The sequence below is a fragment of the Gossypium hirsutum genome, chromosome A06 (genome assembly GCF_007990345.1).
Source record: "Gossypium hirsutum isolate 1008001.06 chromosome A06, Gossypium_hirsutum_v2.1, whole genome shotgun sequence".
NCBI classification, from domain to species: Eukaryota; Viridiplantae; Streptophyta; class Magnoliopsida; order Malvales; family Malvaceae; genus Gossypium; species Gossypium hirsutum.
The window spans coordinates 90,981,356-91,053,444 of NC_053429.1; positions in this window are offsets into that span (position 1 = coordinate 90,981,356).

Consider the following 72,089-nt stretch of genomic DNA (forward strand, 5'->3'; position numbering starts at 1 on the left):
TGTAGTGTTCTCAATTAGAATTTAGCTCGTATGCATAGCTCACTCTTCATCAGCTTGCATGCATAGCTTGCACTTCACTAGCTCGCAGCCTTCTGTTTACAACTCGTACACATTGTAGCACGTAGTCCACAACTTGCAATGTCAGCTCACCATATGTGCGAGCTGTTGTACAGTTAGCCAATTCCAACACGCACAAGAAATATTTAATCTACAGTCAAATTGCGGGAAGTAGAAAACAAAGAACCATCTCAGCGAAGAGAAAGTTAAGGAACCGCTACGTTTAAAAAAAGAAAAGTGAAGGGCGCTCAAACAATATAAATAGGGAGTGAATTTCAATACAGAGATCATGGAATTGTACACTCGAAACACCACACAACATAAGGAAGTGAGCAAGCAATACAAAGTGTTGAGAGTAAAAAAGTTAGCAAAATTTGAGAGCATTAGTGCTCAGAGTGACGGAAAGGGGGAAAGAGAAGAAGGATAATCGTAAGTAGTGCGACGAAGAACCACTAGGATCAACTTTCCAATCCTTCATTTGTCTATTTGTAACATCCTAAAATTAGGGTTAGAAGTATCATGGTCTGTTGGTTGGGTTAGTGGCTTGGATGGACTTTTAAGTTAGTTTTTATGTTTTAGGAATATAATGAACCTCCTAGTTCAGTGGTAAGATGTGTGTTAGCTTACCCCATGGTCCTCTGCTTGAATCCCTGCTTGCACAAATCGAGTTAAATTTTTTCCATTATGCCATTTAGTTAGTGGAAATTGGGTAAATTGACAACTTTAAAATCTAATAGGTGGTTAGTTTGGGTAGTGGGAATTCTAATTTTAGAAACTTTACCCAAAAGTCCTTTCTAGTTTTACCCCACTCTCTCTTTCATGTCAGTTTCTTTCTCTCTTTCACCCAATTTCAGATTTTAATTTTTTTTTTTGCATTGGATTTTCATTTTGCCACCATTTTTTTTGTTCTTGATTCTTCTAATTTTTTCCATTGTTACCTTACGCAAAGCTCTAGTAATCTGGTAACGTCTTTCTAGTCTTAGTTATTAGTTCACATTTTCGTTTTACAAGGTTTCGAAATAGGCATAGTATTGGTATAGTGGTGGTGAATCAATTGTTCGGTGGTGATTGGAAATTATATGTAAGGTGTGATTTTTTAAACACTTGGAATTGAGGGTGAATACTCTATGAATTTTCGTGTTTTTACATTAGGTTTGGGGGTGGTTTTTGGACCACACGGTCATGTGTCGATATAAAAGTTAGATTGGTTTTTTTTCTTACACAACTTGGGGTGGGTAACACGGGCTGGCCACACAATCGTGTGACCTCTATTGGAAAATTTATCAATTGCACACGGGTGTGTCTTTCAGCCACATGGCCATGTCTTCATTGCACTTGATTTGTCAATAAGTTACATAGTCTGCTTACATGGTCATGTACCTCAATCACACGGGCGCATCTCTCAGTCACACGGCCCTGTACCCTAGCACACAGTATGGACCTTACCACATGGCCTGGCCATTTGGCCGTGTGGTCGTATTTTGTAGTTTTTATCACCTATTTGAAAATTGACTCGTTTTGGTTCCTAAGTAATCCTTTGCTTATTTAGGCCTTTGTAGGAGTGTTTTGGGACACTTTTTTTGCTTGGAGAAGGTTTATAGATAGAGTTTTAAAGGTTGAAATTATTATTGTATGAGTACTTATAAGTTTAATTTTGTTAGACATAAATGTTTAAATGATGAGGCATGTTAACATGGAATATGGTATGATTGGATGTGATAAATGAAAATGGCGTACATTATTGTTTCTGTTGTTTTGTAAATGAATACAAGTATGTCTGATTCTGCATAACTGAACTATTTGCCAATATGTTATTATTATGGAAATTGAGGACAAGCATGTTTAAATCTGTAATTATGTACACATGATATGGTTTGCATGTGCATTTGGGGTTGGGATTTGTTTTTGAAGAGAAGGAAGTATGGTTTGGTAGTTTTACTACATTTTCATATTTTACCGGTAAACCCACAATAATTCAAGTGGCAAAAGACCAATTTAAGGTGTGTTCTAGTTGGATAGGTCCACCATAACCTAATATTGGTATGTAGAAGTTGGAAAGGGACTAGTGTACCTTAGTTGGTGTGTGTAGGACTTTAGATGAATCCTTTGTTTCTTCAGGACGTGTGCCTGCTCATGAGGCAGAGGTCACCATGGTTGCACCAGCTGTTGGTGGCAATAATGCAGAGGCTGGTGCTGATACGTTGACCTAGCCAGTGTTGGGACTTTTGGAGAGAGTCTTCGAGATTATGTTAGAAAGGGCCAAAGAGGTAGATGTGAGTAAATGTGTTGAGTGTGAGAATAAGGGAAAGGGAAAGGGTAAAGCTCAAAATAAGGGAGGTCTTAGTTCTTCTAGCTTAGACCCCTAGCCTGCAAAGTGGGCCAGATCTCAACAAAATTCTTTGAGGCATAATGCATAAGGATTTGGTAGTTGCACAAACATTCTGGTATGTGGGTTTTGTAATAAGCACCATCTGAGTGAGTCTCGGACGAAGTCAGGGGTGTGTTTCAGATATTGGTCCACAGACCCTAAAATTAAGGATTGCCTTCATCAACCATCTGGTCAGAGGCAAGCTTTGAAGAAGACTCGATATCAAGGAGCTGGAACCAACGTTGAGATAGGGATTGATATGCGTTACTTTGTTTTGTGTGTTATTCTGCTAAGAATATGGTTGTTTTTTGTTGTTAGTTGTGGTATTCACATGTTACTAAATTAGATCCGTAAGTCTTTTCTTAAGAGTTTTTAAGGTTAAATATTATTTGATAGTGCGTTGGGGTGAGAGTATGCAATGGTGGTGTGGTCACGAATCGTGCGAATTAGTGGTTATGATGTTTGTGGGAAATTTCAAGGATGGAATTTCTTTTAGGAGAGGTGAATTGTCACATCCCAAATTTGAGGTTAGAAGTATTATAGTTTGTTGGTTGGGCTAGTGGCTTGGATGGACTTTTAAGTTAGTTTTTGCATTTTAGAAATAGAATGATCAGGCTGGTTCGGTGGTAAGATGTGTGTTAGCTTACCCTATGGTCCTGTGTTTGAATCCCTGCTTGCACAAATCGAGAATATTATTTTTGTTAAATTTTTTCGATTGTCCATTTAGTTAGTGGAAATTGGGTACATTTACAACTTTAGAATTTGATAGGTGGTTAGTTTGGGTAGTGGGGATTCTAATTTTAGAAACTTTACCCAAAAGTCCTTTCCCATTTTACCCCACTCTCTCTTTCATATCAGTTTCTCTCACTCACTCACTCTCTCCCCAATTTTAGATTTTGGTTCTTTTTGCATTGGATTTTCATTTTGCCACCATTTTTTTTGTTATTGATTCTTCTTATTTGTTCCATTGTTACCTTACGGAAAGCTCTAGTAATTTGGAGTTGTCTCTCTAGTATTAGTTGCTTGTTCACATTTTTGCTTTGCAAGGTTTCAAAATGGGTAGAGTATCGATATAGTGGTGGTGAATCGATCGTTCAGTGGTGATTGGAAATTGAATCTAAGGTGTGATTTTTGAAACACTTGGAATCGAGGGTGAATACTTGGTGAATTTTCGTGTTTTTGCATCAAGTTTGGGGGTAGTTTTTGGACCACATTGGTGTTTGCCGCACATGGCCATGTGCTACTTTAAAATTTAGGTTGGTTTTCTTGTTATACAGTCTGGGGTGGGTCACACGGGTTGGCCATAAGACCGTGTGACATTTGTTGGAAAATTTGTCGATCGCACACGGACGTGTCTTTCAGCCATATGGCCGTGTCTTCCCTACACCTGAATTGTCAGTAAGTTACATGGTCTGCTCACATTACAGTATACCTCAGTCACATGACCTGTACCCTGTCACACGGTTTAGACCTTTCCACATGGCCTAGCCAAACGATCGTGTGGTCCTATTTTGTAGTTTTGATCACCTATTTGCAAATTGACTTATTTTGGTTCTCGAGTAATCCTTTGCTTATTTAGGCCTCTGTAAGAGTGTTTTGGGACACTTCGTCTGTTTGAATAAGGTTTATAAAGGGAGTTTAAAGGTTGAATTTATTATTGTATGCACATTCATAAGTTTAGTTTTGTTAGACACATAAATGTTTAGATGATACGGTATGTTAACGTGGAATATGGTATGATTGGATGTGATAAATAAAATGGTGTAAACTATTATTTCCGTTATTTTGTAAATGAATATGAGTCGGTCTTATTCTGATTCTACATATCTAGACTGTTTGCCAATATGTTATTGATTATAGAAATTAAGGACGAGAATGTCCAAATTTGCAATTCTACATGCATGATATGGTTTGCATCTGCATTTGGGGTTGGGATTTATTTTTGAAGAGAAAAAAGTATGGTTTGACAATTTTGCTGAATTTTTATATTTTAGCGGTAAACCCGAAAAAATTCAAGTGGAAAAAGACGACATTAAGGTGTGTTCCGGTTGGATGGGTCCACCATAACCCAATATTGGTATGTAGAGGTTGGAAAGGGACTAGCGTACCTTATTTGGTGTGTGTGGGATGTTTGGAGATGGTGTGTAGTGGTTAGATATGCATAATATTGTTTGCATTTGTTTTGCATTTGAGTATGTACTACATATATGACTATTTGTAATATTTGTGTTTTGAATCACTTATTCGATGTGTATGGCTATCATGAAAATACTTGAGATTTTTGTGTGTTTGGACGTTTGTTTGAAACTGCCTATTTACGATTGTTTTAGTGTAACAGCCCAATTCTGGGCCTAGTCGGAACAGTGGTTTCAAGACCACTAAACTGGGGTTAGAGAAAATTTTTTTGATATTATTTTATGTGTTGTGACATGATTATATGAGAGTATGAAAATTTTGGTGAATTAATTTTAGTGATTGCATGCTTAATTGGGAAAAAGGACTAAATCGCAAAAAAGGGTAAAAGTTATATTTTACTTGATATACATACCAAATATCTAGAGAGCCATAACTGGAGGCCTTTAAAGGGCAATTAGACCCCCTCCAAGAGGCATGGCCGGCCATAGGGACAAGGAAATCAATGGGTCAAGTGGTTAGGTAATTTGATGACCTAATTTTGACTAGAATAAAAATAAAATAAAGAGAAAAGATATCATCTTTTCTTTACCATCTTCTCCACCAAAAATTCAGCAATTGTAGGGGGTTTTGAGCTTCACAAATTTCAGCCACTCTCTACTCTTGCAAGTAAGTGACTTTGACGGATTTTCTTAAAAAAAATTACATTTTTAGAACCCTTGTAGCATGAGCTTTCAAATGAGGGGACTATTTTGCAAAATGGTTGAAAGTATAGGGTTTTTCCATGATAGTAGACATGTTGTTTTCTGAAATTTTATGGAAGAAAATGAACCATGGTTGTGGAATAATCAACTTTTGTGAAGAGATTTGTCATGAAAACCCTAAAAAGGACCATTTTGCATAAGTTGTAAAATAGGTGATAAAGGTGTGAAATATTGAGAATTTTGGATTGCTTCTAGTGTAAAAAGTAATCTACTAGGCTTAATATATGAAGAAATTCGATAAAAATTGATTTTTGGACCTAGGGGTAAAATGGTCATTTTGCAAAAGTCTAGGGGCAAAATGGTTATTTTACCCAATTTTAAATTATTGAGTATCTAGATCTATAAAATGATTAAATTCTTGAATTTTTATCATTTTAGATCAAGAATTATAAAATCTGGGCCTAAACCGGGGAGCAACGAAGCAAGTGGACTAAGCCGAACTATTCGTCTGCATTTTGTAATTCGAGGTAAGTTGTATGTAAATAATACAACTACATTGTTGTTATATGTGTTTGAATTGATATAGCATAAATTTCTTGTTTGTGGAAATGATAATGTATGATGAATATTGAGATAGTATAACTCCCTTTTGAACCTTGGGAAATAAATCGAATATTCATGCCATGACATTCTGGTTATTTGTATGCTAGTGTAACGCATGTATGGGACATGGCATCGACATTGAGACGAGAGCTAGTGTATGGCATGTCTGGGACATGCATCGGCTACGAGATGTGTTAGTGTAAGACCATGTGTGGGACATGGTGTCAGACTCGATTTCAATAGTCAGTGTAAGACCATGTCTGGGACATGGCATCGGCATTATACCCTATGTTTGAGGCTTAATGAATATCCGTTAGTATTACAAATGGTTTAACGGTGCGAGTTACAGTTTAAGTTAAACGAGAAAAGTATAACCATGTTGTGAGTGATACAGGTACCTAAATGAAATGCATGAGAAGTGAGCTTAGTATATTCTATGTGAATTGTGTTGGATAGTAACGAGTAAGTTGTGCTTATGCCTATTTTAGTGTTACGAGCATGATGATGAATGGTAAAGTTGTCGTTATATTTATTTTCATGCAACTTACTAAAATTTATGCTTACCCTATTTCTTTCTATTTTCTTATAGTGTCACCTAATTTGCTCGTGAATCAACGGACGTCGGAGGCATCGATCACATTATCAATCAAAGCACTTGGTATAGTTAGATCTATTTATTTTTATTATGGAATGTATATGACCCTGACTTTAGAATTTTGTGTCATTGTTAATTGGCCAAATGTGTTGGCTTACTTTAGCATTTTGATTCAATTTGTATAAGGCCATGGAAATGGATAAAGTTGAAAGTTGTTATATGAATACAAGAAGTTATTTCATGAATGGGTAATTTGTTGGTTGTTTTAGTAAATATGAAATGTGTAAAGGCCTTAGATGTGATTGTTGGATTGAGGAATCATATTATGATGATCTTTAGCATGATGGATGTTGTTATTTTGTGTTTTAGGGTGGCAAAGGGCTTGGTAAATAGCCTTATGTTGTCCACACGGGTGGACACAAGGCGTGTGTCTAGGCAGTGTGTGACACACGGCCAGCCCTATGAGCGTGTTGTCCGACTGTGTGTCCCCTGCACATAAAAATTTTAAGTCAGTATGCATGGTAGTAAACACACGGGCATAGACACGGCTGTGTGTCTCAGCCGTGTGAAGGGCACAGTCTACCACATGGGCGTGTGCCTTAGTTATGTGACCCTTAAGGATTGCTGACGTTAGAAAAAAAAATGTCAAGATTTTTAGACACGGGTGTGTCATAGCCGTGTGAAAACCCCTATAGGTTCAAATTTAGAATTTAATTCACACGGGCGTAGGAGACGAGCGTGTCCCTAAAGGCTTAGGCCGTGTTTGTCACATGGGCCACCAGCACGGCCGTGTTATAATGAATACACGGGTGTGTTGCCCTTCCATACGAGAGTGTGCCCTATTTCAAGTGTTATTCTTCTAAAGTCGGTTAAGGACCCGAACCGACCTCGAGTGGTTCCCAATGGATGTTTGAGGCCTCGTAGGCCTTTATTAATGAGTTTAGTTAAAGTTTTAAATTTGATCAAGTTTAGATGACTTGAGAATGTTGAAAAACAAGTGTTTAAGTGTGGTAGTGCCTCGTATTCCATCTCGACATAGGACTTGGGTGTGGGGCGTTACATTTAGTGGTATCAAAGCTATGGTTTAGTCGGTTCTAGGATTAACCTAGCATGATTACGAGTCTAGCTATACATGCCATAGTTGTATATTAATAGTGTGGCAACTCCTGATGATTATAAATTTTGTTTTTCATATAGTAAATGGATCCTGACGTAGCTACGGTTGGTGATGTGGAAAGTAATGTGCCGGCTCCCGTTGAAGGGACTGCGCCAGTTGATAGTGGGCCCGTGACAATGAGTTAGGGCGGAGGAGCTAGAGATGTTTAACTCCATATGATGGTCATGTGGTATTCGGAGTTCATTCGTGCGAATATGAATACTCCACCTCCCTCACCTCCTCTGATTCCTCAGTATGCTCTATAGCTCTACAAGGAGTGGATTTGGTTAGGAGAGAGAAACTCCAGTAGATAAGATACGAAAGTAAGGGGCTGAGGAATTTTGGGCTAAGATTGATGATGACAAGGAGAGAGTAAAATTTTGGTTAGAAAATACCATTAGGGTATTTGATAAGTTATCGTGCACGCCTGAAGAGTGTGTAAAGTGCGCAGTGTCACTCCTACGAGACCCAGACTATCAATGGTGGAACACCCTTGTATCGGTTGTACCAAGGGAAAAGATTACATAGGAGTTCTTCTGGGAGGAGTTCCGGAAGAAGTACATTAGTCAGAGGTTTATGGACCAAAAAGAAAAGAGTTTTTAAAGCTGAAGCAAGGCCGTAGGATAGTGACTAAGTACGAATGTGAGTTGTGAGACTCAGAAAATATACACGGGAGTGCATATCTACAAAAGCCATTATGTGAAAGAGGTTTGAAGATGGTTTGAACAAAGACATTCATCTATTAGTTGACATCTTAGAGATAAGGGAATTTTCGGTGCTCGTGGAGAGAGCATGTAAGGTCGAGGAAATGGCCAAAGAGAAGAGAAGAGTTGACATTGAGTCCTGAGACTCAAGGAAAAGAAAATGGGGAAATCACAGCAGACCTTATCTAAGAGACTGGGAGAGTTTCCTACCCGATCAAACGCGTCAGTGGGGTTCTTGAATAAGAGCAAGAATAAGCAACATATGACGTCTAAAGCCCAAACCACTTCTGTCGCGAGTGTTGGTAGTGCTTGGCCAAATAGGTCGGAGTGTTCACAATGTGGTGGATGCCATTTCAGTGAATATCGAATGAATGAAAGAGGTTACTTCAAATGTGGATCTTTGGACCACTTCATTTGAGACTGCCCTAAATTAGATGAGAGAAAAAGCAAGACGTGAGGGCGAGTAGTGCTCTTATGAAGGGTAGACCACAGAAGAACCCGAGCAGTGAGGCTAACAGTAGAGGTGACCCTAGAGATTCAGCTGTGAGGTCTGAGGGTTGTGCGTCTGCAAGGACTTATGCCATTCGTATTCGCGTAGAGGCATCTTCACTAGACTTGATTACGGGTACTTTTTCTCTTCATGATATCTCTGTTATTGCTTTGATTGATTTGCAGTCTACTTATTCCTATGTATGCATGAAATTAGTACCCAGTATGAATATGTCTGTTGAGTCCACTGAATTTGTGGTAAAAGTGTCAAACCCGTTAGGCAGGCATGTGATAGTTGATAAAGTGTATAGAGATTTTCCTTTGATGATTAGAGATTATTGTTTTCCAGATAACCTCATGCTAATACCGTTTGATGAATTTGACCTAATTCTTGGCATGGTTTGGTTAACTGCTCATAATGTGATACTGAATTGTGGTAGCAAGTTCATTGAAATGAAATGTGAGAATAGAGATATTATTCGAGTCGAATCAGGTGAACCGGATAACTCACTAGTACTCATTTCGTCTTTGACTGCCGAGAAATATTTGAGAAAAGGGTATGAGTCCTACCTAGCATTTGTGTTGAACACCAAAGAGTCGGAAGAAAAAATTGAGACAGTGCCGGTGGTATGTAAGTATCTGGATGTGTTTCCGGAAGAGTTGCTCGGATTACCTCCAACCAGAGAAGTTGAGTTTGGAATCTAGTTGGTCTCTGGTATGACACCTATCTCGATTGCTTCGTATAGAATGGCTCCAATGGAGTTAAAGGAGTTGAAGGCTCAATTAGAAGAGTTAACGGATCAATGTTTTACAAGACTGAGTTATTCACCGTGGGATGCTCTAGTACTTTTTGTGAAAAAGACAGACGGGTCGATGAGATTGTGTATAGACTACCGACAGCTCAACAAGGTAACCGTGAAGAACAAGTACCCTTTGCCAAGGATCGATGATTTGTTCGATCAGTTAAAGGGAGCCACCGTGTTTTCTAAGATTGACTTAATGTTGGGCTACTAACAGTTAAGGGTTAAGGAGCAAGATGTACCAAAAACCGCATTTAGGACGAGGTATGGGGACTATGAGTTTCTTGTTATGCCCTTTGGTTTAACAAATGCTCCTGCGGTGTTTATGGATTTGATGAACCGCATTTTTTGGTCGTATATAGATAAGTTTGTAGTGGTCTTTATCGACGGCATACTGATTTATCCGCGTGATAAGAGTGAACATGCGAAGCATCTGAGAGTTGTTTTACAAACCTTGAGAGATAAAAAATTATATACCAAGTTCAATAAGAGTAAATTTTGGCTTAAAAAAGTTGGATTTCTAGGACACATTGTGTCGGAAGATGGAATCAGAGTTGACCCAAGCAAAATCTCAGCCATTGTTGAGTAGAAATCGCCGAGAAATTTGATAGAGGTTCGAAGCTTTTTGGGTTTAGCTGGATACTACAGAAGATTTGTAAATGGTTCTCAATAATAGCTACTCTAATGAAAAATTTGTGACAAAAGGATGTCAAGTTTGAATGGACAGAGAAGTGCCAATAAAGTTTCGAGAAATTAAAGGCCTTGTTGACCGAGGCTCCAGTTTGGTGCAACCAGAATCAGGGAAAGAATTTATGGTATATAGTGACGCCTCCTTAAATGGATTGATGTGTGTACTCATGCAAGAAGGCAAAGTGATAGCATATGCCTCGAGACAGCTAAAGCCACACGAGAAGAATTACCCGATGCACGATTTAGAGTTGGCTGCCATTGTATTCACGCTGAAAATTTGGAAACCCATTTGTATGGCGAGAGATGCCGAGTGTTCACTGACCATAAGAGTCTAAAGTATTTGATGACTCAGAAGGAGCTGAATTTACGGCAACAAAGGTGGTTGGAGTTGATAAAGGATTTCGAGTTGGTGATTAACTACCACTCCAGAAAGGCGAATGTAGTCGCTAATGCTTTGAGTAGGAAATCATTATTCACCCCGAGGGCTATGAATATTTAGCTGACCGTGATTGATGATAGCTCGACTCTAGCCGAGATGAGAGCTAGACCTATGTTCCTTCAAGAGATATGTGAGGCTCAGAAAAGTGATGAGGACTTGCAAGCTAAAATAGCTCAGTGTGAGACAGGAAGTGAATTAGAATTTCGTATTAGTACTGACGGTTGTATGATGTACCAAGACAGGATCTGTGTACCCAAGGATAAGAAGCTCATTCAGAAGATTTTACGGGAGGCACATAGTGGTTGCTTGTCTATCCACCCGAGTAGTGTGAAAATGTACAATGACTTGAAGAAAATTTACTGGTGGTCGGGAATGAAAAGAGACATTTCTGAGTTTGTCTCTAAGTGTTTAGTTTGTCAACAAGTGAAGGCCGAACACCAAGTATCCTCAGGTTTGCTTCAGTCTGTGATGGTTCCTGAGTGGAAATGAGACTGAGTAACTATGGATTTTGTGTTAGGGTTACCTTTGACACCAAAGAAAAAGGATTCCGTTTGGGTCATTGTTGATAGACTTACCAAGGTGGCAAATTTTATACTGGTGCGTGCCGACTACTCCCTTAAGAAATTGGCTGATTTGTATGTTTCGAAGAAAGTGAGACTTTACAGGGTGCCCTTGTCGATTATTTCTGATAGGGATTTGAGGTTTAGCTTGAGGTTTTGGAAGAAGTTGCAAGAAGCTTTGGGGACAATGTTGAATTTTAGTACAGCTTTCCACTTGCAAATCGACGGTCAGTTGGAAAGAGTAATTCTCATATTGGAAGACATGTTGCGGTGTTGTGTTCTCAAGTTTCAAGCCATTTGGGAAAGGTATTTACCCTTAGTCGAATTTTCCTATAACAATTATCAATTAAGTCTGAAAATGACACCTTATGAGGCTTTATATGGGTGTAAGTGCTGAACGCCTTTATATTGGACCGAGTTGAGAGGGAATCAGATTTTGAAAATTTTTATATTTTTAGAACCCTTGTAGCATGAGCTTTCAAATGAGGGACTATTTTGCAAAATGATTGAAAGTCTAGGGTTTTGCCATGATAGTAGACATGTTTTCTAAAATTTTATGGAAAAAATTGAACCATGGTTGTGAAATAAACAACTTTTGTGAAGAGATTTGTCATGAAAACCCTAAAAAGGACTATTTTGTGTAAGTTGTAAAATAGGTGATAAAGGTGTGAAATATTGAGAATTTTGGACTACTTCTAGTGTAAAAAGTAATTGACTTGGCTTAAGATATGAAGAAATTCGATAAAAATCGATTTTTGGACCTAGGGGTAAAATGGTTATTTTACAAAAGTTTAGAGGCAAAATGGTTATTTTGCCCAATTTTAAATTGTTGAGTATCTAGATTAATAAAATGATTAAATTCATTATTTTTTATCATTTTAGATCAAGAATTACAAAATCCAGGCCTAGACTGGGGAAAAGCGAAGCAAGTGGACTAAGCCGAACTAGTCATCTACATTTTGTAATCCGACGTAAGTTGTATGTAAATAATACAACTACATTGTTATTATATGTGTTTGAATTGATATACCATAAATTGATTGTTTGTGGAAATGATTATGTATGATGAATATTGAGATAGTATAACTCCTGTTTGAACCTTAGGAAATAAATCGGATATTCATGCTATGACATTCGGGTTATTTGTGCACTAGTGTAAGACATGTCTGGGACATGGCATCGGCATTGAGATGAGAGCTAGTGTAAGACATGTCTGGGGCATGCATCGGCTACGAGATGTGTCAGTGTAAGACCATGTCTTGGACATGGCATCAGCACGGATATGTGAGAGCTAGTGTAAGACCACGTCTGGGACATGGCATTGGCCTTGATTTCGATAGTCAGTGTAAGACCATGTCTAGGACATGGCATCCACTAGATAGATGAGCCAGTGTAAGACCATGTCTGGGACATGGCATCAGCATTATACCCTATGTTCGAGGCTTAGTGAATATCCGTTAGTATTCCAAATGGTTCAATGGTGAGAGTTATAGTTTAAGTTAAATGAGAAAAGTATAACCATGTTGTGAGTGATATAGGTACCTAAATGAAATGCATGAGATGTGAGCTTAGTATATGCTATGTGAATTGTGTTGGATAGTGACGAGTAAGTCGTGCTTATGCCTATTTTAGTGTTATGAGCATTTTCATGCAACTTACTAAGCTTTATACTTACCCTATTTCTTTCCATTTTCTTATAGTACCGCCTAATTAGCTTGTGGATCAACAGACGTTGGAGGTATCGATCACACTATCAATCGAAGCACTTGGTATAGTTAGATCTATTTATTTTTATTATGGCATGTATAGGACCCTGGCTTTAGAATTTTGTTTCATTGTTAATTGGCTAAATGTTTTGGCTTACTTTAGCATTTTGATTCATTTTGTATAAGGCCACGGAAATGGCTAAATTTGAAAGTTGTTATATGAATACAAGAAGTTATTTCATGAATGGGTAATTTGTTGGTTGTTTTAGTAAATATGAAATGTGTAAAGGCCATAGATGTGGTTTTTGGATTGAGGAATCATATTATGATGATCTTAAGCATGATGGATGTTGTTATTTTGTGTTTCAAGGTGGCAAAGGGCTTGGTAAATAGCCCTATGTTGTCCACACGGGTAGACACAGGGGTGTGTGTCTAGGCAGTCTGTGATACACGGCCAGCCCCGTTGGCGTGTTTTCCAGCTGTGTGTTCCCTGTTCGTAAAAATTTTAAGTCAGTATGCATGGTAGTAAACACACGGGCAGAGACACGACCGTGTGTCTCAGCCATGTGAAGGGCACGGTCTAGCACACGGGCGTGTGCCTTGGCTGTGTGACCCTTAAGGATTGCTGACGTCAGAAACAGAATGTCAAGATTTTTAGACACAGGCTTGGACATGGGCGTGTCATGGCTGTGTGAGAGACACGAGTGGGTGTCAGGCTATGTGAAAAATCTTGTAGGTTCGAATTTAGAATTTAATTCACACGAGCGTGTCCTTAGAGGCTTAGGCCGTGTGTGTCACACGGGCCATCAACACGGCCGTGTTATAATGAATACACAGGCATGTGCCCTGTTTCAAGTATTATTTTTCTAAAGTCGGTTAAGCACCTGAGCCGGTCCCGAGTGGTTCCCAATGGACGTTTGAGGCGTCAGAGGCCTTTGTTAAGGAGTTTAGTTAAAGTTTTAAATTTGATCAAGTTTAGATGACTTGAGAACATTGAAAAGCATGTGTTTAAGTGTCATCACACCTCATATTCCGTCCCGACATAGGACTTGGGTGTGAGGTGTTACATTTAGACGCACATTAAGGTTTCATTGCTCACTCCCCTATTTTTTCCCTTTTTTGGAATCAGAGGTCTCGGAGTTTCACATTTTTCTTGGTCTAGTTTAATAAGCTTTCTTTAAGATTCAATAAATTATTTTTAATTGGTTTTTAGGTAAGATCATATAAAATCGTGGTGTGGGTTTTGATTTTGGACTCGTGAAATTGTAGGATTTTGGTTTTGAACTAAAATTGTGGTCCCACGCATGGATTTTAGTTAATAGGTTTGTCTCTATTTTTAATAATCACACGATTTTTTTAAAGCAGTTACTTGTGGTTTTCTGATTAAAGGTAAAATGAATTTTTTTTCGCTAGTGTGTTGATTTGTATATTTCAGTTTACAAGATTCTTGAATCTAATTTTTTGTCAAGGAAATATACAAATCTTAAAATTTGACTTTAAGCTAATTTTTGTGACAATCAAATTTTATTTGTAAAACATAAGTTGAGCTCACTATCAATTTCAGTAAAATATGAGTAAAAGTGGTTTTCGAAATACATTTAAGAAATTTGATTTGTATTTTTATTGTGAGCTATACTGGTGACCAATGTGACCTTCAGGATCCGATCAAAACTTCTGGTTTGGGTTTGGGGTGTTACACTATTACTTTGTTTTGGGTTTTCAATTTAATTATTATGAGTTAATTTTGTTGATGCTAGAATAATTATGATTCCTTAGCTTTAGCTATTAATGCTTTATTGAAGATGTTCTGCGCATTTGGTAGTTTACTCATTCAAGTATAATCATGATCACACTTGCTAATGCATTAATAACATTGGTAAGTCTATGAATTAATTTATTGATCTAAAAAGATGATAATTAATGGACACACTACTTGAATGGTGCAAGTTTGATTTCTTAATAATCAGATTAGTAATAATATTGAGAAATGTTGTTACCTTGCATAACCTCTAAGTATGATGCCTGAACATGTAACCTTGAAGTTAATTAGACATCGACATGTGTATAAGAAACTAAAAGGTTAAACATTCACGATCAACCAATAGCTTGTAAATTTTGGGTTAATAAATTACCAATTTACCATGGGATCACCATAACATTCTTTAGCATTGTTTTTAATAATTCTAAGTTAAAGGAAAGTAATTGTTTTAGCCTTTCATGACATTGTGATTAAAACTTATGTTAGTATTTGTTGCTTACATTTCGTGTTAGCATTTTAATTTTCTTGCATACTTAGTTTAATTTAGTTTAGGTCCTTAATTAAATCCTCAAAACCAAATCTTTATTCTTTACTAAGTTGTTAATAACTAATTTTACAGTTGTTGACTTACATATACAATACTTGTGGAGACGATAATTCTATACTTACTACTTTATTATTTGTTAATGATTGTGTGCACTTGCACACCATTCGATAATTACGCGACTATTATTTTTCAGAATAAAGATAGTCTAGGCATGATCACTCTTACTAAAAGAAAAATCCACAATTGACTATAACTTGTACCTGGAATTATTAACAAAAAAATAAATTTAAAATTTTGGACAAGAAAATACTTGCACTTATCCAAAAAACTAAAAAAATAACTCAATCAGTTAACCTCACATGCCATTAAAAGATCCATATTGTGTCCTTACTAAGATGTTACACTAACATTCACTTCAGAATTAAACCATTAAAGAAGGATTTAATTGTAATGAAAATGAAATGCTTCAATATCAATTTATAACATTATAATTGTTGATTTTTTACTAATTGAAAAGTATTCTATAAATTAAAAAATACACCAATGATGGTTTTTAAATTTATGTTACTTGAGAAAATTCCATATTCACAAAAGAAAGCTAGAAGAAGCAAATTTTTTGCAGCTCAAAAGCATTAGAGGCTTGCAATAAAAGCATGCAACATGTGCTGATTATGACAAACTATATATAGAAGGCATAAACATAAGAAAATACTCTACATAAAATAAGCAAGATACATGTAATACCCCTAAAATCTTCATGTCATAAAAGCAATATTAAGTGAGAATTGTGCATAATGGATTCCTCGGTAAAGTAAAATAAGGAATATGATTGATAAAAGAGAAGGTTGATGGATGCTAATGGAAGTTAAATTAAGAAGTATGTCGTGATGTATTAATTTATGGCAGAGACTAAATTGTAAAGATGTGGAAAGTTTTTTTTAAGTGTAAATATTAAGAATTGTGGGGGAAAGTATAAATATGGAAAGTTGAAGGACTAATACTGAAAATATCCCAAGGGTAGAAAGAAGTAAAGAGTATAATAAATTGGTGAATAAAGATAAAATAGACTGAGAGAAGAAGTTAGAGGGGCTAAATTGTCATTTTTCCAAAAGTGGGAAATGGTCTAAAAGTGAATTTTGAAAATGTTCAAGGGAGAAAAGGTCATTTCTCAATCAAGATAACTGTCATGTTAATAATTAAGGAAGGAAAGTGTTGAAAGATGATTTGTTTGATTATTTTAGTATTATCTTAAGATTAGATTATTTTATTAATTAAATAGTTAGATATTTGGAGAGAAAGATGTAGTATTTTCCATTATCTTTCTTCCATTCTCACACCATATAAAATTATAATGTTATACATTAACCTATACTATTTTAACCTATACTATTTTTAAGAGTTTGATTTAGTTGACGTCATCCATGAATTGGGTTCTATATAAATACTAATTTGAAAGAAACAGCAAAGTGAGTCGATTGTTGAACTAGTTTTTTTTAATGATTTTTATTTTTTTAATATTAAGTATTTTTAAATTAAAACTAAATCGATAGTCTAAGTGATTGAACTAGTGGTATGATTGGTTCGACTATTGATTCAATCTTTTAAATCATGGGTTTCAAAATGTCACTAGAATATGTTAAAATACATGACAAAAAATGTTTTAATTTTGTGAGATTTCAAAATGTCTCAAAAAGGTGTAAAAAATCACAAAAAAGTCCCAATTTGATGATGTTTCAAAATGTCATGAAAATATATGAAAGAAACATTACACAAAAAAAATCCCCATTTGCTGAGGTCTAACAAATGTACAAAAAGATATTCACAATCTCCAGAAAAAGACATCATTTTGTGACATGTTAAAACATCACTAACCATTATCCACAAGTGTCACTAAAAATGCATTTTTTGGTGGAATTATTTTTAACTTCACATTTTCTTAGAAAACATCACAAATAATATTACTTTTCACGATGTTTTCTACAACATACTTTCCGTGACGTTTTTGCAGACAGTTACAAAAAGTAACAAGTGCTTGCAAATCGTAATTGTTAAGAAGGCCTTTGCCTTTATTTTCTTGGTTCTTATTTCCTTGTAATTTTTTATCTGAGTCATTGAGGGGGGTTATTAGGCAATTAGGTAATCTCATAATCATCTTCTATCGCCCCCCGGAGATCCAAGGCTTTTCTTGATACACTCCCATTTTAACGGCCCAACTTCAATAACTTTCTCCATGGTTATAGAAGTACTCCTCCATGGATTTTACTTGCACACAAGTTCTATATTATTTGAATAGGAGTGTGAATATTGAACGAATATGCTTAATTATTTTTTCGAGTTTTTATACGCATTTTGAAAGGTTCTTAGAAGAATCATATATCTCATACATATTTCTAATTATAATTACCACAACGAGTTAAAAAATCAAGGCAATAAGTTTTGATTATCCTATTTTTTACATTATTCTATGTCAGTATCAATGTCCTAAACCAAGCATGGTTGGCTCAAATAAGGCTCAAAGAGATTGTTACAAAATCTAGAATGGTCAACATCAATGCTTGAAAAAAGACTAGAACATCACATGGCATGGCAGTATCTTCAGAAGAATTGATTGGCTTATTACCAATGAATTATCTTATTAAAAGTATATGAAAAGACATTGTGACATACACTGGCAGTAAAATATAGAAGAAAAGCCAATTGTTTTTAAGCATCTCATCATCACAAAGTTGCAAGATGGAGTTTTGTGGCAAACCTTGTGCGACCTATCTCTTGAATCTGATGAACCTAAGAAAATAGGTAATGTGTAAGAGGAACATAGATTGGTTATTTGAATAATGACCTAGGCTCCAACTTCATTTCATATTCTTAGCAGTAAACGTACAGTTGGTTCAGTTTGTTAGTTGTTAAGATTGTTAGTTAGTTAGCTACTGTTGTTCATCTTTGTTATGCTTTTTTGATTCTCTTGATGTATATATATGAATGCTTACCTGAGTGTAAGGTAGATATATGGAATACAAGATTGTTTTATCTATTCATCTTGTTCCTATTCTTCTAATATGGTATCTGAGCCATTTTTTTTATTTTTTTTTTCTAAAATTTGTGATGGCAATTGGTGCTTCTCAATATCAAGAAGTTGTTGGTAGTAGTTCCACCAATGTTTCTAAGAACTTCATTAACAAGAATATTAATAGTCATCTTGATGAAATCAATTATCCTTTATGGAAACAACATGTATCTTTTGCTATGGAGAGTTATGGTTTGGAGTCTTACATTGATGGTACTCAGGCTATACCTCCTGAGTTTGTTTCTAATGAGTTCGATCATCTAGTTAAAAATCCTGAAAGATTTTTATTTAATAAACAAGATAAAGACATAGCATCTTGGTTACTTTCTGTTGCTAGTCTTGATATCTTACCATATTTGGTTAAGTGTCAATTAGCTACTGAAATTTGGGAAGTCATTGGTCAGTTGTATTATGCTAAAACAACTACCAATATTATGAATCTTAGGTATTCTTTGTTATCTTAAAAGAAAGGGGATCGAAACATGTATGATTATTTAAGACAACTGAAATTTATTAAGGATAATATTGGTATATGTCGAGAAAAGTTATCTGATGTAGAGCATTCTGCAACTATTCTTAATGGTTTACTTAGTGAGTTTGATTCAGTTGTAAACTGAATCACCACTAGCAGGCAAGTCTACGATGTACCTGCTTTGTCTTCAATGCTGATTGACCTTGAAGCTAGGCAAAAATCAGGTGCTATGAATAGGCTCTTCAGTGTTAATCTTGCCACAAGTTAGTATAGTTCTCATAGTGCACAGGGTCATAAGCAACCCACAGAAGGTATGTCTAGTTCAGTTGGATCTCGAGGTAGAGGAGGTTAATTTCATCGAGGTAGAAGCAGAGTTCATTTTGGAAATGCTTCAAATAGACCTTAGTGCCAGTTGTGTGGAAAAATTGGGCATATTGTGCAAAAGTGCTATTATTGCTTTGATACTTCTTTTACTGATTTTCCTGAGCCTGATGCAGGTCATACACGTGTAAGTGCTAATCATTGTTCAGTGGGTGATGATGATGGTGACAAAAAAATAGAATGTAGCAGGTGTTTTCGTTTCTGCTGATGGTTCTTCTGCTTTTGTGAATGCTGCTATTGTTGGAGAACATACCTGGTTTCCTGATTCAGAGGTCACTTCCTACCTCACTCGTGATGCCTCTAAGGTGTCAAATAGTGTTCCATATACTGGTACAGGTAAGGTGATTGTTGTTAATGGTTGGTCTTTATCAATATCTAGCACTGGCCAGAGTATCTTGCGTACAAATAATAGACCTCGTCATATGAAAAACTTGATGTATGTGCTTGGCCTAACAAATAACTTGATGTGTGTGTCATAGTTCTTAAAGGATAATAAAGTATATTTTGAGTTTCATGCTACAAAATGCTTTGTTAAGAATGCAAGCTCTCATCAGGTGTTGTTGTAAGGAGTTGAGCAGGATGGTCTGTACGAACTAGAGGCTATTAATACATGTCAACTTTATTTTGTAATGGATGTTGAAAAATAAAATGTTAGTGTACACAGTGTTAGTGTTTCTTATGACACATGGCGTAGAAGACTTGGCCATTCTTCCTCAGATGTGATGGCTCCAATTTTTTGTTATTGTAAATTAAGTGTTCCTTAGCTGATTCTTCTGCTTTTGTTTTTGATGATTTAGCTATTGATGTTCCATGTGAGTTCTCTTCAACCTCTAGTATGAGAAGTGTCACTCCGTCACATGGTCATGTTGCTTCTGGTTCTTCTGGACAGCCTAGTACATCTTTGGTTGATTTTCTTAATGAGTTTTCTACTAATCATCATCCTCTGATTATTAGAAGTAAGGTGGGAATTTTCAAGCCAAAGTTTTTCTCTTTAGAACTTTAGTCTTCAGTTTCTCACGAGCCTTGAACTATTTATGTGGCATTGGATCCTCAATGGTGCACTACTATTGAAGAAGAATATAATGCTCTTGTTCAACAAGGCACTTGGAGTCTAACTTCTTTACCTGCCAATTGAAATGCAATAGGGTGTAAATGGATTTTCAAGACAAAAAGAAATGTTGATGGTACTGAGGCTCAAAAGAAATCCAGATTAGTGGCTCATGGTTTTTCCCCACAACCTAAACATGACAATAAGGTAACTTACAGCCTTGTGGTCAAGGATACAACAGTTCGGGTTATTCTTACACTTTTTTTGTCTCACAAATGGAAGTTACACCAAGTGGACTTTAATAATGCTTTTTTAATGGATATTTGCAAGAAGACATCTACATGGTGCAGCTAGCAGGGTTTAAACGCACTAGATCAAATGGGTAGCAGTTGGTTTGTAAGTTGCACAAAGCTTTATATGGCCTAGACCAGGCTCCTAGAGCCTAGTATGTAAAGTTGAAGGGATTTTTGGAGCAACTTGGTTTTCATTCCTCTTAGGAAGATGTGGCGTTGTTTTTACATGTAGTGGATGGCAACAGGTTGTATCTTTTGGTTTATGTTGATGACATAGTCATCACAGGGGATAGTCAGTCAAAAATTGATTGATTAGTTCGATAACTACATGAGAAGTTTTCCTTAAGGACTTAGGGGATCTTAACTTCTTGGGAGATCTTAACTTCTATCTTGTAGTGGAGGCTACTTTAGTTGGTGACAAGGTTCAACTGAATCAAAATAAGTATGGTCAAGAGTTACTTCAGTTTGCTAGTATGACTGATTGCAAGCCACTCCCAACTCTTATGGTTTCCTACTCTAAAGCTTTACTTGCTAATGGAATGTTGCTGCCTGATTCTTCAAGATACAGGAGAATTGTTGGTAAATTATTGTAACATCCCAAATTAGGATCTAGTCAGAACAGTGGTTTTAAAACCACAAATTCGAAGTAGAAATAATTATTTTATGATTCTTATAAGGTCTATGATATGATTGCATGCTTGTGTGAAAATTTCATGAAGAAATTTTATTGATAAAGTGCCCAATTTGACATTTAGGACTAAATTGTAAAATTTGCAAAATGTGAGTTCTAGAAGCTTTAAGTATGAAATTTCCATGGATTATTAATTAGAGGTCCTTAAATAGCAATTTGCCTAATTTTTATTTTTATGGACAAAAATGGGCATGAATAGGAAAAATTTGAAAGAAAGGCCTTAGGGGCATTTTTTTTCATTTGGTTAATAAAAGAATAAAAAGGGAAAATAAGTCAAAAATTGGGGTCCATCTTCTTCATGTGTGCTAAAAATCTCAAGGAGCCATAGCTAGGGTTTTGTTCAACTTTCAAGCTCAATAATAGAAAAAATAGAGTCCGGACCTAAACTGAGGAAAGAACAAGGTTGTGGACTAAATCGAATAGTTAGTCATATTTTGGTACCGAGTATCGCTAAGCTAGCTCGGGGATCGAAGGAACGTTGGAGCTCGATTCATACTATCAAACTAATCTTTTGGGTATAGTGAATTCAAGTATTTTGAGCATGGCTTGTATAGGGACTTGGTCTTTTTGTCATATGTCATATTGGTTTAGCCAAATGTGTTGGCTTATAATATTTGATGATTCATTATGTAAATGGTCCATATTAATTATGGGGATGTAATCGTATTCATATATTCATGCATTTGCTAAGGTCACTCATGATGTGGTTGAATTCATTTGGCATGGATGAATTGTGGATATGATCATGAATGTTTGATGATGGATATGTAAGTAAATAACATAATAACAACTAAGGCATGAACGTATGAAATGGAAGTAAATTGATGTTTCATATTGCATGTGATTTGGTGAGCTTGGTCTAAATAAAATATGAAGTCTTAAGCAAGTATAAATTGATAAGAAGATGATATGCATGAGCCATGTTTATGAATGTATAAGTGCTCATTTATTCCATGTAGGATGTTATTGAGATGTGAAAGTGTGTATGTGTTATTGAGGGTGACAAAAGGCTTGGAAAATAGCGTCAATGTTATCCACACGGGTAGACACACGGGCGTGTGTCTAGACCGTGTATGACACATAGTCTGCCTTATGGGTGTGTGATTCGATCGTGTTTCCCCTGTACCCTAATTAGGTAAAATAGAGTGCTCAGTAGTAAACACACGGGCAGAGACACGGTCGTGTGTCTCGGTCTGGTGAAGGACACGGTCTTAGGACATGGGCTTGTGCCCTGGCCGTGTGAAGTCTGTACTTGATTTGTGGAATTTAATTCGCCACACGACCTAAGGACACGGGCGTGTGACTTGACCGTGTGACTCTAATTATGTTGATGATGTCATAAACAGAGAGTTACACGGGCTGAGGACACGGGCGTGTCCTAAGCCATACGGGCGTGTGTAACCATACGACCTACCACACGGGCGTGTAACCCTTCAAAACTAAAAAATTTCTAAGTATCGCAAAAGTTTTGAAAATTTCTCTATTTAGTCCCAAACTACTCTGAACACATGTTTTGGGCCTCGTAGGCCCGCAATAGGGACAATATGATTGTTTTTGAATGGTTTTAACTTGGATGGATTTTATGGATCGATTTTGTATGAATGTTTATGTTTGAGTCTAGTAACGCCTCAGACCCTGTCTTTACGATGGATATGGGTAAAGGGTGTTACATTTAGTGGTATTAGAGCTATGATTTAGTCAATTCTCGAACTAACGTAGCGTGTGCACGAGTCTAGCTATACATGCCATAAATGAATTATGATAGTGTGACGACTCCTGACTTTTTAAATTGTGCTTTCATATAGTAATGGATCCTAACCGAGCTGAAGTTGATGATGTAGGAAGTAATGCACCGGCTCCCACTCAAGGGGTAGCGCCAGTTGAGAGTAGACCCGTGATCGTGAGTCAGGGAGGAGGGGAAGAGGCTAGGGAATTCTTTCTCCATATGATGAATGCCTGGTATATAGAGTTCGTTCAAACAAACCCGAACACTCAACCCCCTCCACCCCCACCTATTCCTTAGCTTGTTCTTGTAGCACCCCAAGGTATGGATTTTATGAGACTGAATAGACCTCTAGTAAACAAAATTTGAAAGCAAGGAGCTGAAGAGTTCTAAGCTAGTATAGATGATGACCTTGAGAGGGCAGAGTTTTGGCTCAAGAATACCATCAGAGTATTTGATGAGTTATCATGCACACCTGAGGAATGCGTGAAGTGTGTTGTGTCACTCCTAAGAGACTTAACTTATCAGTGGTGGAACACTCTTGTGTCGGTTATACCAAAGGAGAGAGTTAATTGGGAATATTTCCAAGAAGAGTTCCGTAAGAAGTATATTAGCCAGAGGTTTATTGATCAGAAAAGGAAGGAATTCCTTGAGTTAAAATAGGGTCGAATGATAGTAACTGAATATGAGCGTAAGTTTGTGAGACTTAACAAGTACGTTCGGAAATGCGTATCGACTGAGGCCATCATGTGTAAGAGGTTTGAGGATGGGTTAAATGAGGACATCCGATTGTTGGTTAGCATCCTAGAATTAAAAGAGTTTGTTTTACTGGTTGAGAGAGCTTGCAAGGCCGAGGAATTGACTAAAGAGAAAAGAAAAGCTGAGTTTAAGTCTCGAAATTCAAAGAAGAGACAGATGAGTAAGTCACTGCAGTCCTTATTTAAGAAACTGAAAGAGTTTAATATTCGATTGAGTGCTTCAGTTGGGTATTCAAATTGAAATAAGGGTAAGCAGTACTCGGTTTCAAAATCTCAGACTACTTCAATTGCCAGTGTTGGTGATGCCCAACCAAGTAGACCAGAGTGTTCATATTGTGGTAGACGTCACCTTGGCGAGTGCCGAGTTAATGATGGAACTTGTTTTAAGTGTGGCTTCCAGGATCATTTCATTAGAGATTGCCCTGAGATGGTTGAAAATAAGAGATTTCAGAGTGCAAGATCGGGCAATGCTACTATGAGTGAGTAGTAAGAGTGTACCTAGAGATCCAACTATGAGACCCGAGGGTAGAGCACCTGCGAGGACTTATGCCATTCGCGCTTGCGAAGAGGCTTTATCTCCTAATGTGATTACAGGTATATGATACTTCTATTGTTGCTTTGATTGATTTGAGATCTACCCATTCGTATATTTGTGTGACATTGGTGTCTAGCATGAATATGCATGTTGAGTCTACAGAATTTGTGATAAAAGTGTTAAACCCTTTAGGCAAGTATGTGTTAGTTGAAAAAGTATATAAGAGTTGCCCTTTAATGATTAGAGGTCATTGTTTTCCGGCTAATCTTATGCTCTTGTCCTTTGATGAATTTGATATAATACTTGGTATGGATTGGTTGACCATGCATGATGTAGTAGTAAATTGTGGAAGGAAATCATTGAATTGAAATGTGAAAGTGGTGATATTCTTCGGGTTGAATCGAATGAATCAAATAGCTTGCCTATAGTGATTTCTTCTATGACTTCTCAGAAATGTATGAGAAAGAGTTGTGAAGCTTATCTTGTCCTTGTGTGTAAAACAAAGGAGTCTGAGTTGAAATTTGAGTCAGTGTCAATAGTATGTGAGTATCCAGAGGTGTTTCCCAAAGAGTTGCCTGGATTGCCTTTAATTAGGAAAGTTGAGTTTGGTATTGAGTTAATTCTTGGTACTGCACCTATTTTGATTGCTCCGTATAAGATGGCTCTGACAGAATTAAAGGAGTTGAAAGTTCAGTTACAAGAGTTAATGGATAAAGGTTTTGTGAGACCTAGTTATTCTCTGTGGGGCGCATTGGTACTATTTGTGAAAAAGAAAGATGGTTCAATGAGATTGTGCATTGAGTACCAACAGCTCAATTAGGTAACCATAAAGAACAAGTATCCCTTGCCAATAATCGATGACTTGTTTGACCAATTGAAGGGAGCCATAGTATTTTCCAAGATTGACTTGAGGTCTGGTTACTACCAGTTGAGAGTTAAAGACTCAGATGTGCCAAAAACTACTTTTTAGATTAGGTATGGTCACTATGAATTCCTGGTTATGCCATTTGGTTTAACGAATGCTCCCGCTATATTTATGGATTTAATTAACCGAATTTTCAGACCGTACTTGGATAAATTTGTTGTTTTTATTAATGAAATACTGATTTATTCTAGTGATGAGACCGAGCATGCTGAGCACTTGAGAATAGTTTTGCAAAATTTGAGAGACAAGTAGTTGTATGCTAAGTTTAGTAAAAGCAAATTTTGGCTTTGAGAAGTCAGATTTTTGGGGCACATTGTTTCGGTGATGGTATTAGAGTTGACCCGAGTAAGATGTCGGCTATTGTTGAGTGGAAACCACCGAGGAATATTTCAGAGGTTAGGAGCTTTCTAGGCTTAGCCGATTATTATAGACGATTTGTTAAAGGATTTTCCATGATTGCTATCCCAATGACAAAATTGTTACAGAAAGATGTCAAGTTCAAATAGATGGAAAAATGCCAATAGAGTTTTGAGAAGCTAAAGGCATTGTTGACTGAGACACCAATTTTAGTACAACCTAAATTGGGAAAAGAATTTTTAGTTTATAGTGACGCATCCTTGAATGGATTGGGTTGTGTACTTATGCAAGAAGGCAATGTGACAGCTTATGCCTTGAGACAACTGAAATCATATGAGAAGAACTATCCGACCTATGATTTGGAGCTAGCCGCTATTGTGTTTGCATTGAAGATTTGGAGACACCATTTGTATGGCGAGAAATTTCAAGTCTTCACTGATCATAAAATTTTAAAGTATTTGATGAATTAAAAGGATTTGAACCTATGACAATGGAGATGGCTAGAGTTGATAAAAGATTATGAGTTAGTGATTGACTACCAATCGGGAGAGGCGAATGTGGTCGCTGATGCTTTGAGTAGGAAGTCGTTATTTGCTTTAAGGGCTATGAATACATGATTGGCTTATTCAGATGATGGTTTGATTTTAGATGAGTTAAGAGCTAGGCCGATGTTTCTCGAAGAGATTTATGAGGCTCAGAAAATTGACTGTGAGTTACAAGACAAGAGAGCTCAGTGTGAGTCGAGTATTGAATCAAAATTTTGGATTGGTTTCGATGGTTGCTTAATGTTCCGAGATAGGATTTGTATTCCAAAAAATACCGAGTTAACTCAGAAGATTTTGCATGAGGTACATAGTGGTTATTTGTCTATACATTTGAGAAGTACGAAAATGTTTAATGACTTGAAGAAATTGTATTAGTGGTCGAGTATGAAAAGAGATATTACTAAGTTTGTTTTGAGATGCCTGATTTGTCAGCAAGTAAAAGCCAAACAAAAGTGCCTTCAGGCTTACTTCAACCTGTGAAGGTTCTCTAGTGGAAGTGGGACTGTATTACTATGGATTTTGTGACAGGTTTGCCTTTGACACTGAGAAAGAAAGATGTTGTATGGGTTGTTGTAGATCGATTGACAAAGTCAGCTCACTTTATACTGGTATGTACCAACTATTCACTTGTAAGTTAGCTTCTGAAATTGTGAGATTGCAAGGAGTACCTTTGTCTATTATATCAGATAGAGATTCAAGGTTCACTTCGCGGTTTTGGAAAAAGTTACAAGAAGCGTTGGGTACGAAATTGAATTTTAGTACCGCTTTCCATCCGCAAACTGACAGTCTATCTGAAAGGATAATTCAGATTCTTGAAGATATGTTATGGTGTTGTGTTCTTGAGTTCCAAGGTAGTTGGGAAAGGTATTTACCATTGATACAATTTGCCTACAACAATAGTTTTCAGTCGAGTTTGAAAATGGTGCCTTATGAGGCATTATATGGACGTAAGAGTCGAACGCCTTTGTATTGGATCGAACTCAGAGAAAATCAAATTCACAGAGTTGATTTAGTCAAAGAAACCCAAGAGAAAGTGAGAGTAATCTGTGATTGTCTAAAAGCTGCTTCGGATAGACAGAAATCCTACGCAGATTTGAAACAGAAAGAGATTGAGTTTTAGGTCGGTGATAAGGTATTCCTGAAAGTATCTCCATCGAAGAAAGTCCTCAAATTTGGTCGGAAGGGTAAGTTGAGTCCATGTTTTATTTGATCGTATGAGATTACCGAAAGGATACGGCTGGTAGCATATCGGTTGGCTTTACCGTCTGAGTTGGAAAGAATTCATGATGTGTTCCATGTGTCTATGTTGCGTCGATATCGATCAGACCCTTCGCATGTGATTTCACCAACAGAGGTTGAGATTTGACCGAATATGATTTATGGTGAAGAGCTGGTTAAGATTTTGGCTCGGGAAGTAAAAAAATTTAGAAACAAAAGTATTGCCCTTGTGAAAGTATTATGGAAAAGACATGGGGTTGAAGAGGCTGCATGGGAGACCGAGTAAAACATGAGAAACCAATACCCAAATCTCTTCACCGTTAAGATTTTCGGGGACGAAAATCCCTAAGGGGGAGAGTTGTACAAGTCAGCCAATCTATCAAGAGAGTAATCTGTCCGTACCGGAATAAAGTGAGCCGACTTCATTAATCTATCAACTATAACCCATACAACATCTTTCTTTTTCGGTGTTAACGGCAAACCAGTCATGAAATCCATGGTAATCCTATCCCATTTCCATTCTGGGACCATCACAGGCTATAATAAACTCGAAGGTACTTGGTGTTCAACCTTGACCTGTTGACATATCAAGCATTTCGATACGAATTCAGAGACATCTCTTTTTATACCATTCCACCAGTACATTGTCTTTAAATCATTGTATATCTTAGTATTTCTCGGATGAATAGATAGACGGCTATCATGTGCCTCTTGCAAAATTTTCTAAATAAGTTCATTGTCTTTGGGTGCACAGACCCTATATCAAAACATCAAGCAACCATTAGGACCAATCCGAAAGTCTGATTCAATGCCCATCTCACATTGTGCTCTTTTGACTCGCAAGTCACTATCATTAATCTGAGCTGCGCAAATTTCTTGGAGAAATGTCGGTCTGGCTCTTAACTCTACCAAAACCGAACCATTATCAGACAACGCCAATCGTGTGCTCATAGCCCTCAATACAAACAAGGACTTCCTACTCAGAGCATCGGCGACCACGTTCGCCCTTCCCAGGTGATAATCAATTATCAGCTCATAATCTTTAATCAGCCCTAACCATCTCCATTGTCTCAGATTCAATTCTTTTTGAGTCATCAAATACTTCAAACTCTTGTGATTTGTGAATACACGGCAAGCTTCACCATACAAATGTTGTCTCCAAATTTTCAAGGCAAATACAATAGCAACCAACTCCAGGTCATGTGTGGGATAAATTTTCTCTTGCGACTTTAGTTGCCTCGAAGCATAGGCTATCACTTTGCCCTCTTGCATAAGTACACAACCTAGTCCATTTAAGGATGCATCATTATAGACAACAAATTCTTTTCCTGGCTCGGGTTACACTAAGACTGGAGCTTTGGTCAGCAACATCTTCAATTTCTTGAAACTCTACTAACACTTCTCTGACCATTCAAACTTAATGTCTTTTTGCAGTAATCTCGTCGAAGGAGTTGCAATCATAGAAAATCCTTTTACAAATCGTCAGTAGTAACTGGCTAAGCCCAAAAAGCTTCTAACCTCGATTACATTTTTCGGTGTCTTCCATTCGACTATAGCAGATATCTTATTTGGATCAACTCGGATGCCTTCACCCAAAACAATGTGACCCAAGAATCCTACTTCTTGGAGCCAAAACTCACTCTTGCTAAATTTAACATACAACTGTTTGTCCTATAAAGTCTATAAAACAGTTTCCAAATGTTCCACATGTTCAGCCTCATCCTTGGAATAAATCAGGATATCATCAATAAATACAACAACAAACTTGTCTAAGTATGGCCAAAATATCCTATTCTTCAAGTCCATAAACACAACCGGAGCATTCGTTAACCCAAAAGGCATCACAAGAAATTTGTTGAGAACCCGTATGGTATTCTCAAGCCAAAATTTAGCACGTTTCGAATCGTCATCAATTGTGGCCCTAAACTCTTCCACTCCATATTTCCTAAGTTTATCCACTAGGGCCTTACCAATTCTCACTGGTGCTATGCCTTGTGGCACTTCTTATTTAGGTCGAGTAGGGGGCGGAGGAGGTCGTGGTATATTGGGGCGGTTTCTCAGGTAGTCTCCAAACCACTCATCCATCATCTCGAAAAAGGCAGCCTTTGCCTCTTCCCAGCCCTCAGACATAGGCCTTCTACTGTTACTAGAAGTAGCTCGTTGTACGAAAGCTGGAGCATGGCTCTTGGCTCTCTCGGACTCATCTTGGGCTTGATCGGAAGACATTTACTATATTCAAAAATGATTATAAAGGTTAGGAGATGTCACACTATCATAACTAGTATAATGGCATGTATAGCTAGACTTGTTACATGCTATGTTAGTTCGAGAATTGACTAAACCTGGCTTTGATACCACTAAATGTAACACCCCTTACCCGTACCCTAGATCGGGACAAGGTACGGGGCATTACCAAAAAATACGGGCTATAAAATTTCATTTTAATTTAAAACCAATAGAATCGTATTGTCCCAATTATGGACCACGTATTGTCCTAATTATGGACCTACGAGGTCCATAACATGCATTAAAAGTGATCCGGGACTAAAGTGAGAACTTTAGAAACCTTTAGGGAATTTCTAGGTTTAAACATCACAGTCCTGTGTGGAGGCAATGCACATGCTCGTGTGCATTGGGACACGCTCGTATCCCTTACCCGTGTTGAATTATCAAAATTTATTTTTTTATTTCAAACCTACAAGGGTTTTCACACGGCTAAGCACACGCCCGTGTCCCTCACACGGCCTAGACACGCCTGTGTCCAAAAACCTGGACATTCTGTTCATGATGCCATCATCCATCTAGAGGCACACGGCCAAGGCACACGCCCGTGTGCAAGGCCATGTCCTCCACACGGTTGAGACACACGGCCGTGTCTCTACCCGTGTGTTTACTACCATGCATACTAACCTAAAAATTCAAGGTGCAGGGGACACACGGTTGAGCAACACGCCCAAGGGGTAGACTGTGTGTCACATACGGCTTAAATACATGCCCGCGTGTCTACCCGTGTGTACCTTTTGGAGGCTATTTTCCAAGCCAATGGTCACCCTTAATTTCCATACACATTATAAACTTCAATGGTATTTAACATCATCTAAATATGTCCATAACCCACCTTGGTATAGTCGAATGCATGTTAACATCATCTCATTGGTTTAGCACTTGCTAGGCTATCATTTTTGTATTAAGGATTACCACTTCAATAATCTCATTTTATACTTGGCTCATTTCATAACTCATTGCTAATTATGACCTAGCCATCTTTAAGTGATTTGGCTACATTTCACATGTCCATTCATGATATACCATATTTAACCATCACATGAAACATTTAAGCATAACATGCATAATTAGTAGGTTTACAACCTACATTAAAATGAGCCATATCCCACGGCCATATAAAACATGAATAAGTATATCATTCAAGCCCTTACATTGGCTAGCCAAAAGACACATATAACAAAATGACCAAGAATCCTATAAATGCCATTATAACAAAGTAAAAGTTTCTATATACCAAAGCAAGACAAGTTGATAGAGTGATTGATGCTCCAATTGTCTTCCAATCTTCACAAGTCCGCGAACTCTGTAAGACAAGGGAGATGAAAGGGGGTAAGCATTTACATGCTTAGTAAGTTCGGATAATAGGAAAGTAAACTTACCGGTTATTCAACATACAATCATTATAGATATTCTTGGCGACATGCATAGTATAATTTCCCTATCACATACACTCGACCATCAAATTAGTCTCAGGAAAATACATTATAACATTAGTCTTAGATGAGCTCATCAATTCAAGCATTTCTATTCTCATTTCTCATTTTAAACCCGTTGAATTTCTCAGGATCTCGATGGATATCTCATTTACCGTAAAATCATGCAAGTGATCATTTTAAATACACACTCCCATGAACCTCGCTCTTACGGTGGGATTGCCAGTCCAGGCTAAGTCCCCCGTAATATAAACTCACAGAGCAAATGTCGGGATTACCAGTCCAGGCTAAATCCCTTACAACGACATATACTCCTATGAGTTCGGATCTGAATTACCAGTCCAGACTAAATTTAGATCCTAATCAGATTACCCATCTGGGCTAAATCCATTTCAGCACACATATTCTTCGGGAGGCTAGATCACTATAGCATCACCCGTCCGGGCTAGATCCTTTCTACCATTAATTCATTTTCAAGAAATCCATCAAATATCCTTTTTATTCAGCCAAGACATTTCATTGTAACATTAATTTTCATGAATTATCGTATTTTGCACATCAATATTATAATTTATACATGAACTTACATCTTTAATGTATTTAAAATAGTTTACATTCGAGTTATCGAACTTACCTGGTAATTGCTTTGGGTTCGTATTTTTGTTATTCCGAAACCTTTCGTTTTCCACGGTCGACCTCCAGAATTGGTTCCTCGGGGTCCATATTAGTAAAAATAAATTATTAATACCTCATATTGTTCAATTTAGGCCTAAATTTTTCCCCAGGCAAAATGACCATTTTGCCCCTAACCTTTCACATTTTTACAATTTAGTCCCTAGGCTCGTATAATGAAATACATGAAATTTTTAGGTTATCCAAGCCTACCCGAATATTTTTCTTGCTTATAGTAGCCCACATTTTCTTTCATTTCACATTTTTCTACCCATTTTCACAACTTCTACAAAATGGTCCCTTAAGCCATTTCCATGAAAAACTACTTAGTAAAAGTTGTTTACCATCCTCTAAACTCTCATATCCCTCTACAAATCATAAAAAAAAGCATCTTATGCATGGGTAAATTTCTAAACATGAACCCTAGCTTGAAATATGGGTAGAAATAGAAAGAGCATGTTACGAGGATCTTAAAAATATGAAGAACGCTAAAAACGGGGCTAGGGAGCACTTACTATAGAGCTTGAAAATGTTGAAAACCCTAGCTATGGAGATCCTTCAATTTTCGGCAGCATGGAGAAGAAAAATGGCTGATTTTTGCTTTCATTTTCCCTTTTTGTTTAGTTTATTACCAAATGACCAAAATGCCCTTCCTTAATAACCTTTCAAAATTTTCCATGCATGCCTATTTTTGTCCAAAAACTTAGAAATTGGACAAAATACTCTTTAATACCTTCTAATTAATAATTCAAAGCAATTTTATACAAATTGCTTCTAAAACCAAAATTTTACAACTTATTAAATTTGGGCCCTAATTACGAATTGGACACCTTATACTAAGAATTTCTTCACAAAACTTTAACACATGCTTATTTTCATATCCTAGACCTCATAATAATCATAAAAAAATATTTTATTGTCAATTTGTGGTCTCAAAACCACTATTCTGACTAGGCCTAATTTTGGGATGTTACAAAATGTATTCTTAGGTATTTAAAGGGAACTTGTGATCATGGCATCTATTTTGGTCCCACCAACGAGTTCAATTTAACTATGTTTTTTGATGTTGATTAGCGAACTAGTGTTAAAGACAGAAGGTCAACTTCAATTTATGTGGTTTTTTTGGGAAATAATCCTATTTCATGGAGTTTGAAAAAGCAATCAATTGTTTCTCTATCGACAATTGAGGAAAAATAGATGAGTGTGGCTAGTATCGTGTCTAAAGCCATGTGGATTCGAGCTTTATTGGAAGATTTAGGTGTTCATTTGTCTCATGTGCCAGTCATCTGGTGTGACAATGTAAACTTTGTATGAGAAACAGTTGTTTGCTAAATTTAGCAAGTGAAAGTTCTGACTCCAAGAAGTTGGATTTTTGGGACACGTTGTATGAGTAGATGGTATTAGAGTTGATCGGAGTAAAATATTAGCTGTAGTAGGCTGAAAACCTTCAAGAAATGTTTCTGAAATCAAAAGTTTTCTGGGTTTAGCCGAGTATTATCAGAGATTTGTTAAAGTGTTTTTGATGTTTGCTACGCCATTGACGAAGCTACTCTAGAAAAGTGTCAAGTTTGATGGTTCAAAAAGTATCAGCAAAGTTTTGATCAGTTGAATGTGATGTTGATCGAAGCCCCTTTTTAGTGCAGTCAAAGTCCAGTAAAGAATTTGTGATTTATAATGATGATTCATTAAATAGTTTAGGTTATGTTTTGATGCAAGAAGGCAATGTGGTAGCTTATGCATCCTGACAGTTAAAACCATACGAGAAAAATTACCTAACTCATAATTTAGAGCTTGCAGCTATTATGCTTGCATTAAGGATCTGGCAACACTATTTGTATGGAGAAAGATTTCATATCTTCACGAATCACAAAAGCCTGAAGTACATGATGTTGCAAAAAGAATTAAATTTGAGACAACGTAGATGGCTAGAGCTGTTAAAAGATTATGATTTGATCGTCAATTATCATTCGGGAATAGATTGAGTTGACACCTGATTTAGAATTTCACATTAATTCTGATGGTAAATTGTATTTTTGAATCAAAATATGTGTTCTAAGGAATTCTAATGTTATTTAGAAGATTTTACAAGAAGCTCACAGTAGCAATTTTTCGATACACCCTGGTAGTAACAAAATGTACTATGATTTGATACAGATATACTAGTGGCTAGGTATGAAACGAGAGATTTCATAGTTTGTATCGAAATGTTTGATTTATTAGTAAGTCAAAGCCAAGCATCCAGTACCTTCTGGACTATTACAGGTTGTGATGATTCCAGAGTGGAAATAGAAACGAGTTACGATGAATTTTGTATCAGGATTGCCTTTGTCTCTGTAGAAGAAAGATGTTATCTGGTTATTGTGGATTTTTTGACTAAATCCGCACATTTCATTCCAGTACGTACGGATTACTCACTTGAGAAGTAGGTATAATTGTACATTTTTGAGATTGTCGGGCTGCATGGTGTGCCGGTGTCTATTATCACTAATAGAGATCCACGGTTCGCTTCCCTATTTTGGAGTAAATTACATGAAGCTCTAGGTACTCGATTGCATGACAGTACAACAATTCATCCATAGACTGATGGTCTGTCTAAGCAAGTGATACAGGTACTCAAAGATATGCTTTGTTGTTGTATTTTAATGTTTGAGGGTAGCTGGGAGAAATTTCTTCCGTTGGTTGAATTTGCGTAAAATAACAGCTATCAAACGAGTATAAAAATGGCACTGTACGAAGCTTTGTATGGTCAAAAATGTATGACTCCATTGTACTAGATCGAATTGTGTGAGAAAAAGCTATTTGGTGTTGATTTGATTTGGGAAACTCTAGAAAGGTCAAAATAAGACATTATAGTTTAAAACCTGCTGCTAATCGTCAGAAATCATATGCGAATTTGAAAGGAAAAGACATTGAATTTCAAGTTGGCGATAGAGTGTTTTTAAAAGTATCACCTTGGAGAAAATTTCTCCGTTTTGGTCGAAAAGGAAAGCTTAGTCCACGATTCATCGGGTTGTATGAGATCATCGAGAGGATTGGACCAGTGACTTATTGTTTGGCTTTACCATTTGAGTTAGAGAAAATACATAATGTATTTTATTTGTCGATGTTACAGATGTATCAATTAGGCCCTTTACACGTGATTTCACCTATTGATGTTAAGATTTAGCCACATATCTCATACAATGAAGAACCAATTAGAATTTTAGCTTGGAAAGTCAAAGAGTTAAGGAATAAACGTATAACTTTAGTTAAGGTTCTCTGGCAAGATCATGGAGTCAAGGAAGCTACATAGGAACTAGAAGAAGATATGAAAGTGCAATACCCAAACCTATTTTCTGGTAAGCTTTTCGGGGATGAAAAATCCTTTAGGGGGAGAATTGTAATAACCTCTTTTTAGTGGTGTCAGAAATAGTGGTTTTGGGACCATAATTCTGGCGAGTGAGTTATTATTTTAATATTTATTTAATGTCTATGAGATTATTTTAGAGTCATATTAAAGTTTCGTTAAGAAAATTTGAAGTTTAAATGGTTAATTAGGTGAAAAGGACTAAATCGTTTTTAATGATTTCTTCATTGGTTTGGCCGAATTCACCATTGTTGAAGGGGAAAGCTTTGGTTTTGATTTCTTCATGCATGGTAGGTTTTCAAGCCCTGTTTTAATGATTTTTATGTTTTTTGAGTTCATTTTAGCTTAGTCTAGCTAGCCCGGGGGATAATTTGCAAAATTGTTAAAGGTTGAGGGACTTTCTATGGTTGTTTTTGATTAGGTTTTGAATTTATTTGATAGATTATTAATCTTGATTGTAAAATAAACATGTTTTGTTAAGTGATTTTTGATGAAATTGCAGTTAGGAATTTATTTGTGAAAATAGTAAAATTTCATGGTAAAATTAGGAAATAATGATTTAAGTGGGTTGGTATGAGTCCCTATAAAATTCGGCTAGCTACTATGGAGGATTAAAATGGTTAAATTTCAAATTTTGAGCTTAAGGACTAAATTGTGAAAAGTTAAAATGTTAGCAGTAATTTCATAAATTTGCATAAATGTGAATTATGGATTAAATTGAATACTAAAAGTACTTAATTGAATGAAATTATCTATTTAGATCAAGATAAACAATAACCAGACTTAATTCGAGGAAAGGTTAAAGCTTTAGATTAGTTTCGGATTCTACTTCTACAACCCTAGTTATCGAGGTAAGTTTGTATGAACTATGAAAGTATTAATGTTAGTTAAATTGATTATTTGCTAAGTTATGTTAATATAAATGGACTTGAAATTGTAAATTTTTTGACATATGAATAATTGACGGATAACAAATCCTGTTTAAACATTTAGAATTCTTAGGATATGAATGACATGTAATTAGGGATTTCATGTTTCGAGTGCTGGTCTTGAATGTCCTACCGATGGCTGAGGTCCTGCATTTGTTGTGGATTCTCCACAACTCGTGTGAGCAGTATCGTGTAGCTAACATTTCAACCCACAGCTCGTGTGAGTATTATTGAAAAGGAAATGTTGCGGTTATATGGAAAGACACACTATGTGTGTAAGTATTCCTGAGTATCCGATGCAATTCTAGATGGTTTAATGAGTAAGTAAAGGAAATGGTACGGTAAGTAAAAAAATGAAACTGTTTATGATCATATGAAAAAGTTGATGAATTAAATGATGTATATGTGAAACTTATTGAATATATTTGTATCATGGATAAACATCCTAACTTGTGAGTTTGATGGTGCTTGTTTAGGATTATGCTAAGCTTATACTCTTGGTTATGATATTATGCGTATTTTATAAAATGTGCTAATGAAATGGTAAGTTTTGTTTGAGTTACGAGCTTACTAAACACTAGTTGCTTACGTAGTTACTTTCCTTTATTTTATAGATTATCGGAAGCTCTATTGGCTGTAAACTCGTCAGAGACCTATCACACTATCTAACAACCATTTCGGTAGTTTTTGTGTATTTTGGCCAAGGTTATAAATGACATGTATAGGACCCTTTTTTAATGGTAGTTTATGAATGTGTTAATGGTTGATTTGGTATGTATATACCTATGAAGTTTATGTTTGGTTTGATAGGTTTGTAATGCCTTCTCAAGTTAGGTCATTTTGGCCACTTTTGAGAACTTGAAATGCATAGCCTTTGTTGGTATGTTAATGATGATATGCAAATGTTTGTATATGATGTCATTTGGTAGACAAAAGACTAGGTTATATGCTTGAAAAGTAGCTATGTTGCTTTGGTTTAATCCATAACGCTTTGATGCAATTGTGGTGCCTTTGAATGACATATTGGTTAGATGAATTAGGATGTTTGAAATTGTATGTTTAGGAGTGTTTGAATGATGATTAAATCCCTTGAATGTGTGCTCAAATAGAATGGTTGGTTAGATATGGTTTGACCTTGAAATGGCATGAATTTAGGGTAAATTTTTGGATCACATGAATTGAGACACGGGCTATCACATGACCATGTGTCATTTGTAAATTCCTAGTGTTTTAAGTCAGTGAGTTACATGGCCTAGCACACGGCTGCGACACGGCCATGCATGGCAAGCCAGAGAGTTACACGACCTGCGACACGGTCGTGTATGGCAAGTCAGAGAGTTACACAGCCATGTGACCTTACTTAGTGAGTTACACGAGTGAAGGCACAGGCTTGGACACGATCGTGTGTCCCCTATTTGATTGTTACATGGCCTGGGCTATGTCACATGGCCTGGCCACATGGCCGTGTGAGCCCTATTTTCCAATTTTTGCAACTTTTTCTTAAAACTTCTGTTTTGTTTCAAATTAGTCCTGAATTGCTTCTAAGCTATTTTTAGGGCCTCAAAGGCTCGATTTAGAACCAAATGCATATGTTTCATATGGTCTTGATTGAAACTAATTTATTAAATGTTATGATGATAAATATTTTCTGATTGATCAGTAATGCTCCGTAACACTAATCAGGCACGGAGACGAGTTAGGGATGTTACAGACAATTCCAGTTGCATAGCCTAGTCTTTCATTCTCGATCAAAACACATTGAGTTGCAAAGTCATTTTGTTCGAGAGCATGTGGCAACTAATAAATTGGAAGTGAACTATGTTCCCTCTTCAGAACAAGTAGCTCATATGTTAGCTTGGAAAGATCAACTCAAAATCACTGACAGGGAGGTTGAATTTGCCTTTGAGAAATTATGGTGGAAGCAATGAAAAGTATGAAACAAAGAACACAAGGATTTATAGTGGTTCGACCCCAATTGCCTACTCCACTACCTTAGCTCTCCACAACTAAAGATTTTCTCCAAATTCACTAATTTGGTAACCTTTGAGGACAAGATTTAACCTTAAAACTCTCTTATGATTTATGCCTCAAAATCTTAAGATTGCGCTCCCTTACGGTTTCTGCCCAACCCTTAAGAATTAACCCTCTCTCAAAGAAAATAAATATGAAAAATAAGAAGTAAAACTTACAAGATCAGAAAGGCCAATTAAGCACTAATACAAAGAATAACACTAGAGCTAAATGAATACAATGAAAGCTCACAAGTGTTTACAAGAAAAGGTATGAAAGAGTTAAGCTCTTAGGTTGTTTTGATTGATCTTTAAGCTTTGCACATATCTCATATTATTGTAGGACCTTTGGAAGATTGTATTTATACCCTCCAATTGATTTCCAACCATTGTGGTTGTTGTGAAAGTGAATAGAGCCGTCGGGATGAAACTACGACATCGAGTATCAATACCTACTAAAAGGGTATCAATTTTTTAATTAATGTATATTTTAATGACCGTTGGAGCAGAGATATTGATACCTGGTAAAAGGTATCAATACTTTTTGTCATTTTTTGAAAAATCATGAAAGCAAAATGTCAATTTGGTATTGATTTTAGAATGGGTATCGGTATCTTCAAAACTATCGATGCTTGACCAAAAGGTATCAATACTTTTTGTTCAAGGAGCAATACTGACTTGTTTAAAAATAGTTTTAACATGATTGAAAATGTTTGATTTAATTGAAACCATTTCAACTTGATTTTATCAATTTGTTCAACTTAACTTTTATTCAAAAACACTTTAATTTGTTATATCAAAACATATTATCAAATAAGGCTTAGTTTAACATGATATATTGACTAAGCCACTGGTTGTTGGATCGTTTAATTACTTCAAACAGAAACTAAAAGTTTGTGCTCCTAATGAGTTCCAGAAGAAGGCTGCTGAATGATTTTTTAGTCATAGGGGAATGTTAGCAGTAAAAGTATAGTTGGTTCAATCTGTTAGCTATTAAGACTGTTAGTTAGTTAGCTAATGTTAGTTAGCTGTAGTTATTCATCTTTGTTATGCTTTTTTGATTCTCTTCATGTATATATATGGATGCTTACCTGAATGTAAGGTAGATATATGGAAAACAAGATTATTTTCTCTACTCAATTCGTTCCTGTTCTTCTGATACATATAACAATAAGATGAAAACCATCTCCTAGTCCCAGATATTCAATGATATGAGATATTATCTTTATTCCTATATGTCTTGGTATTATTTAGATTCGAGTATATATAAATACATTCAATTTATTTGTTATATTTTCTATATATTTAAGAAAAATCTTTATAGGATAATGTTTATATTTTAAAATATATTGTTTTTATGAAAAATAAAAAGTGAAAGCAACTTAAAACATAAACAAATTATAAAATACTTGAGCTAGCTGTCATGTTGATAAATCCCACTATAATATGACTAATACTCACTTTAGTTAGTTAATATGAGAAAAATTACTCAATAAATATTTCTGCTTCACTCATTCTATTCTTGCACAAAAGAAAAAGGCACCCAGAAACCATACTGTTACATGTTCTTCTGACTCATATTATCGCAACCTAACTTTCCATTGTTCGAATGGATGCCCACCGAAATCCTTTAATGTGCTCTTTAAAAAAAAAAAGGATTCTGTTTGGTATTGAGCCACTGCCACTAACCAGGAATGTGGACAATTTGTTAGAAAAGAAAAGTGAAGACCTACGCTTAAGCTCAGAAAACATATTATTTTATCTAATTTACAAGTGTTAATGATCGGAAAGTAACATTTTTCTTTTTCAAAAACAATCTTACAGGTACGGGTTTTAGAATAAGGTTTGAGCCTTTTAATATATAATACCAATATTCGCTATTTTTCTTATTGTGAAATAAGAGTATTTAATATATATTAATTATTTGGTACATGTAAAGCGGAGTTTAAATTTTGATATATGTTTTATTAATTTATTTTTTAAAAGTTATCTCTCTCTATATATAATCAACTATAGCAGTTATTGTTTATAATAATATTTCATATTGTAATAGTCACTCTTTGTTTTTATTATGTGTGGTAACTTTTCATCTATAACAGCAACAACCATAAAATATGAATGTTCACTTTTTTAGAAAAATTATTTGGTGCACTATTAATGGAGATTTTAGATTCCACATGTAATGTCAAAGGGTTGATAAATATCCTATAGAGATATAATTTGAGGACCAATTTAGAGTGAGGGTCATAGTTTGAGGATGTTTGGTGCACTACACTCTAAAATCGTAAATTTAATCATTAAATGATAAGCGAAATTTTATATAACATAATTCAAAATGAAAATTAAAAGAAAAAGTAAAACTTTATCACATAAAAATTAAAAGAAATGAACAATAAAAATTTTATAAAAAGGTTTGAAACTCTTAAAATCAAAAGTTTTATTTTACAACATCTATTTTTATAGTAATATGCTATATGAAAATATTTAAAAAAAAAAGAGGAAATAAGTATACGCTAAACTAAAATTTGACATACCCAAGTTTTTAGGCGAATGAGAATCTCATATCCATCGTTCAGAGGATAATACAAAAACATCACTGATAGCTGAACTCCTTTTCAAGTGTTGAGATTAGCTATTAATAAGAATCTAATCAGTTATTTAAAGCCTCTTAAACATACAATATTTTTTTGTTTTGTCATGATTTCGCAAGTATTGTTGTTGTAACACCTTAATCTCACACCAAAACACTTAAAATTCACCATAAACTTAAACCCCTATTTATAAGACACGTTTTATGAGACAAAACATTCTATGAAAATCAATCTTCACCAATAATATAAAAGCAATTACCAATGGACCAAATTTATATATAAAATGGTTGTGATCTTACAAGGAGCAGCAACAACACTCGTTTTCCAAAACGCGATGCGTATATGTAGATAAAGTGCACAAGCCATCCATACATGAGCCAAGAAATAATGGGGACATTCATAATCAATGCTTGTCTGATTATTGCAAAGCATGAGAACATACATTTGGACTGTGGATAATATTATATGTGGAATTTCAGTTTGGGTTTTCCAAAAAATAAATCAATATGCATTTATATAATTATTATGTATACTTAATTCATAAACTGTTACTTAAATCATAGGGTGGTACTTAAATATTTTTTTTTATCATAAGTGGTATTTAAATAATTTTTTCTCAAGTTGATATTTTTATTAATCAAATTGTTAAATCTATTTTAAAAAAAGGCTAAACCCACAAATTAGTATTTAAACTTACATCTTTTCTTAAATTGGTACTCGAAGTTTTTTTGTGTGACAAGTGGTATCTAAATTATTCTTTTGTTACGCATTTTACACCAGAGTATTATATCTGCTACAAAATTCCAGTGAATTATAGGTTATCATGTCATATAATCTTTTAAGAATAATTTTTTAATTTTTTTGGTTTTACTTTTTTTTTCTTTGAAGCTATTTTTTTTTCTTTTTTCTTCTTTTATAATGTCTAGGAATGATCGAAATTTGCCCTCCCAAGGTTAGCAACTAACAATTAATTTTGTTTTCAAACTTCACCGCCTGCAAACTAATACAGACTAGTTGAATTAAGCTAAAAACAGATTGAACTTGTTTTCTCTATTTCTTAAATATTTTTATTTTTATAATTTTTTAACAATTTATTTAATGAAATAGGACAAATCAGGAAACTAATGGCTTGACCAGTTCGACCATCAATTCTATTTTGAAAACTTTGTTAAAAACCAAGAAGTCCAAAATGGTCACACTTGTAGAGGAAGCCCAAGATGAGGAAGAAGAAAGAAAAAAATATAAAGAAGAAAGAAAATATACATATAAAACTTTTTTTTATTATCTTTTTTGACACATGACAATTTTTAATTGATTATCTATTTTTTTAAAAATAGACTAAATGATTTGACTAATTAGGTACCAATTTGAAAAAAAATAGTTTAGGTATAACTTGTAACACTCCAAAATTTGAATGTTTGATTGTTAAACTCTATTATAATTAAGTCTTTGTTTTTGAGGTAAAGTGCTCTATTTATGAGTTTGAGATTGGGGGTTCAAGTCTCACTTTTGGAAGATTTTTTGCTATTTTATTTTTATTTTGACTTAACCCCTATCCCTGAACTTTTGACGTAAGGTTATTTCTGCGTTAGCTTGTGTCAACGATGAGCCTAGTGATTTAATGCTTAAGCTTATGCATTCTCTTTTGGTGTGTTTGAGTCTCTACGTAAGTGATGAGAGAGTATTTTTGCACTTTATAGTAATTAGTTTTTACTTTTAATGAACTAAATATTTTTCCTAAAATTTTTCCCTCTTATGTTTTCAGTTGAACTTTCCTTTTTTAATTTGCTATTGTAATAGCTGACTTTCAATGATGTCGGGAATAGTGGTTCGAGACCACTAAATTCGAAAAATAAGCTCATAAATTTATTTATTTAATAATTATGAGCCAAATGTGATTTTTGAGAGATTTTTAAATTAGTAATTTGTGTTTTATAAAGATTTATTAAGTCAAGAAATTGAAGAAAACAAGTATGGAGATCTCGATTTTATAAATTGAGCTGTAAATATTTTTATAAATATTTATGGAGTATCAATAAGGTAGTATTAAAATTTCGTTAGAAATTTTAATGTTTGGGTGGTTAATTAAATAAAAAGGACTAAATTAAAAAATGTGTAAAAGTTGCTAAAAGGATTAAATAGCTCAATTGTCAAATGAGGAAGAAACTAAAGTGAAAATAAGCCCATAGAAGATATTTTGGGCGGCAATAGCTGAGAAAAATCAGGAAATGGGTGAATTAAGGGCAAAATTGGAAAATTACCAAAATTAACTAAATAAAAATGGGACCAAGTGGAAATATCTAGAATTCTCTTCATTTTTATTAGCTGAAAAACAGCCATGGAAGAGAGTTCAAGCTGGTTTTCATACTCTAGTTTCATGTAAGTTTAATTCTTGCTTTCTCCTTGAAATTTCTATGTTTTTGGACTTTTACAATAGGGTCCAACTTACTATTTCATTAGTCTTTGATTTCATAGCTAATTTTGAAAGTTTTTATGGATGAGTGCTGGAAGCATATGATGAACAAACATAGAATTGAAGCTTTAATTTTGATATATGATAATTTTATCAAGTAAAATTGATGGAAATTGATTTTAGGACGTAATTGTGAAAATGTTTGGAATTAAAGTCTAGTACTGAAATTATGATTTCCAAAAGTTGTAAAGTAGTTTAAAGTGATAAAATAAAGTGTTAATTGAGAAAAATTAGCTCAATTGAGAGGCTAATTGGGTAGGGATGAAATTGTTATTTATTAAAAGTTTAGGGGGAAAATAATAATAAACAACTTGCACTAAAACAATATTGAGCAGCAGCAGTAGACTAACTTTGAAAAATCACCATAAATTGTAGAAATCTAATTAGAAGATGAAAAAAATATAAAATTAAAGCTTATTGAGTCTAGTTTCTTATAGAAGAAACGGTGTAAGAATGGATTTGTAAATCATGAGATATAATGAATTTTTTGAGATTAGGTCAGAATGAATTTAGGTTCTCCTATTCTGACTTTTAAAAATCATAAAAAATTGAAGAAAAATAATTATGGGCTTAAATTTATATTTCGATAATCCTAAATGAGTCTATTTTTAAGAGAAACAAACAGAAACATCATTCGAATCCTGTATGAAGACATAATTAATTTTTGGTGAAGAAAGGTCAGAACTGTCAGATAGCAGAACATGGGTGATTTTAAAGAATAAACTGTACTTATTGGCTAAACTAAAAATTTTGAAAATTTTATGGTAAGAATATATGTGACTCTAGTTTTAGTAAAAATTAGCGGATCTCAATTTTGAGTTCCGTAGCTCCAGATATAAATAATTTAGTGACTATGACACGGGTGGATAGCTTGAATATTCACATAAGTAATTAGTGAAAACTATGGATAAGGTTACTTACAAGTGTGTTATTTATACCAAGGATGTGGATGGAGAGGAGGAGGAAAAATATATGAATGACTTGTGTATAAATTGATTACATGCCCAATTATAAACAATAAACGTTGAATTAGTAATGATATAATGTTTTATTTCATATGTTTATTATTAAATTTGTAAATATTGAAAAAGTATGAAAATTGAACTAAATGTTCAAATTGAGTGGAACGCAGGGTTGAGTACTTTTGTTCAGTGGCTAAAACGAATTGACAAAAAAGACCATGGTTGGACCATGGCAACATGTGATATGTGATTTCTGTATAAGACCATGGCTGGGCTATGGCATTGGAGAGATGTGATTATGTGCTTCCGTATAAGACCATATTTGGGATATGGCATCGCTGTGATATATGCTACTGTATAAGACCATATCTGGGATATGGAATCAATGAGATATGTGATTTATGTAAGACCATAGCTGGGCTATGGCATCGATATGTGATATGTGATCCGTGTAAGACCATAGCTAGGCTATGGCATCGATAAGTGATATGTGATTACGTGTAAGACCATAGCTGGGCTATCTCATCGATATATGAATATGTGTAAGACCATAGCTGGGCTATGGCATCATTATGTGAAGATGTGTAAGACCATAGTTGAACAATGGCATCGAGAAAACGAAGTACTCAATTCCGTAAGACGTTCACTAATTTGACAAAGTTTGGTATGTGTTATATGGAACTATGTGATATAAGGAAGTACGAGTTGATATGACATGAGTATAGAACTTGGTTGATGAATGAATTCATTTGTGATTATATAATTGTTCATCTTGAGTGTACTGTCCATATGTATTTATATTTTAAATGATTTAATGAATAAAGTTCCGACATGGAATAAACTGAACACGAGACAAATAATTATGAAATTGAACTCAAAATTCATGAAAATGATGGTTATTGATATATGGAGACATGAGACATTGATATATGAATATGGAATATGTTTGATAAATGTGTTCATTCATAATTATGGAATTATGTATCTCATGTGTACTATTTGAATAAAGATGATATTTCAAATACTTTGGTTATTTAAGCTCAAATATGAAATAGTATGCAATCAAGATAAGTTGTTATGAAAATATATTTAAATTACAGAGATATGGCTGATATGTATTAATTGATTAGTCAATGTTGGCTTATGAATGGTATAACTGTAACTAGCCATTGGTATGGCTTGTATTTAGTAAGTTTGAGATTCAAATTATTATGATTTTATCATGATTGATATGTCTACAAAATGAAAAAACGATGATAATTATAAGGCTTGGTTGAATACCTTAAATTGATTCATAAATGTATTAAAATGTTGGTGGAAATAAATGATTAAATGGGTGAGAAATATGGCTTGGAAAATAGCCTAAGTGTTAGCCACACGGGCTGAGACACGGTCGTGTGTCTCAACCATGTGAGGGACATGGCTTGGAGACACGGGCATGTGGCCCAGCTGTATGGTTCGATTTGCATGCTAATGTTATATACAAAAAGTTACATGTCCTGAGGACACGGGCGTGTCAAAGACACACGGGCGTATCCCTATGTCCACACGGGCGTGTGACCCTGTTTCTTGGGAAAATTTCCTAAGTTTTCTCGAATCTTCTCAAAGCTATTAGTTTAGTCCCAAATTAATCCCGATGTATGTTTTGGGCTTCGTAGACCCAATTAAGGGACGGCATGCATGTGTTTGAAAAGTTTGAATTAAAAGAAATTTTATGGCTCGATTTTTGCATGTATATGTATGTTTAGGTCCGGTAATGCCTCGTACCTTGTCCCAGCATCGGATACGGGTAAGGGGTGTTATAGCTATTGTTTCTTCCCTCTTTTCTTTTTTCTTTTTGTTTTTGTGATCTTTCATTCTGTCTTGCTGTTGTGAATTGTTGAATTGTATCATTCTATTAGTTGATTTTAGATTTCAAAGGTGAGATTTTATAGTTTTCTTTCTACTCGTTTGTTGTTTGGTTTGTTATAGGTTTGGAGGTTTTTCTTTAAACTTCGAAGTTGGTGTTTAATCTATCCTTATGTTGTTTTATGTCGGCTTTTAGGGGAAAATCGAGAGACGTCAAACATTTTTCTCATGACCTAAAGTTCGAGCAATTATTGTTGTTCTTCAGTAAGCGTTAGTTGCGTTTTTGGGAGTTTCATCAAAGTTTTCGACGTAGTTTGAGTGCTAAATTATGTGAATTATTACGATTAAATTGTTGATTGGAAAATTGATTTTTTTTAGGTTCCAGAGTCACTTCTGTTGCTTCTACATCGAATCTACATCAGGTGTGTAACAAAAATTGAGTTTTCTATGAATGATAAAAGCAAAAATTCATGGCTGTCGATGCCACACGGCTGTGTAACTCTCTGACTTGGGTCACACAGGCGTGCAACATGGGCATGTGTCTAGACCGTGTAACTCTCCGATTTGAGTCATACGAACGTGTGTCAGGCCATGTGCCAGACCATCTAATTCTCTGACTTGAGTCACACGATCGTATGCTAGGCCATGTGAGACACTGTGATGAGCCACACGAGCATCTTCCAGGTTGTATGGACCATATGAGCCAGTCATACACGCCGTGTGAATCCACACGGGTGTGTGGGCCAAAAATAAAAAATTTTCTCTAGGGCTGTAACTATCGTTCAAATCAAACGTAGGCCTTCTGTAGGGTTTATATGATCTGAATTATGCTATAATATTCATTATCTGATGATTTTTTAGTGGACAATATGTTTATATGAAGATATATCTGATGTATTATTTAATGAGCAAGCATACTATGTATTGTCTGGACCTATACCACTGTATACGCATGTCTGATATCTGCTAATCATGCATCTGCATTGGGATGGGATTTGTAATAAATGAGGAAGTATGGGTAGTTTAATTATCTGTTGATTCTAGTGGCTAAGCCACATATACATATCTGATTCTGGCAATTTATCGCACTTGATCTGGCAGCTAGTCTGCAGTGTTCTGAATATGACATACAGTCACTATGCGGTGTGTAGGAATGGATGGGTACTTGATACCTTATATGGTGTGCAAGGATGGTTGAAGATGGTACGTAGCGGATGTGGGTAGGACTCTTCATTTGTATTTGAATATGTAACTGTATCTAATATGTTATGTATCCATTTCTGATTATGATATTCAACTAGTAAGATCAGAAAGTAAAACCGAGACTGTCTGTTCTTAATTAGTTCATAAGTTACACACTGAGTATGTAAACTTATTTCGTCTATTTGATTGAATTTCAGGTAACCCGTAGATTTAGGCGGGTCGGCGTGGCAGGAGCTCGGTCATCTCTATTCTAGTTAGTTTACCATTTATATAAATTTATACTGTCATATATTTTATTTAAGATTATTGTTTATAAATATGGGCTTTCATGCTTGGTTTAACTGTTTAAATGATTTTTGACTATTGAATTTCAAATAATTTAAGTTGGACTTTTCGAAGATGGTTATTGTAACTCTTCAAATTTAGCCGTAACATTTAGGTCGGGTATGTAGTGTTATATTTAGTGGTATCATATCCATGTTTCAAAACTCAGGCTATGTTTTCTGGGCTCTTGTTTTTAAGAAAAGTGTTTTTTTGAATAAAATATTTATTTGATTAATTCTGAAAATTAATTTCATGAAAGACCAAGTGTCCGACACTGAACTTGTAAGTACTTCTGCTTTAGCTATACTATTTAGCTAGAAAACACTGTAGTGACTAAACTTGTTTGATTTAGTTAAAGACTGTGATATGAATTGTGAAATAAGATATATGATAAAAACTCCAAACTGCTCTATGCACTTTTGAAAATTGTAGTTAATTTGATATTATAAGTTCGTGCGGTAGCCATAGACATGGTTCTCATGGGAGCCGAGGAGGAGCTCGAGCATAGTCATCCTTTATGGACACCAACGAGACTATTGGTACCCCCACTGCTGAGATTGGATCTCAGACTCCGATGGCTGGGGATGACACACTTCCCAAGCCATGTTTCATGTTTTAAAGAGGGTCGTTGGGACCCATTACCCATTCTGGATCTAGAGGCTAATGGTCGGTTACTGAATGACTCTGGTCAAATGGTGCTGAGGTGTTTAGGGGTGCCACGAGAGTCGGGCTGACAGTGGTTGGGTACTAGTTAGAGGCCACTGAGTGTATCATGAATCATTTTGACTGCACTCTTGCACAAAAATTGAGGATGTAGTGTCTCTGCTCCGAGATCAGGCATACTAGTGGTTGTTAACTATTAAGGAAAGCACCCAGCCCAAATGCATCACGTGGGATTTCTTCAGGAATACCTTCTAGAGTAAGTGTATGGGGGCGAGTTATATGAAGGCTCGTAGACATGAGTATATGAGCCCAGTTTTGGGTGAGAGGTTTGCGGCTGAGTACAAGGTTGATTTTCTGAGATTGAGCAGGTATGGTCTCAGTTTGGTTTTGAAAGATTATGAGAAGAGTATCCGGTTCGAGGAGAGATTGAGATACGATTTGAGAGTTCTGATAGCTCCCTAGAGAGAACGAGTGTTCGAGGCCTAGATTGACAAGACAAAGATAGCCAAGGAGGTGAAGTGCACTGAGCATGAGAGGAGAGATCAGGAGAAGGGTCAGAGCATGATTAAGAGGGATGTAGGTCCCTCTAGTTCTGTTCAGCGCCCTAAGAAACGAGTTATGTTTGATGGGCCTTCAGGGGTTGAGGCAACAACTGTACAGACCGAGATTCAGACTTGTAGTGATTGTGATAGAAGCCATCCAGGCAAGTACTGGAGGAGATTGGGGGCCTATTTACAATGTAATTCGATGGAGCACCGTATCAGGGACTATTCTCTCTGATCTTATTAGGTGTAAGCTCTTGCACAGGCTTTAGCTCCGAGTCCGATTTAGCCTCCGAAGGCAGCTCAGATCCACCTAGGGGTCGTGGTATGACTAGGAGTGGTAATGGTTCTGGCATAGGCTAGAAACACCAAGAAGATGTGCGGTTTAGACTGAGGCACGACAGCCTACTCTTGTGTATGCAATGAGATGCTGTGAAGATAGAGTCGATGCCGACGTTATAGCGGATACATTCTTTATCAATACTATTCCATACTTTTCTTTGATAGATATTGGTTCCTGTAATGCCCCTTACCCGAGACCGTTGCCGAAGTTGAGCACAAGGCGTTATTGGACTTACCTTACTAATTCAGGGCATAAAAAATTGCTTTTAAAATTAATTTAGTTTCATTCATTCAATATGTGCCTAAAAAGGGTCCTCGAGACCGTAAAAAATGAAATTGAAATGGTTCGAAAACAAACTGGAATCAATAAAAATTTTCCGATCATTTAAACAAATCAAAACAATTTATTTCATCTTTCATAAATAAACTGTCCATCTTCGTCATAGTCACTAAATAAATCATAACTCGAGTTACGAAACTCGAAATTCAAATCCGTAAATTTTCTTTGAAACTAGACTCATATATCTTCTTACAAAATTTAATTTATAATTTTTTTGGTCTAGCTAATTAGTACAGTTTATTAGTTAAATTTTCCCTTGTTTCAATGTTTGGCTGCTCTGACCTCTATTCACTACGAATTAATTTTCTCCCTATAAAGAATTCAAATAACCATTACGTTTATTTCTTTTAAAAGTATACTCAATAAGGAATCTATAAATACAAAGTATAACTCCTAATTATTTTTGTACAATTTTTAGGGAATTTCTAAAGTCTGAATAGGGGATTCAGAAATCACTCTGACCTTATCTCACCAAAATTTAAATATCTCATAAAATACAACTCCTTTATTTACTCTGTTTCTTTCATATGAAAATAGACTCAATAATATTTAATTCTATATCTCATTCACTATCTAAATCTATTTCTAATACTTTTAGTGATTTTTCAAATTCACATCATTACTGCTATCTGATACCGTTTTAAAGCTAATTTCACCTTTTTCATGATTTCCATAAAATAACTAACATTTACGCATACATAACACAAAACATGTCCTTGATTAGCCATTCCAATAGCTAATCATTATCAATCATTTACATACCATTCATTAGTCATATCATAAGATCATACACACAAAATGGCTATGATGTTATACATGCCATACTCAAAATGAAACGTCTAGCTATACCAAAATAATCCGTGTGATAGTGTGCCTAGACCTCCGACATACTTTATGATCCCTGAGTTAGCTTGAAAAAACTATAAAAAGAAGGAAAATAAAGGGGGTAAGCATTAAGCTTAGTAAGTTTTGCATGCAAATAAATAACAACATTCATAAGAATTATCTTACTACTTGACATGATACTACTTAATGCAACTTCATTAATTGTCATAGACATATTTTAAACTTCTTCACTTACTCACTTACTTTAATACTTACTTACTTAATCAAATTTATTAATACATTTTACTTACCTTTTTCCTTATCAAGCATACATGAAAATTATATACTTACCTTTTCTCTTCTAGCATGAACCTGTCTTACCTTTTTAGTATAACTCGTCTTACCTTACCTTACCTTGATATTCTCTTTAAATTTTCCCGTTGAACCACATGGAATACTAAGGATACACGGGTACCTTACCATTGCCATGACTTGTCATGGTCTTACGTGGTATCCTTTTGAAACTTACCATTGCCATGCCTTGGCATGGTCTTACATGGTATGATTGCCTTATGAACTCACTAATGCCATGCCTTGGCATGGTCTTACATGGGACCTTTGCCTTATAGTAACTTATCAATGCCATGTCTTGACATGGTCTTACATGGTATCCTTGCCTTAGAAGCCTTACCAATTTCCATGCCTTGGCATGGTCTTACATGGTATCCTTAAAACTTAATGTCATGACATTTGTATCCTACACATTCCTAAGGTTCAACTGGGACTTTCTAAAATTACTTCTTTGTCAATTCATGCTTGAGTCTTCTTTGAATAATTTCATAAAATAAATATTCACTTACTGGAAATTAACAACATTAACATAAAATAATAGAATATTGCATTTATTTGCCACAAACTTACCTTGAGACAAAATACGATCAACTATATCGATTTAGTCCACTATCTTTTCCTTCCCCGGTCTAACTCCAGATTTTGTTTTTCTTGATCTATAATAACAAATTTAGATTATTTAATACTCACATTTATTAAAACAGTCCTTGACTCAAACTTTTGAAAAATTACACTTTTTCCCCTAAACTTTTACATATTTACACTTTTTCCCCAAGGCTCGGAAATTAAACTTCATCCTATTTTCTTATGTTTTATGACATGCTGTTCATTTTTCCCTTCTATGGAAATATCAAATTCTCACTCTAACATGTACTTATGAACATTAGGTATTTTTACCGATTATGTCGTTTTACTCGTTTTCACGTAAAATCGCTTAGCAAAAGTTGTTTAACACAATTTCAAGCTTCGTATTCTACCATAAAACATCAAAATAAAAACATTTCACTTTTGGGTATTTTTCCAAATATAAACCCTAGGTTAAATTATTGCTAGAATAAACTTAATCAAGTTACCGGGACTCAAAAACGCAAAGAACATTAAAAATGGGGATTGGAATCACATGCTATGGTGCTTGGAAGCTTGAAACAAACCCTAGCTATGGAGAACCCTTGACATTTGGCCTAAGGAAGAAGATGAGCACATTTTTGCCACATTTTCCCCTTTTTAATTCTTTTATTTGACACTTTACTAAAATGCCCTTCATTAAAATTTTTAGTTATTTCTACCTATGTATATCCATTTTTGTCCATGAAAATATAATGGTGTAATTACCATTTAATGTGACAGCCCTAATTTGACCTTAGTCGGAAAGTGGTTTTGGGACCACAAAACCGAGTCATAAAAATAATTAATCGTTATATTCTATGCTTATTGTATATCTACATGCATGTGTGAAAGTTTCATACTTTAATTTTGTCATTTGTATGTGAAATTTATTAAATAGGACTTATGTGAGAAAATTTCAAATATGATAGGTAAATTTAAAAGTGGCCTATTAATGCATGTTATAAAAAGGTTGGGCCTACATGTTAAATATCCATTTTGTTTATAGTGGCCAGCCATGATGATACTTTTATATTAAAATATGCATTAATTATTAGTTAAATGGATTTATGTTTAATAATATAGATTAATAAAATAAAATAATGGATGTTCATCTTCTTTCTTCATTTTGCCAAATTTGAGAAAGAAAATTTTTGAAGAAGAAGCCAAGGCATTCGACCATGGTTATCTCCATTTAAAGGTATGTATTGTAAATTTGCTTTGAAATTGATTGAGAAATTAAATTGATAAATACATAGCATAGCTAACCCATGGTCTAAATTTATGAATCAATGAACAAGTTTCCATTCGGCAAGTGCTAAATTTTGTGTTATTTTGATAAGTTTTTGGGAAGATATTAGTTATGTTTAATGTGTTAAGTTGCTTGTTATTTTAGCTTAAAAGTTGAGGCTAGTATTTGGTTTATAGGGTATGCTGAATTTGGATTTTGGGAGAAAAATAGGTAATCGGTCATGGTAGATTTTTGATGAAAAATTATTTTAATGCTTTATATGTTTTATAAATGAGCTTGTAAGTGATTTTGAAGATTTGTAAAAATTTGGATGAGAAGTGCCGAATGTAATTTTTGGGTGTGACTTAAGGGATAAAAAAATATGGTGGCTTGAGTTTAGTAATAACTAGCCATATGTGATGATATATTGAGCCTTGTATATTCGGTCTTATAGGTATGTACTTATGTAATGATATAATGAATTTGGTATATCCGGTCATATAGGTAAGTATTTATGTGGTGTTCCAATTGAACTTGTAAATTCGGCCACATAGGTATATATATATATGTAAAGATATGTTTGATCTTGCATATTCAGCTAAATAAGTGATGATGGTATATGAAGTCAAATGTGGTTTTGTAAGCTTGTATAGATGTGTGAAAGTATATTTTAATTTACAATGATATTTGGCTTTGGAAGTGGTATGAAAACTTACAAAATGCTAATCTTATAAGTATTCGGCCAAAATGGTAGATATGATAATCATGTGTGGTTATGGAATTGTTAAGTTAAAATTTATTATACATTGATTTAGTAAATTAGTTTATGAAATTTGTAAATTAGTTTATGAAATTAGAATATGCAAGGTAATAAGTTAGTAAAATGTTCCTTGATAGTTTTAATCTATTATATGGGGATAAATGTAGTTGTTGATTGTAGCCTAGTAATATGTTCGATTGTGCATGAGTAAGGCATATGTATGATGTTTAAATAGCTAGTTAGTAAAGTCATTTGTACCTTAAATATATGATATACATGTATTAAATTAAATTGCTTAATTGATAAGTAATTGAATAAATCTATTTGTTTTAGTAAAAAGGGTCGAAATCAGATAGGGAAAAAGAGAAAGCAATCGAGTAGTCTATCCATAACTGTTCAAATATATCCGAGGTAAGTTTTGAGTAGTCTCCTTTATTATATAATTGATGATGCCTCTATACGAGTATATTAGGTGAATTGCGATCTTTTGGTTTGTACTTAAATTAGGTTGTGAGATAAATAATTCATGTATATGACTTATAGTCTAACGGTCACTTTGGGTTTAAGCTTGAATGGTGAAATAAATATGTGATATTATGTATGACTCTTGAGCCGAATAGTGAATGATGATATGCATATTTAGCTTATATCTGAATGTAGCAAATGACTACTAAAGTGATAAGTCGAATGAGATGTGTTCAAATATGACTAAGAATTCATGATATTTGGAAATATATTCGGACTTGAGGTTCACAGGCTACGTGCTGGAAACATATCCGGACGTGAGGTCCGCAGGCTACCTGCTGGAAATATATCCGGACTTGAGGTCTGCAGGCTACGCGCTGGAATATATCCGGGCCTAAAGTCCCGCAGGCTTTGTGCTAGTAACTGGATTTGGGTTTTAAAACCTAGCAGGCTTAACGCCGGTGATTCGAGTAAGATTATGAATTCGAATATTCGAGGAAACCACTATTGATTATGTATGATATATTAAGATGGCCAGGTACGTATTATGTTCTCATATGTAAATTGATTTTTAAAGTGAATTATTATTATCAAAGAATGATATATATATGAATATATATGTGTGGATGATTACCGTATCTACGAATAAGAGAATGGCCTATTCGGTTGAAGACCATCGTTATATGAAAGTATATGCCAAAATTTAATTGTATGAGCCAAATAGTATAGTGAAAAATGTGCTGGAAATATCTTGAGTATTCATATATATATTCGGCCAATAGGTCTTATAACTAGTGTACTTGTGTATAATCGGCCAAATGATTTACAATTTGAATTCAAATTTTGTGATACTTAATTTTTTATTTTAATGACAAGTTTTTTTTTTTAATTGTTTGAAATGCTTAAAACTTACTAAGCATAGAAATGCTTACTCTGTTGCCCTTAATTCTCTGTTTTATAGATCTCGTTCGTTAGCTACAGTCTCTGGGATCTCAAAGTCGAAGTCATCCACACTATCTAAGCCCATTCGGTACTCTAGTAGTTAAACTTTGATAATGGCATGTATAGGCTTGACTTTTTGTTGTTAAATATATATCTTTTTGATGTTGTATATATGTATAGCCATGCGAAAATGGCTTGTTAAGTTACTATATGTATTCCACATAGTTAATGTGAATGTGTGGTTGATATGCGATTAATGTTTTCAATGTTTGAGGTGAATCGAACTTAAGAATGAATCAATATACCCATTACCTGGAGATGACTCTTTTATAGGTGTGCCAACGGAAGTTATTCAAATAAAGTTAACTGGAATTTCATGCTTATATTGTAATACTCTTTAACCCTCCGGCGACGGGTACGGGTTAGGGGTGTTACATTTTATTGGTATCAGAGCTACGGTTTAGTCGATTCTAGGACTAACGTAGCGTGTATGAGTCTAGATATACATGCCATATGGTGTTAAACGATAGTGTGACGATTTCTGACAGTTAAAAATGTGTTTTCGTATAGTAATGGATCCCGATCCCAATCGAGCGGTAGCTGATGATGTTGAGAGTGTAGCACCTGCTCCCGCACATGGGACAGCGCCGATGGACTCTCAACCTATTGCGAGCAATCAAAAGAATGAGGCTAGACAGGCTTTTTATAGTGTGATGAATGATTGGTTCAACCAATACATTGGAACTAATACGGCTGCTCCACAACCCCTACTCCCAAATAATACGCCCCCTGCACCCATGATGCCTTCGGTAATGGATCAGATGAGGTTGAATAAGCCCCCGGTTGATAGAATTCGAAAGCACGGGGCTACTGAATTTAAAGCTACAGACAGTGATGATGCCGAGCAAGCTGAATTTTGGTTGGACAACACTATTTGGGTACTTGATGAACTATCTTGCACACCCGATGAATGCCTGAAATGTGCTATATCCTTGCTACGTGATTCTGCCTATTATTGGTGGAATACATTGGTTTCTATTGTACCCAGAGAGTGGGTGACGTGGGATTTCTTCCAAACTGAATTCCGAAAAAAGTATACCAGTTAGAGGTTCATCGATCAGAAACGAAAAGAATTTCTTGAACTTAAACAGGGTTCCATGTCAGTTACCGATTATGAACGAAAGTTCGTCAGACTTAATAGATATGCTCGAGAATGTGTATCGTTTAAGGCTATTATGTGTAAACGCTTCGAGGACGGGCTAAATGAAGATATTAAAATGTTTGTTGGCAATCTCGAAATCAGAGAGTTCGTAGTACTTGTTGAGCGAGCTTGCAAAGTCGAGGAGCTTAGTAAAGAAAAAAGGAAAGCTGATGTTGGAGTTGGAGAGTTTCGTAAAAGATCTTCGAGAAAGCCTTTTCAGCAATCATCGAAGAAATTTCGAGATGATTCGGGCCGATCTAAGAACACTTCGGGCTTTTCCAGACGAGACCGTGATCGATCTCCTATGAGTACGCGAGCCACTTCAGTTGCCAGTGTTGGAAATGATCGTCGGGATAGGACCGAGTGTAAGTTTTGTGGAAAATGGCATTCAGGGAGTTGTAGATTTCATGATCGCTCCTGTTATAGATGTGGATCATCCGACCTCTTCATCAAAGATTGCCCGAGATTATCAGAGCAAAATGTGAATCAGAGTGGGAGACCGAGTACTGCTACAGTTCGAGGTAAACCACCTAGGAATATAGGGAATGCTAGTGGCGGTCAGAGAGGGTATAGAGATGCTACGACCAGATCCGAGGCTCATGCCCCTGCTAGAGCTTATGCTATACGCGCACGCGAGGATGCTTCTTCGCCTGATGTTATTACCGGTACATTCACTCTCTTTGATACTGATGTGATTGCTTTGATTGACCCTGGTTCTACTCATTCATATGTATGTGAGACTTTAGCATCCAGTAAGACTCTACCTGTTGAGTCTACTGAGTTCGTGATTCGAGTGTCAAATCCCTTGGGTCGATATGTGCTAGTCGATAAAGTGTGCAGGAAATGTCCCTTGATAATTCGAGGTTCCTATTTTCCGTTCGATTTGATGCTTTTACCGTTTAATGAATTTGATGTTATTCTTGGTATGGATTGGTTGACCGTACATGATGCAATTGTGAATTGCAAAAGAAAGATTCTTGATTTGAGATGTGCAAATGATGAGATAATCCGAGTAGAGTCTACTGATTTGAACGGATTACCAGCAATAATATCCTCGATGTTGGCTCAGAAATATGTAAAAAAGGGGTGTGAAGCATATCTTGCGTACGTACTTGATAGTAAAGAATCAGAAAAGAAGCTTGAATCAGTACCAGTGGTTTGTGAGTATCCGGATGTTTTTCCCGAGGAATTACCGGGGTTGCCACCTGTTCGGGAGGTAGAATTTGGCATTGAACTTATACCTGGGACTACACCAATTTCGATAGCTTTGTATCATATGGCACCAACGGAATTGAAGGAATTGAAAACTCAGTTGCAAGAGTAGACGGATAGAGGTTTCGCTCGACCGAGTTTCTCACCTTGGGGTGCACCAGTATTGTTTGTAAAAAAGAAAGATGGAACCATGAGAATGTGCATCTACTATCGTCAATTAAATAAAGTGACAATAAAGAACAAATATCTGTTACCACGTATTGATGATTTGTTTGATCAGTTGAAGGGAGCATCTGTGTTTTCAAAGATAGATTTGAGATTGGGTTATTATCAGTTGCGAGTTCGAGACTCAGATATACCTAAAACTGCTTTCAGAACGAGATATGGTCACACGAGTTCTTAGTGATGCCGTTTGGGCTCACTAATGCCCCTGCGGTATTTATGGACTTGATGAATCGAATCTTTAGACAATATTTAGACCGGTTTGTAGTGGTGTTTATAGATGACATCTTGATTTATTCGCGCGATGAAGCTGAACATGCCGAGCACCTAAAATTGGTATTACAGATTTTACGAGACAAGCAGTTATACACGAAATTCAGTAAATGTGAGTTCTGGTTGAAAGAAGTTAGCTTTTTGGGACATGTGGTATCCGTATCGGGTATTCGAGTTGATCCGAGCAAAATTTCAGCCATACTCGATTGGAAGCCCCCGAGAAATGTTACTGAAGTTCGGAGCTTTTTGGGACTTGTCGGTTACTACAAACGGTTTGTAAAAGGTTTCTCGATGATAGCCACACCACTGACGAAGCTACTTTAGAAATATATTAAGTTCGAATGGTCAGAAAAGTGCCAGAAAAGTTTCGACTAACTGAAAACTTATTTGACTGAAGCTCCAGTGTTAGTGCATTCCGAATTCGGTAAAGAGTTTGTCATTTATAGTGATGCATCCTTACATGGGCTAGGTTGTGTATTGATGCAAGAGGGTCGAGTTGTAGGTTACGCGTTGAGACAATTGAAGCCATATGAAAAAAACTATCCGACCCATGACCTCGAATTAGCTGCCATCGTATTTGCTTTGAAAATATGGCAACATTACTTGTTTGGAGAGAGATGCCATGTATATTCAGATCATAAAAGCCTTAAATATTTGATGACTCAAAGATATTTGAATCTGCGACAAAGACGTTGGCTTGAATTGTTGAAAGATTATGAGCTCGTCATCGACTATCACCCGGGAAAGGCTAATGTGGTTGCCGATGCTTTAAGTTGCAAGTCACTATTTGCTTTGCGATCGATGAATGTACACTTGTCTGTTTCATCTGATAATGTGTTAGTAGTAGAATTAAAAGCTAAACCGTTATTGATTCATCAAATATGTGAAACTCAGAAAGTCGATGATGAATTGGTTGCTAAACGAGCTGAATGTGTCTCGAATGTGGATTCAGAGTTTCAAATTGACGACAATGATTGTTTGAGGTTTAGAAGTCGATTGTGTGTTCCAAGAAAATTGAAACTTATTTCGATGCTTCTGAATGAAGCTCATAATAGCCGAATGTCGGTCTATCCTGGTAGCACAAAAATGTACAACGATCTGAAACATCAGTTTTGGTGGCCTGGTATGAAACGCGACATTTCTGACTTTGTTTCGAAGTGTTTGATATGTCAACAAGTGAAAGTAGAACATCAAGTGCCTTCGGGATTACTTCTACCGATCATGATACCCGAATGGAAATGTGATCGAGTCACGATGGATTTTGTATCCGGGTTGCCATTATCGTCAAGCAAGAAAGATGCGATCTGGGTTGTTGTTGACAGATTGACAAAGTCGGCTCATTTTATTCCCGTACATATGGATTATTCACTTGAAAAGTTAGCCGAGTTGTATGTTTCTCAGATTGTGAGATTACATGGGGTACCTATTTCTATTGTGTCGGATAGAGATCCGAGATTCACATCGCGTTTCTGGAAGAAATTACAAGAAGCATTTTAGCACCGCTTTTCATCCCCAGACTGATGGTCAATCCGAGCGGATCATTCAGATACTCGAGGATATGTTGAGATGTTGCATCATTGAGTTTAGTGGTTCATGGGAATGGTATTTGTCTTTGATTGAATTCGCTTACAACAATAGTTTTCAATCAAGCATTAAGATGGCACCTTACGAGGCTTTGTATGGTCGTAAATGCCGTACACCATTGTTTTAGGCCGAGCTTAGTAAAAATAAAATCTTCGGGGTTGATTTGATTAAAGATGCTGAGCAGAAAGTAAAAGTGATCCATGAAAGTCTGAAAGCAGCTTCAGATCGTCAGAAGTCGTATGTGGATTTAAAACGAAAAGACATTGAATATCAGGTCAGAGACAAAGTGTTTCTTAAGGTTTCACCTTGGAAAAAGGTGCTCAGATTTGGCTGTAAGGGCAAATTGAGTCTGAGGTTCATTGGGCCGTATGAAATGTCCGAACGAGTTGGGCTAGTCGCATACAGATTGATTTTACCCCCTGAGCTTGAAAAGATTCACAATGTTTTTCATGTTTTGATGCTTTGACGTTATAGATCCGATCCATCGCATATAATTAATCCATCTAAGGTTGAGATTCATTCCGATTTGATCTATGAAGAAGAACCGGTTCGTATTTTGGCTCGTGAAGTAAAAAAACTACGAAATAAGAAAATCTCATTAGTGAAGGTACTGTGGATTAAACATGGGGTTGAAGAAGCTACTTGGGAACTGGAAGACTCTATGAAGGATCGATATCCTAACTTATTCACCGGTAAGATTTTCGGGAACGAAAATTCTTTATGTGGGAGAGAGTTGTGACAGCCCTAATTTGACCTTAGTCGGAAAGTGGTTTCGGGACCACAAAACTGAGTCATAAAAATAATTAACCGTTATATTCTATGCTTATTGTATGTGTACATGCATGTGTGAAAGTTTCATGCTTTAATTTTGTCATTTGTATGTGAAATTTATTAAATAGGACTTATGTGAGAAAATTTCGAAATGTGATAGGTACATTTAAAAGTGGCCTATTAATGCATGTTATAAAAAGGTTGGGCTTGCATGTCAAATATCCATTTTGTTTATAGTGGCCGGCCATGATGATACTTTTATATTAAAATATGTATTAATTATTAGTTAAATGGCTTTATGTTTAATAATATAGATGAGTAAAATAAAATAATGGATGTTCATCTTCTTTCTTCATTTTGCCGAATTTGAGAAAGAAAATTTTTGAAGAAGAAGCCAAGGCATTCGGCCATGGTTATCTCCATCTAAAGGTATGTATTGTAAATTTGCTTTGAAATTGATTGTGAAATTAAATTGATAAATACATAGCATAGCTAACCCATGGTATAAATTTATGAATCAATGAACAAGTGTCCATTCGGCAAGTGCTAAATTTCGTGTTATTTTGATAAGTTTTTGGGAAGATGTTAGTTATGTTTAATGTGTCAAGTTGCTTGTTATTTTAGCTTAAAAGTTGAGGCTAGTATTTGGTTTATAGGGTATGCCGAATTTGGATTTTGGGAGAAAAATCGGTAATCGGTCATGGTAGATTTTTGATGAAAAATTATTTTAATGGTTTATATGTTTTATAAATGAGCTTGTAAGTGATTTTGAAGATTTGTAAAATTTTGGATGAGAAGTGCCTAATGTAACTTTTGGGTGTGACTTAAGGGATAAAAAAATATAGTGGCTTGAGTTTAGTAATAACTAGCCATATGTGATGATATATTGAGCCTTGTATATTCGGTCTTATAGGTATGTACTGTAACGCCCAGTACCTGAGACCGTCGCCGGAGTCGAACACGAGGTGTTAACAGACTTAATTCATTACTTAAACAGCTCAAACAATTTATTTTTAAAATTTTCAGTCAAGCTAGCAATCTGCGTCACAATCGTTTAAAAATTCATATCTCGAGTTCCAAAACTTGAAATCAAATTCCGTAAATTTTTCCTAAAACTAGACTCATATATATATTTACTAATTTTTTTGCTAGAATTTTTTGTCTAGAAAATTAGTACAGTTTATTAGTTACAGTCTCCCCTGTTTCAGGGTTTGACTGCTCTGATCTCAGTGTATTACGAATCAGATATCTCCTTGTACAGAGTTTCAATGACTATTCCGTTTATTTCTAATAAAACTAGACTCAATAAGGAATCTTTAAATATAAATAATGACTTATAATTATCTTTGAATAATTTATAGTGAATTTAAAAAGTCAGAACAGGGGATCTAGAAATCGCTCTGGTTCTGTTTCACAAAAATTTAAACATCTCATAAAATATAACTCATATACCTGTTTTGTTCCATCCATATGAAAATTGACTCATAATTATTCAATTTCATATTTTATTCATCATCTAATTGTATCTCTACTATTTTTAGTGATTTTTCAAACTCACGTCACTGCTGCTGTCTGAATCTATTTTATGGTAAATTTTACCTATTTCATGGTTTCCATGGATTAGCTAGCAATTTAGCATACATAACACCAAATATGATCATGATTAGCCATTCCAATGGCTAATCATTACCAAGCATTTCCATACCACTCAATAACCATATCATAAGACCATATACACAAAATGATTATAATGCTATACATGCCATACTCAAAATATACAAGCCATTATGCCAAGATGGTATACGGATAGTGTGAGCGTGCCTCCGACTGTTTCTGATTTCCGAGATGGCTTGTCAACACTACAAGGAATGAAAAGGAGGGAGTAAGCATAAATGCTTAGTAAGTTCACATGCAAATAGCAAGTAACATAACTATATAAGCAAACATAAAACTTCATTTGCATAATCATCACCGAGACATTCATATCACATTTTCATTTATCATCTTACCATATTGTTGTTATATCGAGTTTTCAACGCGAGGGTTAAGTACATACCTGTTCAAAGTATCCATTTCACAACACTTACCAATACGTCCCTTTCATCTTGAGTATTCCTCCATTTGAGTAGAACTTTACCCGTTGAACACATCGAAATATAATTTGGATACATGGAAAGTTTGCACATAAGTGCCACATATGTAGCCAAGCTACTATGTAACCCGCCCATAAGCGAACTCGGACTCAACTCAACGAGCTCGGGCATTCGCATCCATGAGTGAACTCGGACTCAACTCAACGAGTTCGGACATTTGCATCTATAAGTGAACTCGAACTCAACTCAACGAGTTCGGATGCTCAACCATCCTAGTGACATGTCACTTGTATCCTAATCTATTCCTAAGGTTCAAACGGGTGTTTTCCTCGATCACACATCTTTTCCATCTTCCACGGAATATCGAAATTGATACTTCGGTGATAGTTCATACTCATAAAGTAATTCACATAATTACATATTATTCAACAATAACCACAAAGCATAATATTTCATGATAATAATTAGCATCATATCATATAAACAACATTAAATTGCTTGAAATGACTATTATGTTACTACATTTACACATGAACTTACCTCGTATGCGAAAATGGCTACTTTTACCGTTTCGTCCACAACTTGGTATTTTCCCCATTTTAGCCCGAATTTTAGTTTTTCTTGCTCTATCATTTAAAATATAGTCTAATTAGGACTCATGTTATTCAAATTGACCCAAAATCATATTTTGAAAAAATTACAATTTTGCCCCTAAACTTTTGCATATTTACACTTTTGCCGCAAAGCTCGTAAATTAAACTTCAGCCTATTTTCTTATGGTTTATGACATGCTGATCATTTTTCCCTTCTATCGCAACATCAAATTCTCACTCTAACATGTACTTATGACTATTAGGAATTTTTACCGATTAAGCCCTTTTGCTCATTTTCACTTAAAACTGAGTAGCACAAGTTGTCTAACATAATTTAAAACCTCATATTCTATCATAAAACACCAAAGTACACAAATTTCACCTATGGTTATTTTTCCAAATATAAACCCTAGGTTAAATTATTGCTAGCATAAGCTAAATTGAGCTACTGAGACTCAAAAAACGTAAAAATCATTAAAAACGAGGCTAGAACGGACTTACAATTGAGCTTGGAAGCTTGAAAAAACCTAGCCATGGTTTCTCCTTACTATATTCGGCCATGGGGTTGAAGATGAGCAAAATTGGCTTTTAATTTTGTATTTTAATTCATTTTACCCCTAAATGACCAAAATGCCCTTACTACTAAACTTTCCAAAAATTCCATCCATGTCCAATTTTTGTCTATAGACTTAGAAATTGGTAAAATTGCTATTTAAGACCTCCTAATTAATATTTCAAAACAATTTCATACTAGAAACTTCTAGAATACAAGTTTTGCAAATTATTCGATTTAGTCCCTAATTTCAATTTAAGCACTTTATGCATAAAATTTCTTCACAAAATTTTCACACAATCATGAAATCATATCATAGACCTTAAAATAATCATAAAATAATTATTTCTATCTCGGATTTTGTGGTCACAAAACCACTATTCCGACTATGCCCAAAATCAGGATATTACATGTACTTATGTAATGATATAATGAATTTGGTATATTTGGTCATCTAGGTAAGTATTTATGTGGTGTTCCAATTGAACTTGTAAATTCGGCCACATAGGTATATATATATATTTGTAAAGATTTGTTTGATCTTGCATATTCTGCTAAATAAGTGATGATGGTATATGAAGTCAAATGTGGTTTTGTAAGCTTGAATAGATGTGTGAAAGTATATTTTAATTTATAATGATATTTGGCTTTGGAAGTGGTATGAAAACTTACAAAATGCTAATCTTATAAGTATTCGGCCAAAATGGTAGATATGATAATCATGTGTGGTTATGGAATTGTTAAGTTAAAATTTATTATACATTGATTTAGTAAATTAGTTTATGAAATTCGTAAATTAGTTTATGAAATTAGAATATGCAAGGTAATAAGTTAGTAAAATGTTCCTTGATAGTTTTAATCTATTATATGGGGATAAATGTAGTTGTTGATTGTAGCCTAGGAATATGTTCGATTGTGCATGAGTAGGACATATGTATGATGTTTAAATAGCTAGTTAGTAAAGTCATTTGTACCTTAAATATATGATATACATGTATTAAATTAAATTTCTTAATTGATAAGTAATTGAATAAATCTATTTGTTTTTAAATCAAGCTCAAGAGCAAAAAGGGTCGAAATCAGATAGGGGAAAAGAGAAAGCAATCGAGTAGTCTATCCGTAACTGTTCAAATATATCCGAGGTAAGTTTTGAGTAGTCTCCTTTATTATATAATTGATGATGCCTCTATATGAGTATATTAGGTGAATTGCAATCTTTTGGTTTGTACTTAAATTAGGTTGTGAGATAAATAATTCATGTATATGACTTATAGTCTAATGGTCACTTTCGGTTTAAGCTTGAATGGTGAAATAAATATGTGATATTATGTATGAATCTTGAGCCGAATAGTGAATGATGATATGCATATTTAGCTTATATCTGAATGTAGCAAATGACTACTAAAGTGATAAGTCAAATGAGATGTGTTCAATATATGACTAAGAATGCATGATATTTGGAAACATATCTGGACTTGAGGTCCGCAGGCTACGTGCTGGAAACATATCCAGACGTGAGGTCCATAGGCTACCTTCTGGAAACATATCCGAACTTGAGGTTTGCAGGCTACGTGCTGGAATATATTCGAGCCTAAAGTCCCGCAGGCTTTGTGCTAGTAACTGGATTTAGGTTTTAAAACCTAGCATGCTTAACGCCGGTGATTCGAGTAAGATTATGAATTCGAATATTCGAGGAAACCACTATTGATTATGTATGATATATTAAGATGGCCAGGTACGTATTATGTTCTCATATGTAAATTGATTTTTAAAATGAATTATTATTATCAAAGAATGATATATATATGAATATATATGTGTGGATGATTACCGTATCTACAAATAAGAGGATGTCCTTTTCGGTCGACGACCATCGTTATATGAAAGTATATGCCTAAATTTAATTGTATGAGCCAAATAGTATAGTGAAAAATGTGCTGGAAATCTCTTGAGTATTCATATATATATTCGGCCAATAGGTCTTATAACTAGTGTACTTATGTATAATCGGCCAAATGATTCACAATTTGAATTCGAATTTTGTGATACTTAATGTTCGATTTTAATGACAAGTTTTTTTTTTAATTATTTGAAATGCTTAAAACTTACTAGGCATAGAAATGCTTACTCTGTTGCCCTTAATTCTCTGTTTTATAGATCTCATTCGTTAGCTAAGGTCTCGGGGATCTCAAAGTCGAAGTCGTCCACACTATCTAAGCCCATCCGGCAGTCTAGTAGTTAAACTTTGATAATGGCATGTATAGGCTTGACTTTTTGTTTTTAAATATATATCTTTTTGATGTTGTATATATGTATAGCCATACAAAAATGGCTTGTTAAGTTACTATATGTATTCCACATAGTTAATGTGAATGTGTGGTTGATATGCGATTAATGTTTTCAATGTTTGAGGTGAATCGAACTTAAGAATGAATCAATATACCCATTACCTGGAGATGAATCTTTTATAGGTGTGCCAACGGAAGTTATTCAAATAAAGTTAACTGGAATTTCATGCTTGTATGGTAATACTCTTTAACCCTCCGGCGACGGGTACGGGTTAGGGGTGTTACATTTAAGGACCTCTAATTCAATTATGCACTTCAATTTAATCCCTCAGCATTTAGAACTCATATTTATCAACTTTTGCAATTAAGCCCTAATATGTAAATCAGACATGCAATCACTGAAATTTCTTATCGGTATTCTAACACATGCATCTAATCACTCGGTAAATCATAAAATTAATCACAATAAACTTTTCTATCTTAGATTCATGGTTTCGTAACCACTATTCTGTTTGGGCCCTATTTTGGGATGTTACATTTCTCCCCCTTTAAGGATTTTCATCCCTGAAAGTCTTACATGTGAAGAGATTTGGGTACTGTTTTTGCATAGCCTCTTCTGGCTCCCATGTAGCCTTGTCTGCCCCATGTCTATTCCATAATACTTTCACAAGTGAAATACTTTTTTCCTTAATTGCTTTACCTCTCGAGCTAGAATCTTTACTGGCTCTTCACCATATGTTATGTCTGGCTGAATCTCAACCTCTGTCTGTGAAATCACATGTGACGGATCTGAACAATAACGACGTAACATTGACACATGAAATACATCATGAATCTTCTCTAACTCAATCGGCAAAGCTAACCGATATGCTAATGGTCCGACTCTCTCAATCACTTCAAACGGTCTAAGAAAATGTGGACTTAGTTTGCCTTTCTTGCCAAATCTGAGAACTTTCTTCCACGAGGATACTTTCAAAAACACTTTTTTGCCAACTTGATACGCAATATCTTTTCTCTTCAAATCTGCATACGACTTCTGTCTGTCTAAAGCTAGTTTCAAGCAATCTCTGATTACTTTTACTTTCTCTTCTGTTTCTTTAACTAGATCAACCCCAAAAATCTGATTTTCCTTAAGCTCTGTCCAATACAAAGGTGTGCGATATTTACATCCATACAAAGCTTCATAAGGTGTCATCTTCAAACTCGACTGATAATTATTATTATAGGCAAACTTTACTAATGGTAAGTACTTTTCCCAACTGCCTTGAATTTCCAATACACAACATCTAAGCATATTTTCAAGTACTTGAATAACTCTCTCTGACTGACCGTCAGTCTGAGGATGGAAAGCTGTACTAAAACTCAACTTTGCGCCCGAAGCTTCCTGTAACTTCTTCCAAAACCATGAAGTAAATCTCAGATCTCTATCTGAAATGATCGATAATGGTACCCCGTGTAGTCTAACTATCTCTGAAATATACAATTCGACCAATTTTTCAAGTGAATAATCCATACGAACTGGGATAAAATGAGCCGACTTCGTTAACTTATCAATCACAACCCATACTGCATCTTTCTTTCTCGGTGTCAGCAACAATCCTATCACAAAATCCATAGTAACTTAGTCTCATTTCCACTCAGGGACTAGCACAGGCTGCAATAAACCTGAAGGTACCTGATGTTCGGCCTTTACCTTCTGACAGATCAAGCATCTAGAAACAAACTCTGAAATGTCCATTTTCATTCCGACCCACCAGTACATTTTCTTCAAATCATTATACATCTTTGTACTACCTGGATGAATAGACAAAGAAATACTATGTGCTTCCTGTAAGATCTTTCGAATAAGCTCATCATTCTTTGGTACACATACCCTATCTCTGAACATCAAACAACCGTCAAAACTGATCTGAAAATCTGACTCTATATTCGACTTACACTGAGCTCTTTTGGCTAGCAACTCACTGTCATTTTTCTGAGCTTCACAAATTTCTTCAAGAAACATCGGTTTAGCTTTCAACCCAGCTAAGATAAAACCATCATCTGATAAGGCTAGACTAGTGTTCAAAGCTCTTAATACAAACAAAGATTTTCTACTCAAAGCATCAGCAATAACGTTTGCCTTACCTGGGTGATAATCGATCACTAGCTCATAATCTTTAATCAACTCTAGCCATCTTATTTGCCTCATGTTCAAATCTTTTTGAGTCATCAAATATTTCAAACTTTTGTGATCAGTGAATATTCGGCACTTCACATCGTACAAATGATGTCTCCAGATCTTTAGCGCAAAAACAATGGTAGCTAGCTCTAAATCATGTGTGGGATAATTCTTCTCATGTGGCTTTAGCTTTCTAGAGGCATAAGCAATTACATTTCCTTCCTGCATAAGTACACAACCAAGTCCATTCAAGGACACATCACTGTAAATCACAAACTTCTTACCTGGTTCTAGTTGTACTAAAACAGGAGCTTCAGTCAACAATGCCTTTAACTTGTCAAAACTCTGTTGACACTTCTCTGTCCATTCAAACTTGACATCCTTTCGTAGCAATCTTGTCAGCGGGGTAGCTACCATGTAAAATCCCTCTACAAATCATCTATAATATCTGGCAAGACCAAGAAAACTTCTAACTTTTGATACATTTCTAGGAGGCTTCCAATCAACAATGGCTGAAATCTTGCTCGCATCAACCCTGATACCTTTATATGAGACAATATGTCCAAGAAAACCAAGTTCTTGTAACCAAAACTCACTTTTGCTGAACTTGGCATACAACTGATTATCTCTCAGAATCTGTAAAACTGTTCTCAAATGCTTTGCATGCTCAGTCTCATCATGAGAATAAATCAAGATATCATCAATGAACACAACTACAAACTTATCCAAGTACAATCTAAAAATTCAGTTCATTAAGTCCATGAAAATGGAAGGAGCATTAGTTAAGCAAAATGGCATCAGAAGGAACTCATAATGACCATACCTAGTCCGGAAAGCAGTCTTCGGGACATCTGACTCTTTAACTCGCAACTGATAATATCCGAATCTCAAATCTATCTTGGAGAACACAGTGGCTCCCTTTAATTGATCAAAAAACTCATCAATTCTAGGTAGTGGATACTTGTTCTTTACTTTTACCTTGTTAAGTTACTGATAATCTATGCACAATCTCATCGATCCATCTTTCTTTTTCACAAATAGCACTAGTGCACCACATGGTGAACTACTGGGTCTTGTAAAGCCTTTATCTGTTAATTCCTACAACTAAGCTTTCAATTCTTTCAATTCCAACGGGGCCATTCTATAAGGAGCAATAAAAATGGGTTTGGTACCTGGAATCAACTCAATACCAAACTCAACTTCTCTAACAGGAGGCAAACCTGGTAGTTCTTCCGGAAACACATTGGGAAACTCACATACCACATGCACTGATTCAATTTTCAATTCTAGATCTTTAGTGTTCAACACAAAAGCAAGATAAGTTTCATACCCTTTTCTCAAACATTTCTAATCAGACATAACAGAAGTCATGGCAAATGAACTATCTGACTCTTCTGAATTAACCTGAAGAATTTCACCATTTTCACATTTCAACTCAATGAATTTCTTTCCACAATTCACTATCACATCATGTGTAGTCAGCCAATCCATACCAAGAATCACATCAAATTCATCAAACTGCAATATCATGAGATCGACTGGGAAACAGTGACCTCTAATCATCAAAGGGCAATTTCTACATATTTTATCTACTAATACATGCTTGCCTAATGGATTCGATACTTTAATCACAAATTCTGTAGATTCTATAGGCATACTCATACTAGGCATCAATTTCATGCAATCATATGAATGGGTCGAACCTGGATCAATCAAAGCAATAACTCTAGTATCATGGAGAGAAAATGTACCCGTGATCACATCGGGGGAGGATGCCTCTTCGCGAGCACGGATAGCATAGGTCATCGTAGGTACTCTAACATCTGGCCTCACTACTGAATCTTTAGATGCACCTCTATAACTTGCCCCAGCTCCCGAATTTCTCAGTGGTCTGCCTCTGACAGGAGCATTGCCTGATCTTACACTCGGTATTGCTTCTCTTTTAATCATCTCGAGACACTCCCGAATAAAATGGTCTGGTGCACCACAGTAGAAACAACCTGTCTCAGTTGCTCGACACTGACTTGGGTGACGTCGACCACATCGGAGACACTCTGGTCTATCAGGTTGAACACTGCCAACACTTGCAATCGAAGTGGTCTGAGCTTTCAGACTCATAAATCTTCTGCCTCTATTTCGGCTAGAATATCCAGCTAAAAAATTAGATCTAGTGGAGAACTCTCTAGGCCTCTTGGATGTAGACTGAAATGACTTGCTCATTGGTCTTTTCTTCATGTCTTGCGTCTCAATTTCAACTTTGCCCTTTCTTTTTAACAGCTCCTCCGCCTTACAGGCTCTCTCAACTAGGACAACAAACTCTTTTATTTCTAGGACACTAACAGACAATCGAATATCATCATTAAGCCCATCCTCAAATCTTTTGCACATAATAGCCTCTGTAGACACACACTCTCATGCATAATTGTTGAGTCTAGCAAACTCTCGCTCATATTCAGTCACTGTCATATTGCCCTGTTTTAACTCTAGAAACTCTTTTCTTTTCTGGCGAACAAACCTTTGACTGATGTACTTTTTACGGAATTCCTCCTAAAAGAAATCCCAAGTGATTCTCTCTTTTGGTACAACTGATACAAGTGTCTTCCACCAATGGCAGGCCGAATCACTAAGAAGTGATACAACACATTTCATATATTCCTCAAGTGTGCAGGATAACTCGTCAAAGACTCTGATAGTATTCTCGAGCTAAAATTCTACCTTTTCTGCATCATCATCTTTTGTAGATCGAAACTCTTTGGCTCCTTATTTTCTGATTTCATCAACTAGTGGCTATTCTCTTATAACCATACCTATGACTAGGGGAACTACATGGGTGGTCTGAGGATCATGAGGGGGTGGAGGTCTAACAGCCGGATTTGTACGAATGAACTCGACAAACCATTCATTCATAGCTTGGAAGAAGGCTTCTCCAGCCCCTACTTTCTGACTAACTGTAACGGGCCTTTCACTACTATCTGGTGGCACCGTCCCTTCTGTGGGAGCGGGTGCGTTACTCTCTACATCATTTGCACCAGCTTGTTTGGGATCCATAAATATTAAAGAAAACATTTTAAAATCGTCAAGAGTCGTCACACTATCAACATATAAGTACGGCATAAAAATTTGCTCTAACTAAACCTTTACTCTGATACCAATAAATGTAATACCCCTTACCCGAGACCGTCGCCGGAGTTGAGCACAAGGCGTTATCGGACTTAACTTACTAATTCAGGGGATAAAAATTTGCTTTTAAAATTAATTTAGTTTCATTCATTCAATATGTGCCTAAAAAGGGTCCTCGAGACCATAAAAATGAAATTGAAATGGTTCGGGAACAAGCCGGAATCAATAAAATTTTTCGATCACTTAAACAAATCAAAACAATTTATTTCATCTTTCATAAATAAACTGTCCATCTGCATCATAGTCACTAAATAAATCATAATTCGAGTTACGAAACTCGAAATTCAAATCCATAAATTTTCTCTGAAACTAGACTCATATATCTTCTTACTAAATTTAATTTAGATTTTTTTTGGTCTAGTCAATTAGTACAGTTTATTAGTTAAATTTTCCCCTGTTTTAGTGTTCGGCTGCTCTGACCTCTATTCACTACGAATTAATTTTCTCCCTATAAAGAATTCAAATAACCATTACGTTTATTTCTTTTAAAATATACTCAATAAGGAATCTATAAATACAAAGTATAACTCCTAATTATTTTTGTACAATTTTTAGTGAATTTCTAAATTTAGAATAGGGGATTCAAAAATCACTCTGACCTTATCTCACCAAAATTTAAATATCTCATAAAATACAACTCCTTTATTTACTCTATTTCTCTCATATGAAAATAGACTCAATAAATTTAATTATATATCTCATTCACTATCTAAATCCATTTCTAATATTTTTAGTGATTTTTCAAATTCACGTCATTACTGTTGTCCGGTACTGTTTTAAAGCTAATTTCACTTTTTTCATGATTTCCATGGAATAACTAGCATTTAGGCATACATAACACCAAACATGTCCTTGATAAGCCATTCCAATAGCTAATCATTATCAAACATTCACATACCATTCATTAGCCATATCATAAAATCATACACACAAAATGGCTACGATGCTATACATGCCATACTCAAAATGAAACGTCTAGCTATACCAAAATAATCCTTGTGATAGTGTGCCCGGACCTCTGACATACTTTACGATCCCAGAGTTAGCTTGACAAAACTATAAAAAGAAGGAAAATAAAAGGGGTAAGCATTAAGCTTAGTAAGTTTGCATGCAAATAAATAACAATATTCATAAGAATTATCTTACTACTTGCCATGATACTACTTAATGCAACTTCATTAATTGTCATAGACATATTTTAAACTTCTTCACTTACTCACTTACTTCAATACTTACTTATTTAATCAAATTTATTAATACATTTTACTTACCTTTTTCCTGATCAAGCATACATGAACATTATATACTTACCTTTACTCTTCTAGCATGAACTTGTCTTACCTTTTTAGTATAACTCGTCTTACTTTACCTTACCTTGATATTCTCTTTAAATTTTCCCGTTGAACCACTTGGAATACTAAGGATACACGGGTACCTTACTATTTCCATGACTTGTCATGGTCTTACGTGGTATCCTTTTGAAACTTACCATTGCCAT